The 72,089-nt window shown below is 45.1% G+C and overlaps 1 protein-coding gene and 1 pseudogene across 1 annotated transcript; one reads left to right on the plus strand and one right to left on the minus strand.

Annotated features, from left to right (window-relative positions):
• The first annotated feature begins 26,466 nt into the window (after positions 1–26,466).
• Positions 26,467–27,032, plus strand: LOC127327877 (uncharacterized). The gene is made up of 2 exons (XM_051354684.2): positions 26,467–26,676; positions 26,786–27,032. Exons 1-2 carry the CDS (start codon positions 26,498–26,500, stop codon positions 26,970–26,972), a joined length of 366 nt encoding a protein of 121 aa, XP_051210644.1. The 5' UTR covers positions 26,467–26,497; the 3' UTR covers positions 26,973–27,032.
• A 14,518-nt stretch (positions 27,033–41,550) lies between these two features.
• Positions 41,551–46,517, minus strand: LOC139834996 (uncharacterized; annotated as a pseudogene).
• Between the last annotated feature and the right edge of the window lie 25,572 nt (positions 46,518–72,089).

Raw genomic sequence — 72,089 nt, forward strand, 5'->3', positions numbered from 1 at the left:
ATGATTCACCGCGAGTTTCCGCCTACAATGAAGAAACAGCTGACGAGGCCAGACAGCTATCTGTGGACCTGATCGAGGAAGCTCGGAACTTAGCTGACCAGCACTCCGCCATCTACCAGCAGAAGCTCCGACGTTATCACAGTCGTCGAGTTCGGAATCGCTCCTTCATGGCAGGAGACCTGGTCCTCCGCCTTCGACAGGTGAAAGACCATAAGCTGCAATCTCCATGGGAAGGACCTTCGTCGTTAGCAAAGTGCTTCATAACGGGTCGTACTACCTTGTTGATTTCCGCGAGCTGAAGGATAGACCTGCTAATTGGCACCGGAAACGCAAGCGTGAGGATCCGGATGACATCTACGACGAGACAGATCGCCCATGGAACATCGCACAGCTACGTCCTTTCTACACTTAGCATATTTTTTCCGAGTTACAAACTCTGTAATAGTTATACATGATCAATGAAATAAAGCTTATGGTTCACTCTTTGAGTCTTTTACCTCCTTTACTTGTTCATTTTAGATCGTGTATGTTTTTCCGACTAAAACCGCAGAGCTGGATGTTTCCGCCTAGGCGTGTATGAAAGTTGTGATTTTCAAAATCGTCCTTTAGGACGTAAGCCTAAGTTTTCTGGTGGAAACTTTTTTTGTTGCGAACTCGCGGATTCCTGGTAGCGACTTCCGGCACCTAGGCTAGGGGCTTGTTTCCGCGGTTATGGACGGACGCCATTGGGTTTCGTCACCGCAGGCGAGCGTTTCCGGCCAAAGGTTTTCCGGCTCGTGGAAGGTCAAACGAGCAAGCCGGAAAATTAACAAACCAGCACTTGCTTTTAACAAACGAAACATACAAATAATTCTAACGGATAGCAGGATAAGTTTTCCGCCCACGCATAATTGTTTCGTCCCTAGATACTTAAGAATTAAAGTTATATTACAAACCCTCGCTGGGGCCAAAATGATGCATTGTTTTTCCGCAGGACTAAGTTTTTACTTCTCCTTGACCGGAGAAGTTTCCACGTTGGCATCAGCTCCCCCTGCGTCAGTCGGAGTTTCCTTCTCTGCGTCTTTGGCAGGCGAAGAGACATCTTCATCTTCTTCCGCTCCAGCTGCAGTCGGAGAAGCAGCGCCACCTTGGTTCTTTGAGCTTGTCCACGTATACTGGCTTCCGGATTGGGCGGGCTTGTTTTCCGCTTCGCGATCCTCCAAAAACTCAGCTTCGAGAGGTTCGTCAGCAGGAAGAACCACCTTCTCATAAAATTCATCATGGCGGATCCTCCGAGCAATGCGTGTATCATAGCCGCTAACCGCGTCAAGCAGCGCATTGACATCACATTCCGGAGGAACGCCAGAAGTCGCCCGGTCCAGGTTTAAACTCGGATTATGCGCTAAGCACATAGCCAAGGACATGGCAGCTGCACCCCGTGCTGAAGAGGATTGCAGGTCCACAACCAGCTCCGGAAGCAAATCCATCCTCTTGATGAGCTTGCGCACATCGCAGGTTCGGCTCTTCTTGATGTTGAGGTTGTGACAGATTTTCCTGGAGGCGGAGATGAGATCCTTCCAGTCTTCTCCGGCCAGCTGAAGCAGGTCATCGCGCGGGAACTGGCTCCGACGTTCCTCGTCATATCCGAGTGGATCTGGAAGATGCAAATTTTGTTAAATACAACAAGTTACACATATGCTGTCGTATAAGTTTCGAGGACGTACCCATGACGTCAGAGTTGAGCAGGTCCCAGCAGCTCTCTGCTGTTTCCATATACTTGCGAAGACCTCCAATTTCTCTTTACTGCTTCTGGATGATGTCGCTGTCAGTTTGTCTTTTCAGTTCAAACTCACCAGTTTTCCGAACAAGCTCCGAGTTCTTCTCAGAAATTTTCTGTTCTGCCACTGCGAGTTTTGCTTCGAGATTCTTGTGTGAAGCACGTAGAGTCTCCAACTCGGAGGAAGCTGCAGCGAGAGAAGAGGAGGCACCTGCTCATAGTTATATAAAGCATCAAGGTCGGAAAGTGCGGGACATAACCCACAATCGTCAGATGATCGGAAACCAACCTTGAGCTTCTGAAAGTTGTTTCTTCAGAGCCGCATTCTCCGCCTGAAAGCACTGGATTTTCTCCGCCTGGCTGATGGTCACACGACGCTGCAGCGCAATGTTTTTGTGCAACTCATAATGCAGGGCTTTTTGTTCCTGCAAACGCAGTAAGAAACGGAGTGAATTCCGCCATCATGGTTTAAGTCTTTCTAAAGCATTGTCGCTGGAAATTCTTTCCGCCATCATGCTTGGGGGCTACCACGACATTTAAAACTTTCCTTTCAGATTGAGTTCTCTAAAAGTATTCAGACGCTAACTGATAGAGTTTCCGCCTAAATACTTGGGGGCTACTGGGGAGTTACCTTTTGCTTGCAAACAAGCTTGTCGAAGAATTCACCAATGTTTTCCTTGACGTCCTGGATCTCCGACGTTTCAACGTCCGGTTTGCCCCAGGCATTGTTTAGCATAGCATTGAGCAAATCTTGCTCCAGCTCCCACTTCTCTGCCTCCGTTAGTTTGTTAAAAAACTTCGTGGCATAGGCTTTCGGGGTGGAAGTAAGATCAGCCGGATCTCCAAAGTTTTTGGGGAAAACGACCATATCACCTGTGGTGGCTTCAGCTTTGCCAGAGGAATTAACTTCTGCCTCCCCCTGGTTTCGTCCTTCAGTTTCATCGTTGATGGGACCCTTGCCGCCGGAACCACCTCCGCTCGCTCTGTCGCTGCTAACCGGAATTACTTCCGGTGGAGTGGGTGCGGCAGGAGTTGGAGACTGGTCCGCGGGAGGAGGAGAAGGTTGCAGGGGGGCTTGTGGAGCGCTCGGCGGACCTGGTGTCAAAGGACCAATGGCGGGAGATTTCTTCTACATATACTTAGTGATATGCTCCTGAACATTGGTCCGCGCGGTGGTAGGGTTCGGATTCCTGTGAGCAAGTAAAAGAAAAGTATACATAACACAGCTTACCAAGATAAACAATGCATGTTACTCGGAAGCTTACGCTGCGCCCGGAATGTTGGGACGTGAGGGTTTCCCTGCTGTCGAAAGCATCTTCAGGCGCTGGCGCTCCGCCTTCCTGGAGTCAAGCGGAGGTGGTTTGATCACCCTGGGTTTCTTGGCGGAAGCCTCGCCGCTGCCTCCGGCGTCGGAGCCAGAGACTTTGGCGCGGGAATGCTTTGTAGGTCGAGGAGCAGCCTTTCGGGGCACTCGTTCTTCTTCCTCCTCAGGATCTTCCGGATCCTCTTCCACCGAGTCACCGCTAACGGGAACTCGGAGTATGGTGCGTAGGTTTTCTTCCGCCAAAGAGTCAAGCTGCGAAAAGGGTGAGCAGAACAAGTTAAACATTTAGAAAATTGTGAAAGGATAAAGGAATGCGAAGGATTAAGTGCTTACCGGAGGACATTTGTCGTGTGTGCTAATATCCTTAATCAGTTCCGGGACCTGTTGGCCCCTAGGAATTTTCACCAGCGTCTTGAACCTTCTCTTGAGGGAGTCGGCCGGAAGATCGTGGCGAGTGACTCGGAGGAGATCGTCCGCCCCAGTGTAAGCGCACATCAGGCGTGCGTTGTAGCGCAGGGGCTGGATCCTCCGGGTAAACCAGCTGAGGGTGAGCTGGGCCCCGGTTAGTCCATCATGAACTAACCAGGAAATCCTCCGCGCGGCCTTCTCCAGTATGGGTGTTTGGGCAAGCGTGGGGATGAAGCTCCAGCTCGCCAATTCTTCCGGAGGCATGTTGCTGAAGGGCGGGAGTCCATCGTGGATGCTCGGAACTGACGCGTTCTTCACATAAAACCATCCGGCGTTCCAGTACCGGACGGATTCGTGGGAGTCGTGAGGAGGATACATCCGACCAGAGCGGAGCATGAACGTCATACTTCCGCAGTTTAGCATGGCCTTGTCCTTCGTCTCTTTCTTCACCCGGAAAAAGAATTGCCATAGTTTGATGTCGGGTCGGATTCCGAGATGCCCCTCGCAAAGAGTTGCGAAGTTCGAGAGCAGGAGGTAGGAGTTGGGGCAGATGTTGTGGGGCTGGAGCCCGTACGTGTCGAGGACGGAGAGGAAGAACTCCGAGCAAGGGAGTAACAATCCGCGCTCGACCCACGCCTTTGTCATAACGCGTTCATCCGCGTCGGGTTTGGGAATGTCGGAGTCGCGCGTGAAACTCCGATGCTCGGAGATCATGCCTTCGTTTTGAAGCTCCCGGAGCTCCGCGTTAGTTGTCTCGCAGGGCCACCATTGACCCCGCACCCCTTCACGGCTCCGGGCCTTGGAAGATTTCTTGTTTTCCACTTCTTGTACCTTGGCTGCCATTCTAGCTTGGCCTTGTAGCTCCTCTTCGAGCTCTTGGGCTGATGGGATCCGGCCTAGTAAAGTACTGGAAGAGGCGGAGAACGGTTGAGCAAGTCTAACGTCGGAAACATATGGCGGTAGATACGCAATGGGATCCGGGCAAATTGGTTCCACGTCACTGGGATCCGGGCTACTCGGTGAACTACCAGTGCAGTGAGGAGAACCGTGAGACATGCTTCCGGCTGCACCCATGCGAGCTAAGTTGAGTATCCGGATCTACACTAAGTTTATCTTCTACGAGGCCGGCGCACGTACCGTTAATGGCGCGGTGGCTCGACGGAGCTCCGGTGGAGTCGAGGTCGCCAGACTTGCAGGGAATCGCTTCGCGTGACCACAAATCGGCGGCGGTAAGGATTTCCCGTTCAACCGAGGGAATCTTGGCGCGAGGAGAGGCTTGAGCCGGCAGCGCGTGAAGCTCACCGTGGCAAAGTTCGCCGGAGATGAGATCTGTCGGGCGGCGCGGCGCGAGGAAGAAGACGACGTGGGTGAGAAGGTGAAAGAATGAGAAATTACCGCGGGCGAGGGTTATATATAGGCCACGCGCGGAGATTCGGGATTCGGATCCAACGGTAGAAACGGAACGGTCGCACCGTTGATGGATGACACGTGTCTTAGGTCAAGTGCGGTAAAACGACGTGGAGGTAACTTAACCATGCACTCCTGAGATTTCCGGCTAAAGATTTGCATCTGCGAAAATTTAGCGCGGGAAAAAAGGAAGGTGTGCGCGGGAAAAGCGGGGTCTCCGTTGCAATACCTAATCTGAAGACGAAGGATTTCCGAATGAATGAACCCGGAATCAAGTAAAAAGTTTTGAAGCTCTTCAAGATTCTATTCGTTTCCGAGCTGAATGAAGTTGGAGGAATGATGAATCTCGGAGAACTTCGGGGGCTACTGTTGTGGGTATACTTTATGGGTATATCAATGACATGGCTTGGATCCGGCAAGCCCGGGTGGCCCACCGACGGTGATGGTGGCATGTGGCCCATCGGGCGGCCCAGTTGCTGTTGATCGTGAAGGATGAAGTCCAGCCCAGGAACGAGGAGCCAGATCTTAACCGACCTACGAAGGAGGCCGGATCCGTGGAGGCCCATAAAGTATCCGGATCCAGCAAGGCCTAGAAGGAAGGCGGATCCTTGACGTACACGGCAAGATATTGTACCGTAGTTAGGTAACTTGTATTCCAGCTAGGACTCTCCATGTAAACCCTAGATCCGTGCGCCTATATAAGCCGGATCCCGGGAGCCCTAGAGGCACAACCACAACTCATTGTAACAACGCGAAAGCGCCCAGATAATTCCAAACAAGCAGCAGTAGGCCCTGTCATCGTGCAGGTGTTCCGAAGCTGGGTAAATCGCGTACCACCGTCCCGTGTGCACTCCGCCCTATGGCCCCTACTTCTTCTCCCCCTCGTGAGGATCCCTCCTCCGGGGTACCGTCGATTAGGCAACGACAAGTGGGTCTCTCTTGGGTAGTTGGTCACTCAAATCAACATAGCTGTCTAGGCTAAAGAAAGGTGTAGTGTGTTGTGGTTGTGCCCTCAGATCACGCATCCGAGCTTGGACTTTATCAGGGTCCGTGAACTCAGCTAGCATGTGATCAATCTCACTCCTCATCTTCATGTGTAAAAGGTACATCGTGGTCAATAAAGACTTACAGCTATCCATGTGCTGTGTTGCAGCTTCAGGACTTCTGTGTGCCAATACCATATGATTCAGAGTGGGGTCCTCATCTTCCTCGGCATGAGGTATATGAGAATACTCTGAACATAGCAGTTCTACTGACTTGTGCTGCCTTATCTCAAGGATTGCCTTGAATAGGGCCATGTGATAGGTTGTGGTGATGGTTTTGGCTTCTCCGTATGGAATTATGCGACTCATCATCAGTTGCATCGGTAGTTGAACCGATACTCTGCACTTGGCTAGGATTTCCCCATCATAATAGGTATACTTGATAACAGGTATCCGTGTTTCACAATGGAGTTCCTTCAGCATCCCACGCAGGAGATCTGTGATTGGTCCATCATAATCACCGAGCCATCCCTCAACCTTCCTCAAAGTCCTCTTAGGAAACGTGTTCGCCATTATGGATGTATACAAAAGCAGAATATTAGTAGTGATAAGGCATCATAATAGCTATAATAAAGAATTATCGCACTAAAAGATATGGTTTTACTATTCTCATGTGAATAATCACCATATTTCTAGAGAATCCTTTACTATTTCTACTTGACTCCTACAGGTTTCTTCCCTATACAAGGTTTTTCCAACCTAAGGTCGCAACATTTGCTCTGATACCAGCTGCGGTGACCCAGCATACCACTGCATGTTGTAGTATACAAGTCGTTGATATGATCTTTGTGAAGGGACTTCTTCACAATTGCCATATCCCTCAGAGTGGTACAACAGAAACATTGTAGGTCATAACACTCCATATAATTATTACAAACATTGTCTTAACAAGTTGGCATTCTCACAGGTCATATGAGAACACCCTAAGATACTACTTAAGTACGATTACAACTCATAACCATATATGAAAGAGAGCTCAGCAACTTATTTAGGTAAGTTCTACGCTGCTCGGCTCTATGATACTAGGTATATCACTACTCCTCTGCCTCCGTGTCGTCGGGTCCGTAGACTATCCCATAGTCTACTCCTTCAACTCCGCCGGTAAGATCAGGTTCCTCGTAGACCAGCTCATAGCTTCCTTCTGGTGCTCCATCGGCGATGGCCTCCACTTCCGGATCACAGTCTAGCAAGGGTGTCGAAAGAAAGTGAGTACAGGGGTACTCAGCAAGTTCAAAAGAGTAAAAGGTGTTTGATGCACTAGCTACGACCATTGATCAGGAAATCGCAGGTCAATGCATGTTTCGAAATCATTTCTTCAAAAGGTTGCTTTTATTATGAAAACTATGCCCGTCAGTCTTCACAGGTTGACCAGAACTTCGTGGAGATCCTTTCCTGCCGCGTTCGCAGTTCCCTTCCCGGAACAAGGAGTGACAGCCACAATTTGATACACTCTGCAGAGGTGCGTTACTTTTCCCATAAGAGATCCCATCCTTTTTGCCATCCGCAGGGACTTGCCCCCGTTCACACTTCCTTTGGTGTGAGGCCAGGTATGAAAATCCAAGCCCACACCGCCTTCTCCGCGACCCTACAAACCCATCCTTTTGTCCAACCGTACACCCCCAGTAGACATCTCCCGATCATACGACTTTACTCACGGTGTACTTTGGACAATCCATCATAGACCGTAGAGCCCGTCATCCCCACGGATGGAGATTTAAAAGGCCATCTCAACCTACGGCAGTGCCTCCAGCACCCTGCAGCTCTACCAGTCCGTTGGCGTGCAGGAGGGAAAAGATACGGTTGGCTTCCCTAGAGCCATTATAGATCTTATGGTTAACGCGGTATGTACGGCGCTAGAATCACTGGACGGCATTGGTAATTACTCCTAGGTTAATATAACCCATGCAATGGAACCTCCACCATATCAACACACACCATGGTTCCATTGCCAGCCACATATTCATATTCATAATTGGAAAAGTAACATTTTATTTGCCATGCAGGAATGGTAAGTATATAGCTTTGCATTAAAGTAATAGAAAATACTCAAGTTGGTATGAGCAAGGGTGGACTTGCCTGTGGACTGCGAGATAGTGCAGTTCAATGCAGTGGATGGAACCTGGACCTCGGGTTCTGTAAGAAGCATCATTGTCCGGTAAGGACAATGTTATAAAATCCAAATAATGCAGTCATGAATGTATTATTTCATGTGGAATCCCTCTACCCCAATTATTTATTACAATTTTGGGTTGAATTAAGATTCATGCCTTTGGCAGTAATTTGCAATTGCTTTTATGTGTAAAAACACTTTTATCTCATAAAGAACAATGGTTCATAGTAATATTACTTTACCCTTGTGATTCATTATTAATTTCAAAATAATTTGAAATAATAGAGTTGCCTCTATATTTTTAGAATAAAAGAATAGAGTATTTTCCTTTGGAAAATATCTTTCTTTAATAGAATGGACTTGGAATAATAGAATTTCATTTTGAAATGTTTGAAAATAAGTATTTGAACTTATTTGAGATTTTTCCTTGATTTTTAAATACAAGGAAATAATGGTTTAAAATTCCAAGTTTTAATTCAAATTCATAAAATTCCAAAATTTGAATTTGTTTCCTAAATTATATTTCTTATTTTATTCTTGTTAAGAATAATTTTTCATTCACAAATCCAATTTTTAATGGATTTTTAGAGGTGTATTTTATTTACTAAAATTTGGTGAAATTCTGGGTATTTTCCAAAATGTGAAAAGACTAAAATACCCCCTGGTCCTTATTGGGCCAGCCCACTTAATTAGGCCCATTGGGACAGCCCACCACGGCTTGTCCCAAAACGGGTCGATGGCGCCATTGCGGCCCACCTCACTCACTCACCCGCTCTCTTCTCTCTCACTCGACCTAACCCTAATCGTTCTGGCGACGCACGTGGCGATGGCGTCGCCGCCATGGCCGCCGCCGTGCTCCGGCCACCTCAGTGCTCCCCTGACCTCGCCACCTACATGATCTGAACCACCGCGTGACGATCTATCGATCTGTCCGCGTGGTTCCTTCGATTTCTTCCTCCTCTGGCGGATCGCCTCCTCTCTGGATCTCGTGGTGAATCGCCTCCGGCGATTGACTAGCTCCGGCGAGCTCGCGTCCTCGCCGTCGACGTGTGCGCGTCTCCGAGACTGACCTGGCGCGGGTGCTGTGCTTGCAGCACCTATGCCGTCGTCTCTGGTGCTGTGCTGCTGGTGGTGTTCGTCGGCGTAACGCCGGCGTCTTCCTTGGCTTTCCAGCTGCTATGGCCGCGCGGGCACTGCCTCTCCATGTCATAGCCTCTGCCACCATGCACGGGTAAGGTCTCCTGCTCCTCCTCCTCCTTCTCAACTCTATCTCTGTGTGCCTCCCATGCCTCTATGCTTCTTCTACCTGTTGCTCTACAGCCTCCTGATGATCCTATGATCATGCAGAGCGTTGCTGTTGCTGCCTATGCTTCCTATGCTTCTCTTCTGCAAGCTCTGGCCAATCTACCAAGCTTTGGTTACTAGCCAGTGTGTGCTACTTGCTGTGCATGCCCTATGTTGCTTACTTACTACTCCTATCATGCTATGAACTTGCTATGCCATGTTGTACATGCTTATGAGCTTGCTTGTGCTTACTGGCATCTTATGCTTGCTTGTCTAGGTGTATTGCTATGCATCTGTGACACTTGTGAATGCCTGTGATGCTTGTGAGGTGCTTCTGTGCCTTCTGTGTGATCCAATAATCCATTGGCTCAATAATTTACGTTGGCTAGACTCTCAGTGTTGCTTGACTTGCTTTAATTGATCCATTTGATCAATCAAATGTCAGTGGCTTGGTTTTCTTACTGCTGCTGCTACTCAAGCATGCTATTGCTTCTGTGTGTGTGTGCTGCTGCTCTTCCTAGCCTTCTGGACTTGATCCAGTAGCTATGATGCAGTGACATGTGCTTGTGTTGCCTCCAGTGTGCTACTGTCAAAATATGGCATGGATTTGTTATGTATTCATGCTTGAATGAATTAATTAATGATGAACTGCTTATGTAGTAATGATTAAATGACTTGCTGTGTATGATTTTGCTTTCCATAATTAATTGGCAAGTAAATGGAGTCTGAATCCCTTTCTGGATAATGATGCTTTATTATTTGGCTATGCTTTGGATGGTTTTATGTTTGATGTGACCTCAGTGATCTTGCTACTGACTGGTTGCTCACATAGTTGGCTAGATCTTATTGGCTACTCATCTTTGCTTGCATATTTGGGGATCATAATCAATTTGAATGCCAATATGCTTGCCTGTGAAGAATTCTAGGGTTTTCCTGATGGTTGCATGCTTAGGATCTTGCTGTGTAGTCTTGGTAGCTGTTATACCATGCAATTCATCTACTGGTGCTGTCTGTGCATGTGATCTTGCTAGTGTGTGCATTTGTGCATGATCTCTAGCTGTTGTGCACAAGATTTGTATCTAGATGTTTTCTGTTTTAGTGGCTTTCTAGACTAACAGTGATCCTTGGTGAAAACCAAGTGATGAGCTACCCATTGAGCATCTGCTCAATCCCATGACATATGTCATGCAAGATTGATGGATTAGATCCATTGGATCTTCTCCAGGAACTAGGTTTACCTTGTTCCAGCTCCTAGAGTGAAATGTTTTGTTGATGCAGACTTCTGGTTTCTGTGTAACAGCCCTTCACCTCCAGTTCTTGGTTGATCTTCTCAGGTCACCATGATTTCTAGTGGTTGGTTGGTTGTGTGTTGGGTTGTGCTATTCTTGAGCAAGAACATAATGAACTATGCCTATTCTATCTTCAGCTTACCTTGTGAATCCTTATCTGGTCGACTGTGCACTATTTCTAGGGTTTGTGCCCTTTTATATCATCTCTACTTATGTTCTTGCAATGCCACACAGGCCTGGCTTGCTTTGGTGACTAGGCCAGTGCATGGCCTTGCTGTGGCTCGCTCAGCACACATGAGTTGTGTGCTATCATATGCTGAAACTTGAGCCCTGTGGTGCTCAGGTTTGGTCTGCTGTTGCCCTTATCCTGTGCTGTCCAAGGTTTTGGACATGCACAAGTGTGCAGGACACTTGTTTCTGTCCAAACTGAATTCTTGGCTAACACTAACCCCCTGGCTAGTACTTGTTGTGTTGTTTTGCAGGTTTTGAAGATGAATATGACCATGGAGATATACTTCAAGTCATTTAGTCTAGGTTTTTAGTTTAGGATCAATATTGTAATCTTTATTTTCATTTCTGTTTATTTTCCTTTAATTCTTGTATCAAGAATATTGTAAAGACAATGTAACTTGTGTTGTGATATCAATAAAGCTCAAGTTTTGATTATGAGCTTTTGGTTTATGTAATGTTTATATTCCTGAATAATTGTTGTATTTAATATTCAACTAGGACAAAACCCGTGCTTCGCTACGGAGTAAATTATAAATCTATCCCACCGGGTTGTATTATGGATTGTCACCTAAGACACAAACATTATCCTTCTGCTAGCACTCATCACCCATGTCCAAGGTTATGTCATACACTCGTACGTGTTGTGCTTTTTGTTGCATCGTTCTCTCATTGTTCCCGTTGCACCACCCATCGAGAATTTATGATAAACTAAAATGTGAAGCTTTTAAAAGAAACAAACAAAAGTGGCCATGAGTTGCATTGGGAGAAACAAACGCTCCATGAACAATGCGCGTAGTGAGGTGCCGACCACCATAACCTCCGCGAGAGTGGCCATCTAGCAGCTAGCCGTGGTTGACTCCAATCCGTGTCAGATTGACACAGCAGCCGCCTGAGCCGCGCATGCTGGACCACGCAAGTCGAGGTTAGTGCCCTTGGCTCTCTTTCTCCTTCCTTGAAAAATCGCCACATAATCTCTCCCCCGTGCTCTCCTTCTCCTTCCTACCAAAATCCCCACAAAATCTCTCCCCTGTGCTCTCTTTCTCCTTCCTGCCAAAATTCCCACAAAATCCCACGCCGCTGGTGACGGCGAGGCGCCCGTTCTCGGCAGCCTGGTTGTTCTGGTGAGCAACAGCACGCCCCTTTTGGTCGCGTGCCCCCTCCTTTTCGTCGTTGACCTCTCCGGATCAATTTTGGTCCCTGACTCTGGGTAATCAGGCCGAACGCGTTGGCGTCAGCACACATGTTTCCCCTTCTGGTGGCGCTTCCTCCATCCCCGCCGCTAGTCAGGCAGCGGCAGCAGCGGTGATGGGGCGAGCGGCGCAGCAGTCAATGGCAATCAGGGGCAGGTGGCGGCGTTTGGGGAGAGGAGAAACAAATAACCAACCGCTGTATTATGTGATTTGGTGGGAGGACAATTCTGTCTATAAAATGTTGGATGAAAAGTTTAGCAGAAACCGTTACAACGGGTGAAAGAAAAAAAGATACACTAACCACATGAGTAGGACTAATAATCATGCACCACTCAGATCTATATCCTCTATATCACTTTTTGTGCGTGTTCTTTTTATTGCAATAAAGAACAGCATATTACAAGCTAAATGAGGAGTAACTAAAAATTGCCACAATATTCTCACGATTTGCATAATGCAAAAAGGCTATGGAAGCAAATAATAATACCAGGCAAGTTTGATCTGATTTAACATGAGTCAATGCAACCACAATGGAGAAAACCAAATAACTATGGAATGACGCTAGCTATGCAACCACAATAAAAAAAAACTATGCCTATAGAAAATCGATTTCGTAAGCATGAAAACATTCGCTTGAGTAAATATATAGATAGAATATATAGATTAGGCCAGAAAATGTGAGGCAACCGGCACTATTCTTAGACAACAATTGTGGTGTTTTTTTTTGCTTACTGGCTTTTTCCCTAGCATCCAAACCTCATATTTTTCCATGTTCTTAACGCAAAAACACTTACAAAAGGATCAATACCACATGAGCGAAGGTAGGTGCATATTTTAGGCCGTAAGTAGGGCTGCACCGAAACTGTTATTGGAATTAGATAGCCAGCGAATTACCTGACCATGGTGCGTGTTTGTGGTCGTGTTCCCAAAAAACGTATGCATCTATCTGCACTTCCTCCACCAAATGCAAGAAGGCCATTCAGATGAACTCACAATCCTGCCTGTAATAAAATAGCTCACAATCCAATCTGTAAAGAAATAGTTGACACATCCACATAATAAAACTGAACTTGCATCTGCACTACAATTGAACAGCTTTCAATACCGTATTAAAAATGAACTGTCTCTCAATCTTGTCCAACGACAGCGAAATTAAAGATCCATCTGTATTTTAAACCAAACTCTGTTTTCCCTTCTTTTCACAGCCAAAAACATGCGACAGAGTCTCTCAAGAAAGAATTGTCAATTTCCTCTCATAAATTCAGATAAGTTTACAGTACCATATATACTACTGTCGATTCCTCTCACTGGGCTCGCGGTAGCCTGGCCATGGAGGAACGGATCTGGTTACACTCTTCCGAGGACGGCGAGCATGCGGAGGATGCTGATTGAATCGAATAGAGCGGCGACGATGGCCAAGACCCTCGCGACGGGCTGTACTCCTCCGCATCCTCCCTGGTCATGGAGGTAGGGGCTCTCCCTCTCCTCTCTCTCCCAGGCTAGCGCTACATGCTCCGGCGCCGGCAGCCTCTATATTCAGCTTCCTCTGCCTCTGCTCGCCACCGGCGCGGTCTCGACAAGCCACCGGCCAGAACTGCCATCAGAGCGCGCCCCTGATACGAGGAGGTTGAGTAGGTGCGCCCCTGTGCAGCTCGAGCCCTCCAGCAGCGGCGTGGTTGCGGACTCGCCATGGACATGGATCATAGCAGGCAAACAGTTAACCTCAACTCAAAGTTCTGAAATCAAAACATCAAAGAAGCACTCCCATCAGACAGGGAACTTTGGGCGCTCGGTGGCAGCACACAGTCCTCTCCGCGTGGGCATCACCATCGCCATGGTTGGCCATCCGGACGCGCTCCATCGACAGCACGCGCCTTCCGCTGTCAGAAGCGGAGCGCCGTCGAAGGAGGCGTCGAGCATGATGGAGAACCTCCGAGGCCAGGCCGGCGCGGGTGATGATTTCGGTGTTCCGGTCGCCACTCGATTGGATCTTCTCCGTTCAGTTACATGGACAGCGCTTACTCGATCGACCGGCTCCGAGCAAGAGAACTCTCTTGACGTACGGATACTCGGATAGTGGAGGCTTCATAGTCCTCAGGCTAACCATGTTGTCGTCCTTCTCATCATCTTCTTCGCAGGAGTGCCGGTCCGTGGTTATGACAGGGGGCAGGTGCCGAGTCCGCACACCAGCACCGGCGGCGAAAGCTACATTAAGCGAACAACTCCTTGGCAGCGGCTAGAGGCTCGGCTACGTCCTCCCCGTACACATACTTGAACATATCATCTGCAGGCCTGCAGCATGAACTCCTGCACCTCGGTGCCAAAGAGTACGCCGCCACGAACTTGGGTTCAATCGTATCCCGACGAAAAAGACCCTAACAGAAGTCGATCGATTCGCTACTCGCCAGCTATCTGATCTAGTTGGAGAGTATATATTGTTTCAAAAAAAAAAGTTGGAGAGTATATAATGACACGACCTGCACGGGCTGGGTACGGACTCCTGGTTAAGAACTGCCATGTGCCACGAGACTATTTTGTGGAAAAGAGATCGATCGGCTACGTGAGTGGACGAGGTATGAAAACACCACCAACGCGACGGACACGGAAGAAGGCGTAAACAATGTTGGACGAAAGCGTAAACATGACGGACCAAACCAAGGAAACGCTAGCTCCTTTATTATTAGGTATAGATTTGAATTCAAAGTCATTTGAATTCATAAGTTGTATTTAAATTGTGAATTCAATTTCTATATTCATTATTGCTTATTGTTTAATATTCTCAATGCAATATTACTTGTCAAATGAAATCAATTCCTAAATCAACAAGATACAAAAGAGATCATGTCGAAATTTCACTAACTCACCTTGCCTAACCCTAATTGCAAAATGAGAGAGAACCTCGATCCCTCTTAGGTTTAGTTGCAATAAGGTGCGAAAATTTCCCTCGTTTTGCGATGAAATGCACATCCCATTTCTAAATCTACCCTTCGTTGTTCCTATGTTCTGGGTTATTACAGGCGGTTTCAGCTTGGTGGAGGCTCTTTCGAAGTTCTCCAACAGAGGCAGCGTCTTGTTCAGCCTTCTCGTGAGCTTTTTCACTTTGCTCTAGCTTGAGGGTGAGATCATCGGCGCGCTTATTAGCTTTTGCGAGAGCATCTAGTGGAAGGAAACAAGGCAAAAACGCTGAGACAGCTAGCAATATAGTTTCCTTGGTGAAAAAATAAGGAAGAAAGAAAGGCGTACCTTTCAAACCTTCGACAGTGTCTCGGTACCCAATAAATTGAGTACCAAGGCTGATGAAGTGCTTCATAAGAGGCTGTCGACAAAAAAACAAGAGAAAAGTTCAAAAACAGGGAAACTTGACAAGTAATGGAAAAGAGCAGCAAAAATACTTACATCATACAAAGGAGGTATCGTTGAACTTCCGGCCAACAAGCCTAGTTCCTCGCCAAGTTCAATCCTCGCCCTTTTTGGCGAGGGGGCTCGGGGGCTGGCGATTGGAGCCGACGTTTCCAAGTCCGGACGAGGAGGCGAGGTTTCCTACGTTGCACGGCGAGTCTCCAAAAGAACCAAAGTTTGTGACGTGCTCGTAGGAGCAGTCACATTGGCAGCGGGTTCTTCTTCTTCTTCGCCACTATCCACAAAAGATAGTATGAGAAAGTGTACAAACAATATGAAAAAAAGGAAAAGAAGGCAGGGTAGCTTACGAGCTAACGAGAGCATCCTCGTAAGGATGGAAGGCCTCCTCCTCCTCGGGAGCAGTTTCTTCGGCAGGTGGTACGCCGGGTTTGGAGGTGCCGGAGTCTTCGACATCTCCCCTTTTCCTCCTGTTCTTTGGGGAAACAGCCGAAGGGAGAGAGTGTACCGACTCGGAAGCGTCGGATTCAGTATCTCTTTCAGAGGAAGCCGCGGATTTTTGAGATCCTACGACTTCACTCTCAGGGTGAGAAGTACCCTGTGCATCGTCAGTAACGACGGTACGTTCATCGACCTCCCCACCTTCAGGAAGGGGAGGCAGGGAGGATAAAACTTGATGTTTCTGAAGAAGAAAATTGTCAACAGAAAGTTCAGCAAGATAGTAGTCGAAACAATAAAACTCGGGAAAATAATTTGCGCAAGATGGCAGTCGAAAAACATAATTGCGAGATGCCAAGTCATTTACCTTGGGAAGAGGATTGGCGCTGGTGTACGGCTCTACTCGGCAAGAAGATGGAACTGAATCTTTCTTGCTTAGCGACGAAACACGTCGGACAAGCTTTTCCAAATCCTTCACAGGGAGATCTTTGGATATGCGGTCGACGTCTTTCTCGCCAGCATACAGCCATAGAGGGTTTTTGCGAGCCTGTAGAGGCTGCACCCTAATCCTAAGGAAATGCGCAGTAATCTGAATACCCGACAATTCTTTGCCTCAGGTATTCTGCAGCTCATGGATGCACTTCATCAACGCATCTGTCGCCATTTTCTCTTCTTCGGTGGCTTCTGCATCCCAGGATCGGCGCCGAAGAATTTTTGCGCTACCATCAAAGGGGGAGATGTTGTATTCCTGCGAGTCAGAGCATTCCTCACGGACATATAGCTATCTCCTGCGCCACCCTTGGACGGAAATTTGACGTCGAAATAATCGACGTCAGGACGGACACAGATAACAACACCACCTATATTGTAGGAGATGTTGTGGGAGCTATTGCGGCGAATGCAGAAAATGCGTTTCCACAGGGCCCAATTCGGTTGGGTACCGAGAAAGCATTCGCAGAGCGTGATGAAAATAGAAATATGAAGGATAGAATTGGGAGTCAGCTGGTGCAGCTGCAGACCATACACAAAGAGCAATCCACAAAGGAATTCATGGATAGGAGCGGAGAGACCACGAAGGTGGTCAACGAAGGTTACCCGATGTTGGATCGGGGGCGTCGGGAAGCTTTCTTCACTGGGGAAGATCAGCCCTCCCTCCTTCATCAAGCCAAGCTTCTTCATCAGGTTCGCGTCTTGGTTTGAGATCTTGGATCTCTCCCACTCGGAAACCTCTAGATCTGGTGTCGCCATGCTTGCCTCGGGGTTGGTGTGCTTGGTGAGCCTCACCCGCGGTGGCATCAACGTTGGTACTAGAGATATTGAGGATGAGGAAGAGCGCTGGAGCTTGTTTGGTTGCAATGGAGGTTTTTGGAGAGAGAGAGGATATGAGCGCGACGCAGCCAAGGGGATAACAGGAGGAAGAAGAAGGCTATTTATAGCAAGCCAGCGAAACACCGCGCCGTTGGATGGTACGAGAATGGATTTGATTCCCTACACGTGTGTCCAGGGGTAAGAAAGTTTTACTTAGAGGTAACAAAACAGGCGCCACAGTGCGCGTGCCAGAAAAAGCGGAGGACGTGTGTCCCCCACTTGCGTAACGTGTCAAAAACCACAGACTTTCGGGCCTACAAGTCAGTGACAGGACAGAACTCGCGTTTTCCCGATACAGTGATCGTGGCCATCGTCAGCGCTGATGTCACTTTAAGGAAAAATTTCGACTGCGGTGTTTTGAGGTTTGGTAGCGGAGGAGCATCATTGGTAACTTCGAGAGCCTTTGATCAAATACAAGTTTTTGTTCAAACGCTCGGGGGCTACTTTTAAAAGGAGTTTTGATAAAGGAGTATCATTGGAGTTGGTGCAAAAAATACAAACATTGACTTACAGTTATCATCCGCAACAACGTCATTCAAGAGAGAATTTTGGGTAGCTTTATCAAGGATTTCGACTGGGAAATTTCGAGTATGTCAACAAAGAAAAGATGAGAGTCAGTGATCAAATACAAGCATCCGCTCATATGCTCGGGGGCTACTCTTATCAGAAATATTGTTTATATTTCTGATAAGAGGATAAGGCGGATGATAACAATATAGAGTTGTTCAAAAATAAGGCAAAATGAGCCTACAGCCAAGTATAAATACTCGACTGTAGCCTCGGGGGCTACTCCCATCGGGAGCGCTGGTCGCACACCCGATGAAAGATAAAAGATGAAGCTGACAATATAGTGACAGCAATACTAAAAAGGTGAGCCTACAACCAAGTACAAGCACTTGGTTGTAGCCTCGGGGGCTACTCCCATCGGAAACGCTGTTCACGTACCCGAATAAATTGAAGAAGTCATGGTAAGCATATTTTGAGTTATGGAATAACTCTTCATATACTCCCATCGGGAGGACAAGATAAACAAAATACAAGTAATCCATTGATTCGAATAAATGTGCTATTCCAGCAGCCGAAAAAGGCACTCGGCAATATATTCTCATAGCGCCTCAGTCGCGATTTAATCTCTGAATGCCGCAGAACTTTGCGAAGGTAAGACCCCGCGATCCATCCTGTGCGGCGTGGCATCGCCTCAGAATGTGTTTTGCTACTTTTTCCGTGTCAACAGATGCGAAGAAAAATCCTAACGGACGCTTTAGGTACCCGATAAAACATAACTGGATTCGGCATCTAGTAAGACCTTAAGCGGCACATGTCGAATTACGCCAGTATCCCGAGATCATGTCCAGGGACGTGATCTTGAAGTAGGTTTTTGCGGGATTGCCACAAGAGCAGTTAACTGGTACCTGATCCGTCAGATGAACTAGCCCCAACTACCGTTATCCCTGTACAATATATGATCATTTTATGAAAGTTATTTATTGACTCGAAGAAATCATATGATAATTGTACAGATGGAGATTTTCCCTGATTCTTCGATTCAAGCAAAGTCTCGGGGGCTACTGACATAGGCATCCCCAATGGGCCTGCCGAAGAGGGTACCCGGGGTTTACTGAAGGCCCACGAACCAAAGTCTATGAAGCTCAGAAGCCCAATTAAGAGATAGTTTTGAAAAGATAGAGTTGTATTAGGAATAAGACTTGTAATTATTACGGGGCGAACTCAAAGAGTCTCCCGATTTCTGTAACTTGTACATCACGAAACCTTCGGCTCCGCCTCCTATATAAGGGGGAGTCGAAGGACAAAGAGAGGATCGATTTCATTGTCAACACAACCCTAGTTTTCTAGCAGTCGAGTACTTTTCCGGCTGAACCCTTGAGATCTACTTGCCCTCTACTTCCTACTAAAACCCTAGTCTACAATCTATAGGCATTGACAAGTCGATACCTTGTCACTAGCCCACGCTCCACTAAGCGGTTGCCTTGAGGTCGCAACCGGCACCTCTACACAAAGCTTGGGGCACACATCCACAACCAAACTGGAGGCTCCCAAGATGTAACCACAAAGCTTTACACGAAGAGCAACGTCGAGGTCACCTCACAAAGATCCACTAAGAATATTGATGAAACACAAATTCCTTTGGTGGAAGAGTAGATCTAGGTCATCTCTACCAAATCCTCAAGTATGGTGGAGTTTGAGTGGAGGGGTAGAGAGATCTAGGATTTTTTAGCTCAACAATGGTGGTCTCAGATTTGGTATTTTCATTGGTGAAGACCATTGGAGAGGAAGAACCTTTTATACCCCCGGAGGGGATCCTGCCGTTGGAGATGTTGTGACCGGTAGTACTGGCCAGGTTGGGCCGGTACTACCGGCCGTGGTTGATGTGGCGTGGAGGAGGAGCAGCCGCGGGCGAAGGGGAGACCGGAGGCTTCGGCCGAGGGTGGGCGGTACCTCCGGCCGGGCCGGGGTGGAGCCTCCGGCCTCGGTACCGGTCCGGGTACCGGCGAGGCGCCCCAATCCCCTTGACTCTCTATGTGAGCAATCCTGCCTAAGCGGTACCGCGGGTGGTACCGTGCCCGGAGGCTCCGGGCGTGGGAAGGCCGGTGGTACCACCGGCACCTCCGGCCGCTGGCCCCTCCATTTCCATTTCCTTCTCCTTTTGTTCTTTGCTTTCTTTTCTTTCTTTCTTCCTTCTTTTCTTTCTTCCATCTAAGCTCAAATATGAAGATCATTTCATTTCCCGGAAATAATAACTTCAAGCTCTTGAACTTTTGGGCACAATGATCATTGCTAAACCTTCAATTCTTATACAAAATAATTAGTTAAATATAACCATTGGCATCAACACCAAAACCACTTACTTAAGGAGATATGTTCTTTCAATCTCCCCCTTTTTGGTTTCTTGATGACAACATAAGATTTGCATAAGAATTGAGTATTGAGCAAAATTTATAAAATGGATATAAGCTCCCCCTAGACATGTGCATCCAATTAACATTGCATTTGAATAAGAAGCACATCATCTAGGATCAATATTCTCTAACATTTTATAGACTAATCAACAAGTGCAAGGTGCAAGGGGTAAGCAATCAAATCCATCACTTGCACTTAAGTAGAGACAAATCATATGTGAGTAAAGACATGTGTTGAGTTTAGAGATCATACCACAAGTAGTCCACTTAGTCTTTACCATAGATAGCTAGATAGATAGCAAATGTCTCACACATAAATAGATAGCCCATATGTCTCACACACATAGATATGGTCCATAAAACATAACAAGATAGTTCACAACAACTAATAACCATAGGTCACAAGCATAAAAAGTCAAAGAAAATCGCAAGCTTGTGACTTCCCATGCAAATCCCGTACGAATCTAATAGAACTCTTCTCCCCCTTTGACATGAAGATGCCAAAAAGGTTGAAAAGCGATGCTGTCGTCCCGAGAGACTCAAAGGAAGTCCCCGCCAATGTTTGAGTCGACACTGTAGGAGAGTCTGTCTTCACCATCAGACCACTGGCAGTGAGAAGAAATTCACTGGGGGTTTGGAATGATATTCTCTTTAGATCCTAGAGGAGACACTTCCAAACCAAGCTTGCTCATGATGCTCTTCTGGCGGCGTCGAGCTTTCTTCTCGGCCACATAGGAGTCATACATACGCTCCTGGATATCCAGCTGAAGACAGAAGGTCTTCTTCACCTTGATCTTGAGCTTGGTGTACCAAGATGGCTCGAGCAGAATGTCATATATGGAGTTGGGATTTTCCCCAAGTGTCATACGGAGGAGTGGTACACATCTCTTCAGCAGTATGTCAACAATTGAACAGTAGCCCAAATCAGCTTGGCAATTGCGTCTGAGGAATGAACCAGACAGATCCTTGCATGCGAGTTCAATTTTTGTGAATGTGGAGACGGGGAATTACAATGAACGAGCTTCATGTACAAATACACTTAGAAAAAATAACCACATAATAATATAATTTAACTAAATGATTTTTTGATGTAAACATTTATGTATATATTTACAATTGCACTTTGCATATTTTGCAGCAGAGGTTAAGTTAAGTTATGTTATACATTGCTATTAAAAGACAATTTTTTCTTAAACGAGTTAGTCCTTAGATACGAGAAAATAATGAACTCACATCCTTTAAAGGTTTCATTTTACCACTTGGACAAACTTAAGTCTGTATATCTGTTTCGGTGCATTTTAGGTAACAAATATATTAGAGGCCAGTTTCGATTTCTCGAGTGCCAGATTATGCATCTTAAGTGCAAGAAATCAAAATTCTAGATTGTACGAGGTGTCGTCCATAAAAGAGTTTATCCTCAGATATTCAGTGTTAGTCGTCACGCGAGACTCTAAAAACAAAGAGCAATGACTGCCATAGGAAAGCCGTAGGTGAGTCCACGGTTTCAAATTCAACCCCGCGTCCTTGTTGTATCCAAGAGATCGTCCAACCCTTTCCTCCTTGTTGGGATCGTTAATCAACTCAAGTGCGTGAAATTTAAACGGGAATAAAAAAATTCGATAATGAAACGGGAATAGATATATAAGGGACATAAAAACATATATTTAATTGAAAACTTCATTCTAATTCAAATTGAGGAATTTATTACACGTAAACTAAACTAAACTAATCCAATCGTTTGAAGGCGCTCCAATCCTCACCGGGAGGTCCGTCATCGCTATCGCCGCCGCTGCCGTCGTCGATGTCTGGAAGCCGCTGATGCTCCTCTCTCCGTTGGTGGCTCCATCGTTGTCGCCTTTCATGTTGATGATACCAATGTCTTCCGCCTAGGCCCGATAGGCGGTCTCAGGGGAGGCTGGCTGCACCTCGTTGAACGAGGTGGTAAATGCAGGGGTGAGCCCCGGGAGGCTGCGATTCCTTCTTAGGTACGAACTGCTGGCCAGCGAAGGAAGAGCCTCCCCGCACCGTGGCGGCGATGGCGGCCTATACTCCTTGGTAAGTTCCAGGTCAGGGCTTGGACACGCTCTCGCTAATTGCTAGCTCATCCGAATTAGTCAGACTAGATTAGCACAATTCAATCAGTTCTCTCTCCAAAAACTTTTCTAATCAGTTATGCACCTACATGCCTATTGTGCTGGAGTGCAACTTCTTCAACAAAATCCTTATTGATCATTGGATGTTGAAGGAGTTGGTGCTGTTGACCATGGCGTTTGAGTTGACGGAGTAAGGTGGAGGCTCTCCGGATTCAAGGATCTACGACTTCCCGTCCACAGAGTGGCACTTCCGAGCCAATGTTTGAAGGGGGGTGTAGCGGTGGCGCGCCATCGGCACATATTACTCGTCGTTGACGAAGATGGGATCCAGAAGGGCTCATTTGTACTTTTTCTCTTTGTGCTAGATCTTCCTGTAAGAACTGTGGTTCACTACAGGAAATCTAGAATTTGTTGAGACCACTATCTGTCGGTTCCTAGAATTTGAGCATCACATCGCAAGCGGCCGCATGACAGCCACATCTGCTTTGGAATTTTGAAGATATGGAAAATATCTAGGCAGGTCGTTTTCAATTTAAGGCCTAAAAGGGCAACTTAATCCCTATGGTTAATTTGCATCGGTGTTGTCCTTAATCTGGAGTAGATCAGAATCGGAAGTGTGAAGTATGTAACTTGAGTTTAGCTCTATAAAGTTGATGTTTACGTGTGCTAATTTTTTTTTCGCTATCCAATTTTGCATGTCGCCTTTATCAAAGATCCAATACATACTGTGACAAACTCTGGGGTAACATCATCATATACTAGAAGGATATGCGTATCAAGCCATTATTTATTTCTTTCCTAACACAGTTTACCAGATTGATTAATTGATGATTGACACCTCTGTTATATATACATGATTTTCTTGTTTTCAACATGGAGAAAATGTGTAAACCATCATTTGTGGTACACACTTCAACTTCAGCCTCATAAACCATCCCTAAGTATCCTTTATCCGTAGAAGTATAACATAATATTTACTAATATCCAAAATCAGTACCTGTAATGAGTAGTATGGTACAAATAGTGTTACATACTTAATAATTTCATCACCAGTTTTAAAAAGGTATGATGCAATAACAAATCTAAGATAGATGCAACTCTTAGTAGGTAGGTAAGTGCAGATCTATATATTTTGTATGAAATTCTGAATAGAAAATAAATGGATTTAGAAAAATTATATTATCATTATAACCTCATATTAAATCTACAAGTTAATATAATTAAGAAGTACATTTATACTTTATTATTTTACTAGGAAACGTGCCCGCGCGTTGCGGCAGACTGATTTTTACTAAATATTATTTACGGAAATGCAATTACCATCGGATATATTTGAGAATATATTTTTGTCAGTTTTAAGGTCTCTAACACTGTCCGTAAATCTCATCACCAAAATTGCATATTCGATAATAAGTTTTTCTTCAGAATCAGTGTCAAGTCGCAACCTCGCACCGACGTGTTTTTTGCGACACTGATCCAATAATCCTCGATCGACCGATTGGATTCTTGATGAAACAACCAACCCAACTTGAGTGTTGACTATTTTTTATGTTGTCGTTCCCCTGATCTAGCATCATGTTTTTTTTTTACGGAATAGCTAGTTTTTTTTCTTACCTTGGCCAATCCGATTGATATGAAGCTCGACGGCAACTTGGAATTCCTTCCGGGTTTCATGGAGATGTGGAAAAAATAGATTATGTGATTTTTCTTGGCTTTCCTACGTCTAACACACGTATTGACTTCTTAAACGTCCATTGAGCAAACGCTCGTGTAGGTTTTCTTCTTTTCTGATTTTGTCGCTCCTTGCTAAAGAACGCACAGATTATTTCTTTGCAAATGCGTGTGAGTGCAAGGATCTGTATGCAAAATGACCAAAGACATCGGTGCCATTGGTGCTGGCCATGCGTTTCCAGATCGGGTGGAATTCCCCATTGGTGCTGTGGCCGGTCTCTGCCTCTCGATGCTCTCCGCTCGCGTGCAGGCCCAGAGCGAGGTGCACCGCACCCCACCCGGCCATCATCCTCTCTCTCATTCCGGCGGCAGTCGCCACACCGCCAAATCCTCTCCCGTCTCTGTTTGGCCGCCCCCCTACCCGGCCGTCCTCCTCTCTCTCATTCCGGCGGCAGTCGCCTAAACCTCTCGCTTCTGAATTCGAATCAATTTTGGGGCAATTCCAGATTGTGCTCTGTCGTTCGCTTGAATTCTCTCCCAAGATGGGGAAGTTAATTAACTTCATCGCTGATGTTCATTCATCGAGATCCTTCCTTTGCCAACCAGCTCTTTGTTATCGTGGAGACACCTTGCTGATACTTCAGCCAATTTGCGTGGTATATAAACCTGTGATAGTTTGTGTAAAGGATCGACGTGGGACTAACAAATACATGAAGCAGAGATGAAAGCCAATCGATATATTCCGTGCGTCTGGTGGTAGTGAATTGGGCCGTTCGGCCGGCCCAGATAAAGCAGCAATCGGACCGCAGGAGGGAATAAATAAAACATGAACCGGTACAATGGTACCTAGTAGTATTATGGGATTTTGTGGAAGGGCAAAACGGACCCAAAAAAAGTTGGACGAAAATTTTGGCAGAAACCTTAGCTCCTTTATTATTAGGTATATATATAGATAGAGTTATATTTTGAATCTGAAATAAATATACAATTTCATGCAAAACAACATGTGCATGATAAAAATCAAGATAAAATGAGTGAGCAAGAGAGAATATTTTCTCTATAAACGAACATCGGTAATTACATTTCATTAGATGAGTGGTGTTAGAATAAGTTAGAATAGATCTAAAAAAGAACAAGTTATACAAAGATAAACATCCGATGATGCCAATTATCGTGTTTGGTTGGAAATTGTTCGAGAATCTTATTAATTATGGGATAAAGAGTGATAAAATAATAAGTAAGAGATTCGCAAAAAAAATAAGTAAGAGGATAACAAACATGTGAAGGATTATTGGCTAACATGTTAATATTAAAGATTAATTATTTAGATGTAGTCCCTTGATTAGGAAGAGAAAATTGTTCTTAAGTTCAAAAGATCATCTAAAAATTAAAATGGATCTATAAGTAGTCTAATATATATTGATTATCTTTTGTTGTGTTTTAGTTGATGTTTTCAATCTGAATGTATGCAATAAGTTTTACCGTGGTTGGCATTATTTAAAACTATTCATCCACTATGATCTGACGGGGGTAAATAGATAGAATCAAACCGATGGAACCAAAATTATGGGACTGGATACAAATCATGTGAGACCGGAGCCTCATATATATTTTACTGAAATTCTAAAAAATGTGTCCTTTTGAACGGGTGAAGCATTCGTTGAGATTGCACGAATCATAAGGCAATTGGCCATATCCACTCTCTCACTGTCAGGCGCATCACCTCCACCATATGCGACATCAAGCTCTACTCCGAGCGACCGCCGATTCCGTGGCCCGCTGCCTGCCATCATAGGTGGAGGACCCAGTAGAACGGGGTAAGGCGGCCGATCTACCTTGATTTTCTTCAAAATAATTTGTATGTGTATGCACTAGTGGTCGGCTGGAAGACAAGCAGCCGGCGGTCTGCCACATGGGCAAAAGCTAGTGGGGTGATGGCTGGGGGCCATGCCCCCCCCCCCCCCTATTATGGAAATTTGCTAAGAATTGGTTATATGCCCGCTTCAAGTATTAGTCCGTCCCTAGCCTGCTAGCGGCGGGATCAAGCGAATGGCGGCCAATCATGCAAAGAAATATTTATGAATTATTAAAAAAAATTGAAAATAATTCTGGATATTGTCAGTGATGCATACCACAATCATGCAAAATCTCAATCCAAAATTCTTTTTATTTTGCGCTAGAAGAAAAAATGACAAAATCCGATATGTTTTGGATATTTGATAATGACTACTTAGATATGCACCTTTGTGATTTTTTGTGTCTCAGAATATAAAGTATTTGAAAATTGATATTTTACACGTCTGTGGTATACATCATTGGCAACACTATGCAGATTGCCAATGAACGCGGAGCAGGAACGAAGTACCAGGCGGCCCACCACGTCCTTGACCGTGTTGGCCAGCTTCCTGCTACCCCAGTCCACCCCGACTCCGTGTCCGTGTTGGTCTCGTCTACGCTTCCATCCCCGCCCATAAAAGGCCAGGTCCACCAGCCGTAGCCGAACGGTCAAATTAGCTGAACGGCCGACTGCCGGGATTTGTACAAGTTCCACCAGCCAAGCTCGAAAAACTAAACCAAATTAGCTGACCGAGCTTCTCCCGCGCGCGAGAGATGGCGGCGTTACTACGTACCGCCGTCCGGCAGGCGGCGCCGGCCATCCGCTTCTCCGGTCACACTGCAGCCACCGGCGCCGCCGTGGCCCGTAGCACGTTCCAGCGGAGGACAATGCACTCGGGCGGTGGCTGGCATAATTTCTACGCGTCGCCCGTCTTCTTTGGCTCCGGCCACTGGTGAGTTTCCTCTAATTAGTTGAGTTTCCTTCAACTAACTGTGTACGATCCATCGGTTCCCTGTTGGTCCTTTCGTTGGCTTGATCGATCGGTTTGGGATTTCTCGCAGGAACAGAACGGATAACTACTTCGCGGTGTTCGCTGTCACGGTGATGCTCGCGTACCGCCACTACGTTATGGAGCAGGCGGACAAGAGGTGGAGCAGGGAGCAGAGCAGGAAGGAAGAACGAGAGAGGTTGTGGGCTCGGTTTCAGACCGGCGGCCAAAGCAACGGTGAATGTGGAGGGTGTCGATGAAACCTAGCTCTAAATCTCACCCTGAACTTGAAGACTGTGTGATAATGTGTAGTTACCTAAAGTGCCATTACGAAATTTGTTTGCGGGAACCGGAACAGACTACACTACTATGCCTAAAATACCAATGAAGTACTAAAATAGGGATGCGCCACCAATAATACCGTACTAGCAGCGTGTCAGATTGTTCGGCTTCATCTCTATACGGATCGGATCTTCGTTGCATTCTTCATCGTGACAAGATGGGGTTTTCCTTGTGGAGCTTGCCTCCAGGACTCGTTTGCCACCCAACCAAGGATTCGCATTCGCCACTACGGGGGCGTCTCTTCCTTTGCCTGGCATAGAAGGAGAAGAATCCAACGTTCGTACCGAAGAAGGAACCACAGCCTGCTCATCTGGCACCGTCGTGAGAAGTTACACGCCGTGTACCCTCGCCCTTCCACCACCCGATGACCTAGATGAAGTGGTGGGGCTCACCGCCGCACTTATCACCTCATTCACCGGTGGTTGGCGGAAGGCATGGGTATCATCAACATCGAGCACGACAACGATGGCGTCACCGCCAGCAAGATGGGCATCAGAGGCTTCACCGACACAGATGGCGACGGTGACAATGATGACAACCCTCTCGACGAGGATTGGAGCACCTTCGAACACGACCAACACAATTAAATCTAGGTTTAGTTTAGTTTGTAAATTTTGTTCAAACATGTAATAAATACAATCCTTCAATTTGAATTAGAGTGAAATTTTCATTTGAATTTATGTTTTTATTTCCCTATCTATTTCCGTTTAATTTCACGCACTTGATTATCGATCTCAAAAAGGAGGCAATGGTTGGACCATTTCTTGGATACAACGAGGAAGCGGGTTGGATTTGAAACCGTAGACTTGCCAACACTTTCTTATTACAATCATTGCTCTTTTCATTTATAGTCTCTTGTGACAACTAACACTAAATATCCAAGGAAAACTCTTATGTGAACAACTCATACAATCTTGAATTTCTATTTGCTTGGTACTCGAGAAAGAGAAACTGATATATAAATTAATTTGTTATTCTAAAACGCATGGAAACACATATATTTAGACTTAAGTTTGTCTAATTGGTCAAATAAAACCTTTAAGGCATGTGATTTTATTATTTCCTCGTATATAAGGACTTAGTCGGTTAGCCAAGTGGTTATGGTAGAATGTAAACTCTTTTCTTATTGTGTTAGTGCAGAAGAGGCCCAAGTACTAGCAAGGGGCAGATGTTTTAGCGTAATTAGGCAATTTGGAATTTCTAATAGTTTTTGTAATGCATCTCCGGCCTATGTGGAGGTTCTTCTGGTTAACGATTGTAAGATATTTTTGCCTAATTAATAAAGCTCACGGTTCCTGTCATTTTTGTTTGTCTTCTAATAGCAACTTTTAACTTAAACTTAACTTCTTCTAGAAAATACACATCGTGCGATTGTAAGGTAGAAATTTTTACGTTAAAAATCATTTTGGTGAAATTATATTATTATGTGGTTAATTTTGCTAAGTGTACTCGTACATGAAGGACATGAGCCTCAACACATATATTAGTTGTCGTGTTTTTTGCTACCTGCACTGTTATACCAGCTTTACGGACAAATTCATTAAACGTCTACTTTTTGGCTCGTGTGAAATATCATTACTTGTAAACCGTCTACTATTTATTAGTATATTTTAAAGTTATGTTTTTTATTTAGCCTTTTCACATATTTTGTTTATATCTGCTTGCTCGCTATTTGGTGTGTAAGCATAAACCATACTTTTATATCTAGTATATAAAGAAATATAGCCCACTGAAGGCCCGTCGGGAATTTATGCTACCTGAAACCACAATTGTAGCTCGAGCTACACGTAGCCCGTTCCTGAAAATTTTGAAAAATGTGTTATAAAGTTCCAAAAGATACTTAATTAAATCTTCATGTAGACAATACTGTGTTCCACGAAGCGTATGAATTTTTTCAACTCAAAATACATTATATTAGGGATGTGCTAAAGTGACAAAGCCTGACGTGCAAAATTTCAAAACCTCAAAATTTATCCATTTTTTATTTATTTTTGTGCATCCCCGAATATAAGGTATCCCAAGTTCAAATTTTGCAGGTTGGTAAAATACATCATTGACTACATCCATATATTTTTAAAGATTATTTTGAAACTTTTGAATATTATTTTAGATTTTTTTTAAAAAAACCCAGCTACATGTTGCAAGAGCTACAAAAATCCAATCCAAATTGGAAAATGGAAATAATAATAAATAAGTAACTCTATATTGTACTATATTTGTTCTGTACTCATAATGCAGTGTTGTCCACGGGGTGCTATCAATTTTTTCTTCGTTTTGCAACAAATGATACCATTGGTTTTAGTTTATTTCAAGTTCTTTCTATTTTTCTACATTTATTACATTAGTTACTTCATTATTATTTTTTCACTTTTGTTCCAGTTTCGCCAATGGATACATGACCTTTTTTCTTCTTCTTTACACGAGTTAAATTTTGGAAGTACAAAATCTGTTTTCAGAAATACATGAACATTTGGTAAAAAAATACATGGAAATCTTAAATGTTTATTTCGACCTCTTCCATTTTTATTTCCTATTTCCTCCTATCATTATTTTGCGGTAAATGCTGAAGATGTTAATATTTTCCTAAGATAGAAGATTCAAAGATATCCAAACTCGTACATTGGTGTGTTTGGTTAGCCTTATTTTTGCCTTTTTGACTTAGCCTTATAAGCCTCGAAAGCATCTAAAAAATGCGTTTTTGGTTTTAGCTTCTGTAGCTTATACGACCATGCAACTATATGACCTTCAAATGCCAAAAGCTAAAGCCGAAAGGACCTGGTTAGGTGTTATTTACTTTTTGGCTTATAGGCGTGGCAGTGGCATGACTTGAGTTGTGTATAAATAGACCCTACCATGAAATCAACTCATAAATATCGCGGCATTCTCATCGATGTCATGACGCTAGGCCTCTCGGAGGAAGATGCCTTGAACCTAGCACTGTAGTACTTGGCGCCGTCTCCACTTCCACCTTCACCTCCACCTCCACCACTAGCCGCACTGGCATATGCTCCGCCGCTTCTGAACTGGCCATGAGTGATCCCAGGCGTCGTCGACCTGACCCAGGTGCCGAACGGCGATATATCAAATCAATGCCAGCGTCTTTGACCCTTGTCTGCCCAAATGCAACAGCAGCAGAGCAGCGCCGCTGCAGGCCGGCTCTTAATCTCTCGCGTCGGCGCCTTTGACCCGCCGCAAGCTGCAACACCACCTCGCCACGCGCGCTCACGCCATAGCGTCACTCCCTGCAGCAACACCTCGCCACGCGCGGTCTCGCCAGCTCGTGCCTCGTCCTTGTGCCAGCGACGCGGGAGCGTGGTGGTTGCGTCGACTTCCTTGAGTGGGGAGAAGTGGAGGACGCGACGGAGGAGGTCGTCGGGAAGCTCCGACAGGTGGTGCGTGTGGTGGCGCAAGAGGATGCGAGGAATCCTCTGGATTCTCCCCGCCGGCCACGAACACCGCCGCCGGAGCCGGCAAAATCAGACGCTTGGGGGCAAAAGGGACCCCTTTCATCTTTGCTCCCTCCTCGTTGGGTTCTGGTTGGTGGAAGGCAGAGGGTGGAAGGCGGGGAGACGATGAGGAAGGAAGGCGGCCGGCGAGGGAGGGGTGGAGCAGGCGGCGCGGGCGAGACGACGAGTGTTAGGGATAGACGACGAAAAGAACTCGACTGTTTGTCGGGAATATTAGAAGGGATGTTTTGTAAAAAGGACGTCACGTCCAATAATTCGGACCGGAGAGAGTAATAATATAATTAATTGGCTTATAGTATTTTGGAACGGAGTAGCATTAACCTTTTTCTTTTTTCCAAATCGTCTTGTGATTTTCTTACCTCCTCTTCAAGCAATTCTACGCTGTGGATCGGGTCATCACTTCACTGGGCCGCGTCATCGTGTAGAAGCGGGCCTCCACAGGGCTGAACCCACTCGCGAGCCAACCACGCTACGCCACGCCACCGCTCCCTTCCTTCCTTCTTATACACCAGAACCAGACCACGCTCCTGTGCTTGCGCTTCGCTTCGCGGCCGGGCGACACACACACACCAGACCACCACCAACTTCCGCTGCCGCCACCGGCACCGGCACCGGCGACGTCGGCGCCACCTCCCTCCCTTCTCGGTTAGTCCCGACCCCGCTCCTTCGCCCCCACCGCCGCTTCCTCGTCCCTCCTTCCTTAGGGTATCGCGCGCGCACGGCGGCTAACATTTAATTTCACCCCGCTCTCTCGGCCGCGCGCAGGCACACGCGGAGACGCGACGCCCTCCTCCGCCCCGGCGACCGCTGAAGACGTCCGCCTCCCCACCCGCTGCTCCTCCGCCCTCCCGCGCGCGCCCGTCCGTAAGTGCACCCCTCACTCCCTCCTCCTCTCGCCTCCTTCCTCCCTGGGTTCGAACCGTCGCCATGCGCGCGCATCCCGCATTTCCGGCATCGTTCGCCAAGGATCGGTGCCCGAGTTTGGGATTCGGATCGGGTTCGCACGAATTTCTAGTTCAGTTGCCTCGATTGACGAACCAGCGGCGCGTGCGTGCCGTGTATATGTTGCTGTCGTGGATGCGCAGGTGAACGTGATCCATGTCAGGCACGGATGGAGGAGGACTGCGTGCGTGCGTGCCTCGCCTAGCTTAGGTTATGTGCGCGCGTTCATCCTTCGCTGCGTAAACCGATTCTACTTGATGGTAAACTGTACTAGTTCACCCTCCATCGCGCACTGACCGAGTATTAATTCCTCCTGGCTACCTCCTGTTCCTTTGATATTTGCAACTGCGCGGGTGTGGATGGAAATCTATAGTCTGGTGATATATATATATCCGGAAGCTTCACTAGGACCCGGACGTCTCATGTTAGTTTGCATTCCAGCAAGTGTGTGTGGGCATGCATCAGTCTCGCGCTCTCGTTCAGCTCTTGTTCAGCATTGAATGACCTATGATATTCTCGACTTTGTCCAAGCTTTTTGGTTAGATGACAGCCGGTGTGCTACTTCATGCATGGCCGATTTGATTTGTGCATGTTTTACTTTCTGAATTGGTGCCTCACAGATTATCTCAAGTGCGTTGTACTAGCAAGGACCTGAATTGGTGTCTCACGAATTTTCTGAATTGGTGAGACGGTAACTTCACTAAGACCGGAATTTCTCGAGGGCATGCATCAATCGACTGCTCTCCATCGTTCGCCTCCTTGAGTTGCATTCCCGGACTTATTTTGTGAGATGACATTCTACCGCATATCGCTGGCCATATCACGCTTGGAAATTGGATGCATGTGTGTGTTGCCTCCTATACATAAGACTCTGGGTGCTCTCAGTTCATTGTTGAGTAGATTCTTCTTCACCATGCTGAACGCTGGATTGATGACCCTGTCCAGCTCTAGTCTATGTTGCTGCCACCCAAATTCGCTGCCTCAACATATTCCTCTCTTTTTTGTACCCATTTGATTTGTACCAGTCTTGTTTTCTGATCAAGATCCTACTGCTGATCGAATGTCTGGAATGATTTATCTCCCCAATCAGCAACTGTTTTTTTTCTTCTTTCGTTAGTAGCTTCCATAAGTTTGCTCAGATTCCTAGTTAGACAGATCTGACACAGTTTGATACTATTTACAACTGTGGATGGAGATTTGAAGTGTGATATCTGGAAACTTCATTCATTTGAACCTGTCTCATCTTGTCCATTGCAGCGATACCTCCTCATTGGTGTTCAGAATGTCAGGATCAGATTTCCAGCCGCCGGTGTGCCGCTGCCCCAATCACCGTTGTATCCTACGGTATGTAGTATGTGCAGACATGTTCAGAATCTGAAACCCATCCAACCCCTACATAATATGTGCTTGTTAATACTTTATGTGCAGATACTGCAACTGTTTCAGGGAGAAAGTATTATGCTCTGAAAAATGCGACTGCCGTAACTGCCTGAACATTGAGAAGAACAGGGTCGGTATGCAGCAGTTTCAGAACGCATACAACAAGCCTAGGAAGCCCATCCCTCCAAGGATGCCAACGGTAACATATGATTTTTAGTTCGTACTTGAAGCACACACCACATTCATCAACACCATGCTGTTCTGCCTCATTCGCAAAAAAATGCTGTTCTGACTCAAGTGGTTGTTGCGCGTAGGCTGGGTGCCGATGCAAAAAGATCAAGTGCGCCAACGGGAATTGTGGTTGCTTCCTGGTGTGTATTCTAGCTACATGCATTGTTTTTCTTATATCTGTAGGAGTATATTATTCTTGCTGCATCTACTGTTTCTGGAAAAAAAAACTAGACATGCTTCTTCTGTGATCTTTCTGACCGAGGCTAGCTGGTTCTTGTTCTGAAGCGCTCCACCAAGTGCACCTCCAAGTGCACGTGCCTAGATTGTGCTAACTCTGAGGAGATCCGTGGGAGTGAGTGCACCGACCACATTCTCCTCTTTCTGATTTCCTTGTATGATCATACTCATGTGACGCTCTGCGTGTACATAGCAGGTGACAAAGAGCAGGTTGATGGTAACAGCAGCATGGCTGAGGAACCGGCGCAGATGCAAGAACAACCCACACAATCTGGGGACAACAGCGGCTCCGGCCAGAACAAACGACCATGAACAGGGTGAGTTCTCTTTACATTCCGCAGGAGAAGTTGCTGTAGATTGATCTGTTCAAGAGTGTAATCCTGGAGTTTTGCGCCTCTTGTGCAGTGATTAATGATGACGGTGTTGGATATTTTGGTGATCTAGGCTGCTCTCCTAGGTCAGATTTTTTTGAGTTGCTACAGTAGGACGGTGCTACAGTAGGGCGGTGCTACAGTAAATGGCCACCTATCCTTATGTGTTGTCTTGATCGGAGACATCGATTTTGATCCAACGGTGCTGGTTCCCCTAGTGCATAGTGCTAAACATATATAAAGGGGTCAAATGACCCTAGAAGAGTAGAGAATATACGGCTGCTCTCAGTTCTCTCTCTCACTCTCTCTCTCACACAAATTAAGCCACCGATCAGGCTAGCACTGGGAAGAATCAAGCACAAGTTGCTCCATTTTGGTGTGAGCAATTAAACAAGAGGAGACATGGCATCATCTTCAGATCAAGGTATTTCTGATCTTATTCTTTTGTGGCTCAAACTAGAGCTAGTTGATCCTGCTGGATCCAACAATGGTATCAGAGCATCTAGCTCTTAAGTTTGAGCCCTCTTATGTTAAGATTCATGCTTGATTTATCAAGCCAAAATCAAGATCAGGGGCATATGCACATACCCATGTGTTTATATGTTGTCACCAAGTCAAGACATATGCCCAAGTTGCTTCTGTGAAAGAATTTTATGCTTATGTTTAAAGGCTGTTCTTCCTGGTTATCAATTATGTTTTAAGTTTAAGCCCTGTCTTCTTAAAGTAACAGCCCTAAAAGTTCTAAAGTGAATCTAGGGTTTTTCTCGGTTTTAAGCATATATGAAGGGGATTAAGGCAGATTCTTGCAAATCTTCAAATTCCCCAATTCCTAGAAACCCTAGAGTTAAAATCCCTTATGATTCTCCTCTGAAATCAAGTTGTGGTTTCGGCTTAAGCATGATTCTTTAAAGGGGAATGAATAAATAATGATGAATTTAAGCACTTCTTCCCAATTCCGAAACCCTAGATTACGAAATTCCCCAAATTTGAAGGAACCCTAACCCTAATTCAAGATCAAGATCAAGGCGGACTTTACCTTATGGGCCTCGTCGTCGTCGCTGGCCACGGCGGCATCGGAGCCATCTTCTTATGTTGGAAGGTGTGCTCGGACTCGAACCCGAGCAGCCTTCTTGTCCGCTTGGCCGGTGGGTGCTTTGCTCTCCCCGCGCGTTCGACGCCGTTGGAGACCAGCTGCTGTGCCGGTTCCTGGCGAAGGAAGCTGTCGCCGTCGCGGGGACGCCCACACGCGCACGCTTGCCTCGCACAGGGGCGCCGCCCAGAGCCGCTCGACGGAGCTGCGCGCTGGCCAAAGCTGCACGCAACTCCGGCGAGAGGGCCTGGTTGACGCCGAAGCTTTTTCCCCGTCGCGCGGTGCTCGCCGTCTTCGCTATTGCAGCGGCGTCGCCACTGCTGTCGGGAGAGGAGAGCAGGAAAGAAAGGTAAATGGGCTAGGGTTTTCGTGGGGAGCCGGGCGGCGACGACGCGCTGGTTTTGATCCAGCCGGGGTCGTTCCTGGCCATCGGATTGCATCCGACGGCTCGGGTGGTCCTGGCGTTGCAAATGGGCTGTGGCCCAAGAGGGGATCAGGGGGAGCAAATACTGGGCTGGGCCAATTTTGGCCCAGTTCAGCAGGATTATTATGCTAATAAAAAAAAAATTAGGGCTGAAATAAATATCTTTTCAGGGCTATTTTTTTCTGGATGAATTGATTATGCTTATTATGTTTATTTTAGGCCACAATTTTTAATTGTCATGCTTAGTTTATTTACATGTTGATATTACTTTTATTATTTAGTTTATTTATGATTAATGAATTATGGTGATATTTATCACTATAATTATTATGTGATAATGCTTCCGCTGCAAAATAAAGTTTATGGATCCTCAAATAAAGTGTGGTTTTATGCCTTGTCATTCTGACCAAAGTTGTTTGACGGGCATTTTAACTGCAAAATTCTTTTATTGGTCTGTTTCACTTCTGGCCAAAGCTGATGTGAACCGGGTCGGTAAAAGAAAAATAATGAATGAGGATCATTAATGTGTGGCTTCTATTTATCAATTTGGCCAAAGCTAATTGATGAATATTTGTCCACAAAATTTTGTTGTTCATTTTCATCTCTGGCCAAAGCTGATTTGAATTTGATCAATAAAATTTAATGATGATTATGATGATGCTTACTAAAGCATTTTGAATTTTTTTTTCTTTTGCAGCAACTAATGTCTCTAATATTGCTGGAATGCTAAATGGCATCGAACAGCTAAATGGCAGCAATTATGTCACGTGGAAGGAGAAGCTTGAGATCACTATGGCCTTACTCAATATTGATTATGCTCTCCTTAATGATCCTCCTGAGGTGCCTAAAGAAAATAATGAAAATTATGAAGCCCTCAAGAAGGAATATGACATTATTAAGACTAAGTGGGATGACTCTAATCGCAAGTGCCTTATGATGATAAAGGGCTCCATTACACAGAGTATGAGGGGAGCCCTTCCTGATTGTGAGACAGTAAAAGGGTACTTTGCAAAAATTGAGCATCAATTTAAAGGGTCTTCTAAAGTTTATGCAACAAGTCTTATCAGAAGGCTAATTGATGAAAAATATGATCCCACTGGAAGTCTTCGAGAGCATATTATGAAAAAGTGCAACATGGCCGCCAAACTAAAGTCAATGGAGATGGAAATCTCTAATGGTTTCCTCGTCCATTTTATTATGTCATCTTTGCCTCCCCAATTTGATCCATTTATGATCAACTATAATGCGATGGATGTTAAATGGGAGATTGATGAAATGATGGCGCGATGTGTGCAAGAAGAAGAAAGGCTTAAGGCTGACAGAATTGATCATGTTAATCAGTTTGGTCATTCACAAAAGAAGAAGTATAGAAAATTTGTGAATGAATATGTGAAGCCCAAGCCTTATAAGTTCAAGGAAAAAGGCCAATCCTCAAAAGGTTCACAGCAAAAGAAGCCAGAAAAAGCGCCTAATGCTGAAGGAAATAATTTCAATGCTTGCCACTTTTGTGGAAAAGGTGGGCATAGGCGAAAGGATTGTTTTGGCTTCAAGAGATGGCTCAAAGAAAGAGGTACCGACACTATTACTGTTGTTGAAGAATCCCTTTATGTTAATTATGCCACCAATACTTGGTGGATTGATTCGAGTGCAACAATTCATGTTGTAAATTCGTTGCAGGGATTCAATATGAGGAAGACCCTAAAAAGAGGGGAAAGAACAATTAGAGTTGCTAATGGTGTTGAAGCTTATGCCGAGGCGATTGGAGACTTCACTCTTACACTTCATGGCGGTTTTAAGCTTCAGCTAAATAATGTTCTCTATGTACCCTCAATGAAACGGAATTTAGTTTCCGTCTCATGTTTAGATGATGACAGTTATGAGTGTCACTTTGGGAATAAGCAGTGTATAATTATGTATGACAATAATAATGTTGGCCTTGCCTGTCGACACGACAAACTTTATGTAATTTCCCTTTGTGATGATATAAATAATGTGGGTTCTACCTCAAATATAAATGTCGGTACCAAACGCAAACGTAATGATAATGAGACTTCTTCGAAATTATGGCACTATCGTTTAGGCCATATTTCGAGGGGGAGGATTGAGCGTCTCATTAAAGATCAAGTTCTTCCTTCTCTTGATTTTTCGGATGCGGATGTTGATCATTGTATCGATTGCATCAAAGGAAAATATGCCAAGAAAATTAAGAAAGGTGCAAACCGAAGCACGGGAGTTTTGGAATTAATTCATACGGATATATGTGGTCCGTTTAATGTGAGATCGATGGACGGTTATAATTCATTCATAACGTTCACTGATGATTTCTCCCGTTATGGATATATTTATCAAATCAAAGAAAAATCAGAGGCATTAGACAAGTTCAAGATTTTCAAAGCTGAGGTTGAAAATCAATGTAATAAAAGAATTAAAGTTGTAAGATCTGATCGTGGTGGTGAATACTACGGCAGACATGCAACTTATGGTCAAATTCCTGGACCATTTGCAAAATTCTTACAGGAAAATGGCATTGCCGCCCAATACTCAGCACCGGGTGAACCTCAGCAAAACGGGGTGGCTGAAAGGAGAAACCGCACACTTATGGATATGGTGCGGAGTATGTTAAGCCACTCCACTTTACCGGTGAATTTATGGATGGAAGCCCTTAAAACATTTGACACATATTCTTAACAGGGTTCTCAGTAAATCGGTGCCCAAAACACCGTATGAATTATGGACTGGGAAAAAGCCAACCCTGAATTATTTTCATGTATGGGGCTGTCCTGCTGAAGCAAGGATTTTTAATCCGGTTATGGGAAAATTAGACCCCAAGACAGCCAGTTGCCATTTTATTGGTTATCCTGACAAATCTAAAGCATATCGATTTTATTGTCCAAATCAGACAACGAAATTTGTTGAAACAAGACACGCTGTGTTCTTGGAAAGTGATATGATGAGGGGGAGCATGACTCCCAGAGAAGTCGGCTTGGAGGACAACCAGGAATTTGTCCCGATGCCTGTAATCCAAGAGCCGTGTTTCAGTACATACTGAAATTGCACCTCAAGTTTCAGCTCTGTAGTGATGGTGCTCACATATTTGGACAACAAAAGGACCAAGGACAGCAATTACGAGTGTATTCAAGAAGGCAACGTGCTGCTAATGCAACACCTGGCGATACACCGGTGATCGTTCCAGATGTCACATCTAATGATGCTCTTATTAAAAATAATCAGTCTCAAACTGTTATTAATGTGCCGAATAATGAGCCTCTTAGAAGGTCACGGCGGGCTAGAAAGCCTGCTATTCTGATGATTATCTCACCTACATGAGTGAGGATACAAATGAGCCAGTGTTGGATAATGATCCCACCTCATTTAAGGAGGCTATGGAAAGTGAATATTCGTCTAAATGGCTCGATGCTATGAAAGATGAAATGAAGTCCATGAGCACCAATGATGTATGGGACTTAGTAGAAATCCCTGAAGGAGCCAAAACAGTTGGATGCAAATGGGTCTATAAGACCAAACGTGACTCCAAGGGTGATATCGAAAGGTTTAAAGCACGGCGTGTGGCAAAAGGAATCACGCAAAGAGAAGGGATTGATTATAATGAAACGTTTTCACCCGTCTCTTCGAAGGATTCATTCAGAATAATTATGGCACTCGTGGCTCATTATGATTTAGAGCTACATCGAGATGGATGTCAAAACGGCATTTCTAAATGGTGACTTACATGAAGATGTATACATGGCACAACCGGAAGGTTTTGTTATGGAAGAAAATAAACATTTAGGATGTCATCGAAGAAATCCATCTATGGTTTGAAACAAGCATCAAGAGAGTGGTATCTCAAATTTGATCAAGTCATAAAGAAATTTGGTTTTAAGGAAAATAAGAAGGACAATTGTGTTTATGTTAAGTTCAAGGGGAGTAATTATATCTTCACGATATTATATGTTGATGACATACTCTTGGCCAGCAAGTGATAAAAATATGTTGATGGAGACCAAGAGATTCCTGTCTTCAAAGTTCGATATGAAAGATCTCGGTGAAGCAACTTATGTTTTAGGAATTGAAATTCACCGGGATAGATCGAGAGGGATCTTGGGGCTATCTCGAGAGAGCATATATTGAAAAGTCTTGAAAAAGTACAATATGTATAAGTGCTCGGCCTACTTTGCTCCTATTGTTAAGGGCGATAAATTTGGGACTTTCCGGTGCCCAAGAAATAATTATGAATCTGCTGAGATGAAGTCAATTCCTTATGCCTCAATTGTTGGGAGTATTATGTATGCACAAGTGTGCACTCGCCACGATTTAGCTTTTGTGACCGGGATGCTTGGCAGATATCGGTCCAATCCAGTGCGGATCACTTTGGAAGGCTGCTAAAAAGGTCTTGCGTTATTTGCAAGGTACTAAAGGCCTCATGCTTACTTATGAGAAATCTGATAATCTCGAAATAGTGGGTTATTCAGATGCTGATTTTGCGGGGTGTGTTGATACTAAGAAATCCACATCAGGTTATATCTTCACCCTTGCAAAAGGAGCTATATCATGGAAAAGCTCGAAGCAAACTGTTCTTTGCATCGTCGACAATGCGGCAGAATTTGTAGCATGTTATGAGGCAACCGGGCAGGCGGTATGGTTGAAGAATTTTATCCGGCACTAAGAGTGATTGACAGCATTTCCGGGCCTCTCACTCTATCTGCGATAATCAACCCATGATGATCTATGCGAGTAACAACAAGTCAAGTGCAGCTGGCAAATTTATTGACCTTAAGTATCTTGTTGTGAAAGATAGAATCCAGGATCAAACAATAGATATCAAGTACATTAGTACTAAATTTATGTTAGCGGATCCGCTCACGAAAGGCTTACCACCCAGCGTATTTAGAGAGCATGTTGCCGGCATGGGTTTGGTTGAAAGCTTTTAATCCTGGAGAAGTTGGAACTATTATGGCACCATCTCCCCAAAAAAGGGGCTCATTTTGAGATCGGATGGGAACCATAGTCACTTGGTTTAGCAGTACTTAATTGACTGTTGTAACCTATTGTCTTGGTGTACCATTTTATCAAAAGATGAGTCTGTAATGTTTATGATGTTTATGTAAAGAATTATGTAAATTAAGTTAATATATGATGTGAATAAAGTTTATGGAGCTCATAAATTAAAGAGGTTCATTTTGATATGAAGTAATGTGCTATAGTCACTAGATTAAATGGTACCTAACAGACCATTATAATCTTTTCGTCCTAGTACATTATTTTGTTGAAAAAAATGAGCTTATAATGATCAGCCTTACGATCAAGGGGGAGAATGTTGGATATTTTGGTGATCTAGGCTGCTCTCCTAGGTCAGATTTTTTTGAGTTGCTACAGTAGGACGGTGCTACAGTAGGGCGGTGCTACAGTAAATGGCCACCTATCCTTATGTGTTGTCTTGATCGGAGACATCGATTTTGATCCAACGGTGCTGGTTCCCCTAGTGCATAGTGCTAAACATATATAAAGGGGTCAAATGACCCTAGAAGAGTAGAGAATATACGGCTGCTCTCAGTTCTCTCTCTCACTCTCTCTCTCACACAAATTAAGCCACCGATCAGGCTAGCACTAAAGCACTGGGAAGAATCAAGCACAAGTTGCTCCATTTTGGTGTGAGCAATTAAACAAGAGGAGACATGGCATCATCTTCAGATCAAGGTATTTCTGATCTTATTCTTTTGTGGCTCAAACTAGAGCTAGTTGATCCTGCTGGATCCAACAGACGGCCTTCAGTTCAGTTCAGCCACCTTTTGTGCAATGATGATCATAGTCTTCAGTACAGAGGATGTCACCTTTTGTGCAGTGAGGATGATGACAGTTTTTAGTTCAGAGTATGCCGCCTTACCACCCTGAACATGACACCCATTCTCTGTCAAATACGCCACTTCATGTCTGTCGAATATGCGATTGTAACCGTAAATGGGTTCAGGACTCCGTGTAACGATACTTCGGACCTCCGCGCATCTCAGTGGCCGTAGATGTTTGATCAAACTGATGTAGTTTCAGTAGACATTGCTCTCGATCAAACTGATATGGGAGTCCAGAACGTACAAGCTTAAGAATAGTTGACAGAATCGGTTATATAGTCTTGCAAAGGCTTTCTTGTGACGTTGATCATTTATCAAACCCAAAATTTTCTGCAATTATGAGAGCTGAATATGTAGCGTGGTAGCATAGTCTTAATATGTATGCATTACAAACATGCATATTTCTGCATCCAGCTGAGTACCATCGATTGACATCCATACTGCCTGTAAAGGTATTCATCCTGACCGCTATGTACTTTTTGCAAAGGTTTTCTCTTATATTTCTGCAGTGATCAGAGCACAGGTAGTAGAAATAGTAGTATGAAAAGGATTTAGACCAGTATCCGTCACGTTATTACCGCATTACGAAACAAGCACTACATTACACCATGTTACAGAACACCAACACTAGACCAGTGTCACAAGCTACAAAACGTGCATGCGCACAGAGGTGCTGCTCAATTTAGCGAGACCGGTCGACGTCGAGCTCAGCCACTTGCAGACATCGTCCATTTCTTCGGGGATAGTGTAGTGCCCCAACCTGCATCGTCGGATAAAACCCTTGTTCAATGTTCATATAATCTGGAGAGAAAGGGAGTAAAGGGGACCTAGTTTGGATGCAAGATGTGTACCTGTTGTAGGCCTTGAAAGTCAGGTACGACAACCCTGATGACCGCAGAAACTCAGTCGACCGCTAACCGTTCCTGTAGGACACGACCTCATCCGCTGCAAGAGTACATCTCAAGAATTCAGTAACAAGCAGTGTAATTCATCTTTTGAGTTATCCTACTTGATTCAAAAGCCTTGTTCGTTTTGCTATTACCTCTGCCATGGCAGAGCAGGATGGGCAGGGAGAGGGCTCTTCTTGCTGCCATGTGTGAGCTCTCCATCTTTCCCCTCAGGGTCCTGAAAGCATCAAATTACCAAGAACATTAGGGTTCGTTACAATATTAGGAGCAAAAGGGCCAGGTGTTCTTCGGAGATGAGATTCTGCAGTGGTCAGAGTTGGACCACCTTGAGCAAGGGAGCCAGCCACTCAGGCTGATGACCGCGCTGAGCGTGATCGGGTAGGGGATGCCGCTGCTGAATTTTCCATGAGCATAGCATGCTGCCGAGTGCAGCGCAGCTGCTGCAACCATGCTGAAGCCACCAATCCCAAGCTTCACTGCATCCACACAACCATGACCATGAAAGTGGTGAATAATCAGTTAGATGCAACTACTAAACTGTCCTTGTAAAGGCATGGTTGATTCTGTGGTTAGTACCATCAGATGGCTCGGACGACAGTAGGTTTGCTATGTGTGCAGCTGAAGCATCCAGCCCCTCGGTGTCATCACGACCATCCACCGAAGTGTCATCCACATCGAACCAGGGGCGGAGCTGGAGCTCAGATCACCCTGATGCACCAATATAACATGGCACGCAATTTTCAAGCACTACTCTACTATATGTAAAAGTATGTCCATACTTATAAAATACATTATATGACACAATTACTTGGATTTTCCATTTTAAAATCCAAATTTGCAAAGAAATGTTTCATAATAATACAATAGGAAGAACTAGAAAAAAAAACTCATATTGTGATGATGAAACAAAGGGAAAAATTGTAGGAAAAGATTTTTTGCATTTTTCAAATTCCAATTTCCGAAATACATCATCAATCTACATGATTAAAAGCAGACATAAATTTCTAGTTGAACATACTTATACCTACAGAAATCCACGCCATAGTTCCACACTATTTCATTTACTAGAACAATTTTCACAAAAGTTTAAAAGAAATCGGTGAAATTACCAGGGAAGGAGAACAATTAAACCTCAATTGATGGTTTGATGAGGGTGCGGTCGCTCGCGGAGACGCGAATGACAGCAAGAGAATTGGAGCCCAGAAAAAAAAGGGACCGGGGTCGCTATGCGCCTATGCTGCTAGGGACAGGGGATCTTGGCCTGCAATCCCAGATCGGAGCAGCACGCCATGAGGCCTCGACGGCGACACCAACGCCGTCTGCCTCGCTTGCTTCCATCTTGTGGGCGGTTGCGGCATCGTTTGGCTAGGGAACTGCTATACGCCGACCTGGTCGGCGCGTGCGGGGTGCCGCACACCCCCAGCGACCAGGTCGGGTAGTTTGGGCCGCGGCCCATTAGCTCAGGTATGTTTTTTTTTTCTTTTTTTCTTCTTCTCTTCCTTCTGTTTTTTTTCTGTTATTAATATATTTTTTTCAAAATCTAACATTTTTTATGAAATTATTTTTCAAGATTTTTTTCAAAATATGAACATTTTTAAATTCAACAGTTTTAAAATTTGAACGATTTTATATTTTGAATAATTTTTTAAAAATTATATTTTTCAAAATTTGAACATTTTTCATGTTTGAACGGTTTTTTGAATTTGAACGGTTTTTGAATTTGAATATTTTTCATGTTTGAACAATTTTCAAGTTTGAACGATTTTTAAATTTAAACGGTTTTTAAATTTGAACATTTTTCATGTTTGAACAATTTTCATGTTTGAACGGTTTTCAGATTTTGAACGATTTTTTATATTTGAACATTTTTTAATTTATTTTTTTAAAATATTTCTATTTTTCGAATCTGAAAAATAAAAGTAAAAAAAGGAAACAGAAAAAAAGGAAAGAAAAACGAAAACAGAAAACAGAAAAAAGAAAACAGGAAAAAAAGAAACAGAAAATAAGAAACAAAAAAAAAGAAAAATCTAAAAAGGAGGCAGCCCGCACCTAACTGGGCCGGCCCGTACCGCGCGCGGGGTGTGCGGCGCGCTGTACGCGCCGACCTGGTCGGTGTATAGGGTTTGCCGTTTGGCTATGCGCCTGCGTGAATCGGACGTATAGATTTCCCTGGATCGAATAGACACCTAGCAGGCCAATAATTTGTAAACTAGGAGAACAACTAGACACTCTAGGCGGACAGAGTTGAGGCGTGGGCCTCCGATGTGTCGTCTTGCGCGTGAGAGTTGGACCCATCATGGCCGGCCCAACCTGATGCACAGGTCGATTTTAGATGGTAAGAGCATCTCCAGTCGCGTCGCCCAAATCGTTCCCCAAATCGCGCCAGATCGAGCGTTTGGGGGACGTGTTTTGTTCGTGCCGCGTTTGGGAGACGTCGCTTCCTATACGCATCCCCCAATCAGAAATTCAAATAGTTGCATTCAAAAGAGATCGTTCCCGTCAGATCGTCGCGATCAGAGTAGCGGTGATCAAAGTACTGGGCGCGCAGACCGGTGGTGCATGCTAATTAGAAGAAGGGGTTGGGCGACGGCGACGTATCCTGAGTTGACGCATGCCCGTCGATCACGATGACCTCGTCGCGATCTGCCCGTTGCTATGCATGCTCCGTCTGCTCCGTCGCCGACGCAGAGGCCGCATGTGTAGCAGTAGAAGACGCGTCAGCCGGCTCTTGCTGCGCTGCCGCTGCCAGGGCCGCCGCGTCGGCGGCAGCATCGGCCGCCGCCATTTTGGCTTCGATGTCGTCGAGGATCTGGCCTTTGAAGAAGTTATGCGCCGCTCGCGTCCGGGTAGACATTCCCTCTGTCGATGTTCTCAGCAGGGACATGTCGTCCCTGCGTTTCTTGAGCTCCAACTTCTCCTCTTGCCTCTTGAGCAGCTCGGCCCACCTTTCGTCGGCCTTCTTGTCGCGGGAGAGAAAGGTCGAGGAGACGTCGGCGAGGCATTTCGTGATCGACGCCTGCGTCTTCTCACACGACGCAGCGTCGGTCAAGGCGGCCTTGGCAGCCTTGTTGCCAGTAGGACGCCCTGTCGAAGTTGCCAACGGCGCGTCCAGATCAATGGCGTCCTTCCCCTTGGACAGCGACAAGCGCGTCAACCGCCATTTCTCGTTCAATTTGAGCTTATCATAGCAATGCATGAGCACGAAAGACTTGTGACCTTCCGAGTTCCTCGAGTACAAATCCATGGCCCTATCAAACTAACCAAAGGAAGCAGAATCATTTCATCGAACACAATGTAGACGCTACAGATTATGGAAGAAAGAGTCGTACCAGTTGGGCGACATCGGCGCCGCTGTCGCCTCTAGTCTCTAAGTCGTGATGGTACCCATGGAAGGAGTTCACGGACGCCTGGATGATGACCCATCGCGTCGACATTGCCTTTTGGCTCCTCTTCATTGTCACTTTGTTGTAGTCGCTGGTGATGAGCTTGCGCTCATCGAACTCGGCCTTGATCCTCGCCCAATACTTCCCGTATTTTTGGTTTGTGCCGATGATAGTTGTTGAGCTGCTAGAGGTGGCAAATAAATCAGAGAAGTTCTCTAATAGTTGTTGAGCTGCTAGAGATAGTTGTCCTTGTGGTTGTTGTGTCTCTGCTGCTTCAGGATGAATAAGGAATAACTGAATTAGATAGCCACTAGTTCCTTTTTTCAATATCTCAGAACATTGCTTGGCAGAGATGATATTAGACTGTTGAAGCAGCAAGTGATCAGTGAATATAATTTCTTTCTTTGCTTTTGTAATTTTGAGTGTCCTTGCAATCCAATCAAAAGTTTTTGGGTTGTATAATTTGAGCCAATTAAGGCCCAACACCATGTCATAACCCTTCAGAGGTAATACCTTGAAATCACTATTAAATTGAGTTCTCTGAATTGTGTAGTTGCAATTAGGCACTATTGCATCTGAAATGAGAGAACCTCCTCCAGCTACTGTTACAGCTCTTGCTTGAGTAGACTTGGTGGGGAAATTATTTCTAAGGACAAACTGTTTATCCAGAAAGGTATTTGAGCTGCCAAAATCCACTAGAGCTATTGCTTGTTTTTTTCGATCAAGGAGCATAGCTCTAGCCTCTGCATCCAAAGGATGCACACAAATTTCTTCTTTATTAAATTATTCGTAATGTCTTACAAGGGGAATACAAAGATCAACTCGAAGCCTCCTTCCTAGCGACAACTCGCTATACCTACGATGAAGGGGGGACCATGAACAAGGCCATACTCCCTGATGGTACACCAACACACATCATCCAAAAAGCAAAACCCTAATGGTGTACCATTGCACACGTCGTAGAGTTCGCAACTACCATCTATCTCGAACCCATCTCCAAGCGAGATCAACGCATTGACCGTGCCAGACCTGCCGTTGATGTCACCATAACACCAAACAGCTCCACCATCCTGCCCACGTCCAGCAGTCTTCGCCCGTCTTCGATACTCCGCAGCTCCACGCCGTTGAAAATCATCGATGACAACGTGGTAGATGAACAGCACTCCACCAAAAACCACCTCCATCTAGCCGCTGCTCCAAAAACGATGGCCCAAGAGGTAGCACGACCCAGGGAGCGTCGTCATCGTCTGATCCTTGCTGGATCTAGGATTTCCCCCGGAGCAGCGCGAGTGAGTTTCCGCGGACTGCAATGACGATGCCTTCAAGAAGGAAGCGACGCTTAACGCCGCCATCGCTCGCCAATCTTGACACGGTTTTCACCGACAGCCGCGAGTCCCCAACTCGGCGAGAGCAAATGGAGAGGCCATCAAAGATGATGCCTTCGCAGGGGAACGACGCCAATAGCCGCCGCCATCATCCGCCAAGAATGAAGTCAAGGCGCGGAGTTCACCGGTGGCCCCTTCGCCGGGGTAGAGGGATCTCGTGATCCGCCACCCAAGCAACCATCCGACCTCCTCCGGCGAAGAAGAAGGCCGCCTCCACCGTCGAACCCAAGGCAGCTGCCCCGGGCGACCTCGTGTCACGGGAGAAGCCCAAGACCATCTCCACGCACCGATGAGAGGCCGGGGGGAAAATGGCGCAGACCATGGGCATGGCCGCTGCCCACCACCAGCCCCTGCCGGCGTGTTGCGGGGGGAGCCGACGGGAGGAGGGAGTCTGCAGCGCCAGGCTGCCGCCGCCCATCCATCCACGCCGACCGGTCGCAGCGTCGAGGAGGAGGGAACTCATATGCCGTCCACTGTGCTACAGCGAGGAAGGGCCGCCGCCACGCCCCGAGGTCTTTGCCCCGGTGGCGCTGCCGACGGCGGCGGCGGGAGGCGGCTAGGGTTGGGAGGGTTGGGGGTGACCGCGCTGCTGAATCTGCTACAATGAGGGTTGGGGGCGACTAGAGCTATTGCTTGTACTCCTCCAATTGTTACAGACAAGGAAATAGTGTCATCTACAGAGACACCCTGGACTGCATGTACTGAAATAGACATAAGCTGCTCTTGATCTGGCTCATTCAATTGCTCTGGTTCCTGATCTTCAACAGAATGTCCTTGCAGTTCAATAGCATGTACCAAGTTTTTAACTCCATTGCATCTGTGGCCCACTGTCCAATTTTCTGGGCAATACCAACATTTGCCTTTTTATCGACCCTTATCAGCAAGGCTCCTGACTCCATTGTCTTTGGCAACCATGGGTCTGTTGTGAGTCTGGTTTGGTACTGGTCTGATAGTCATTCTAGTAGTATTTTTGTTGTTGTTGTTGGAGAGATAAGACTTTTCTTGTTGTCTAGCAAACCAATAGGCTTCTCTTAAAGTGGCAGGTTTGTGGCACTTTGTACCATGCTTAATACTCTCCTTTAGCCCACTAAGGAACCTCAATAGAAAGAAACTTTCTGGCAGATAGTTGTGGTCTCTTTTCATAAGAGTCATCCAATCCTCGAACAAGTCAATGTAATGATCTACCGAGTTAATTTGCTGCAACTGTTGGCACTGTTCCATTGATTCATCAGCTCCAGGACCAGGAAACCTTTCACATAAGAGCTGACAGAATTGAGTCCAGTTCATTAACTGTAACTCATAACCGCAACTGTTTAACCATGTTTTGGCCCTTCCTCTGATATGGGCATTTTCCCATTTAACCTTGTTGTCATTGACAATTCCAGCCAACTCAAATATACTTTCACATTCCATCAGCCAGCTTATTGCATTTTCGGACGCAAACAGCGGGAGTTCTACACTTGGGGTGCGAATGTGCGGCTCCACTTGAGTATGTTGTTGTTGGCCTTGACTGCTCCTGGTCTCATGATGTGGGAACTGTTGTCTACTGTCTGGGATGTTGTTGTTTGCTCGGTTCTCGGAATCTCTGCTCATTGTTGACAGCAGGGTAAGGAATCATGGGTTGTGAGGGGAAGATGGTTGGTTGGGTGTGGGAGTAAGTGTATTGCGGTTGTGGTATATGGGGAAAATTGTTTGTTGGGTAATGGTAAGTGGGTTGGGGTGCAAATTGTGGGTAATAATTGTTGACTGAATATGGTGGAGGTGGATTGTATTGGTATGGGTAAACATGGTTGACAGGCACTGTTTGGGCTGAAAGGTGGGTGCTTTGCAGTTGATACATCTGTGGGTGTGTAAGTGGGTTCGTATTGTATTGGATGTGTGTTGGAGGTGGTGGGATGTGTTTGGCACAAAGAAAGGTTGGGAATTTGGTGGATTTTGCTTCTGAATCGAGGATGTATACTGGGTGTGGGTGTTGTTCTGAAGAAATTGTGGTTGTGGAACATGACTGGGTGCGGCCGCATGATGTGGGATGATGTGAGAGCATGGGAAGTGTGTATCTGCTGTTGCCGAGCCTGGATGAGTATCTCTGCTGGTGTTCCTCCTTCCAAAATCGGACTCAGCTGTGACGTATGTGGCGGTGGAGTGGCAAAATCTGCTGTGGAAAAGTTCCCACTTTGATTGCTTGGAGCAGTACTGTTCATCGCGAAACCCAACTGCGCGACCATGTCCGTCAGTTTAGAGATGTTACCTTGCAAATCATCTACTGATTGTTGTTGTCGTTCGAGACGACGGTTGATGTTGAGCACCTCACGGGGAAGACGGGCTTTAATCGCATCCTCTTCGCGTGCTTGTTCTTGCGCCGCCGCCAACATCGTTGCTTCCTCTGCAGCTTGATCGAGCGGCTACTGCGACCTTGTACGCACTGGAGACATGGGCTACGAATTTTGGTGCTGGTATTCGACCGATTCTAGGCGCGGAAGAATGGATCTGGTAGAAGATAGGGATTTTTCACTTGAATCCAAGAGATCAAGCAGCCCGGTGGGGGAAAAAATTGTTCCGCCCAGCTAGAGGCTTCTCATACCAATTGTCAGGATCCTAACTTGACCAAGCAACGACGGAAGGAATACTAACATATAGTAAGGAAAATATGCAGGATCTCTAATCTAAGGTCATCTCCAGTGGCGCGACGCATTTTAATATCCGTGAGCGTCCGTTTGCGTCGCGCTGTGGATGCTAAAATAACCGTTTTTGTCCACGCGTCCGTTTGCGTCTGGTGGCTGCTCCAGCGGAGCGACGCATTTATTTTTTTCTTTTTTTTCCGCTTCTCCATTTGAACATAGTTCCAAATATTACATATTGAAACATGATTTTACACAAACTAACACCAAACTAACACATAGTTAGGAACATGGTCTACACAAACTAACACATAGTTTGAACCATGGTCGACACAAATATAATTTTTTTTTTAAAAAAATCAGTTGTGTTGATTTACGTATGTTCGCTGCCAAGAAAGAACATTCGAGGGCACACCCAATCACCCAAACTGGAAAATCCAGCGGGACGAGATGGTGCCCTTGTTGGTTCTACCGATGAGACGAACATCCAGAAACTTCCACTACTAGCTTCGTCTGGTCCGTAGCCAGATTCGCTGCAAAGAAAGAACACTCGACGTTCTAACTATCGGTGTCCGAGCCGGATTCGCCGGTGTGGTAGTGCCTGCGGCAGGCTGTGTCGTCGAACACCTTGACGATCATCTCGCCGTCCCCCTCGTAGAGGAAGGTGAGAGGCGGCGGGCTCGAGCGCGAGGTCACGGGCGAACTTGTCCCACCCCGTGTGCAGGTACATCTTGCCCTGCCCGTCGAACAAGACCTCCACGGACCAGCGGTAGAAGTTGCAGCTGGCCTCCCGTAGCTGCAACTGCGCCGGCTCGACGCCGTCGACGAACTCGGTAAACTTGTCTGGGAGCCGCTTGATGGCGAGTGGGTCGTCGTCGATGCGGAGGAGGAACTCGATGCAGCGCTCGTCCTGCGAGGACGAGGAGGGAGCAGACGACGGCGAGCTTGGGGCCGTAGCTGCTCCACCACGGCGGCCCCTGCCCCGTCCATGGGGGCGCCCAGGGCCGCGGCCTCGACCGCCTCGCCGGCCACCAGGACCGGTCATGGACTTCCTCGTGGCCTGGCTGCATCGCAGGAACACCTAGGCGGCGCTACGGTCGAGCTTTGTGGCGGCTAGGGTTTCTTTCGAGGAGTGAATGAGGAAGAAGAACACGCGCCCCCTTTATATAGGCCGGTGGCATGCGGTGGCCGCGGGACGCGTGGCGTCGCCATTAACGTGGTTGGCGGAGGTGGGCGGCCGCTCGGCAGCCGAATCATCGCCATTAACGTGGCGCAGACTACCGAAGCGACACAACGGCGCCAGTCGCTGGCGCGTTTGAGAAGACGCATCGACGCAGGGTCGCTGCCAGGCGGGCCTGAGGAAACGTCCGCCAAACGCGAGCGGACACTTTTCGCGTCCGCCGAGTGTCCGCCAGAGATGCATCCGAAGCGCATATTTGGGTCAGGTTTGCGTCTCCGCGGACGGCCCGGTCACTTTGCGTCGCCCAGCTGGAGGTGGTGCCAGACGCATTTCCGGTCACGGCAGACGAAAACGGTCGCTGAGCGACCGTTTGCGTCGCGCCGCTCGAGATGCCCTAAGATAATAAAGGCAAGAACCGAGAAGAACTGGAAGGGAAAGATAGTGCAAGACATGGCAAAGTAGTTGTTTTGTTATTTGGCTCGTTCCACCCGACTACCCTCTCTGCAGCTTATATACCCGCTGGAGCCACGAGTCCAACTAAGTATTACAGGATTAGCGACCAAGCGCCTGAATTACATGATTACATTAACTAGTGACTAAGCACTGCCTTGGTAATGATGTTTGTTCGATCTCCTCTGCTTCTCCAGCTGGACCGGTGCTTGACTGACGAAACTGAAGATAGTGCAGTGAGCACACTAGGATCCTGACACTGCTCCTCCTCCTCCTACTACTACTACTGCTACTTCTTCCTCTTCCCCATCTCTTGCCCAGCCGGCCTGCTGCTGCAGATGGTAGAGCTAGCCCGTTTAGCTAGGGTTGAGATGTGCACTTCCCCGGTGCTCTTACTTGGACCGAAGGTTAGAAGAAGGAGAGGGGAGGGTAGAAAATCTCACAGTTGAAGCGCGACGGGAATGCCGGTGACGCACGGGACGGCGACGGCAGCGGAGGCGAGCTGCTGGAACCGAGAGGTGCGGGGAACGTTGAGACACGGGCTTTTTTTTCTTGAGAGAGCATAGTACATTTTGACCCAAAGAAACTAACGGCCCAAGTACTATATTATCTTAGCACCGGCCTTTCAGCCCAAAATGAATTTCAGAGGACGTATTTTTCGGCTGGCTGGCTCCCGATACGGGCCTGTGGCGTCGAGGTCCATTCCCGACCGAGCTGGGGAACGCGGCCCGTTCCTGATAGGGCCCAGCCCGAGACTGCATCTTTCCAAGAGAGGTCTAGGTTTTAGAGATCTCGAGATCTTCAATCTGTGCTTGTTGGCGCGCCAATCTTATTAGAGCATCTCTAACAGGCGCACCATATCTGGTGCTGTAAACGTCGCTCCATTTGCGCTGTAAAAATATACAATGCGTTGCACACTGTTTTTCTCCACCAAAGACGCTAAGCTGCAGCGTGGGCGTAAAAAATGCTCCTCCATCGAGCGCTCCAAAATGCAGTGCAGCGCCGACGCAAAACAACATTCACACATTACTATACATTCAATAAGATCAAATACTCAAATAAAATCATCAACCAAATGATATAGTTTAAATATCATGATGTAGTTCAACAAACACACATACAATATTATAATTCAAATGGGCACAAGGTGCAACACATAATTTGCATATCACAAATGCAAGAGAGATTCATCATACTTCCACATTTTCGAAGTCATCATCATCTTTTATCTTTTGCTTCTTCTTCATCGACACCTTAGCTTGAAGGAGGAAGAGAAAGATACATAGAGAACATGAATCCTCCCGGTTTGCAAGAGATGATAATTCTGAAGACCCATTTGAACATTTGGCTTATTTTAAAGATATATGTTGGATTCTTAAATTTCCAAACTATACTGAATAAGAGGTAATGCTAAAACTATTTAGTCAAACTCTTACTAATACTGCTCTCTCTTGGTATAGAAGCGTGTCCATCACAATTTTTGAACACCTTGAAGAAGTTATCCAATGCATTCCTATCCTACTTTTATCCAGAACGCAAGTTAGTGACAGGAGAAGGCTTTATAAGGGCCTATGTAAGATTTAAAGATTTAACATATAAGTGTTCTTGCCATGGTTTACCAACTTGATATGCTTTACATATTTTCTATGAAGGATTGAACTGGATGGAGTTGACGGAGTCAGTATCTACTAGGGAATGATGTGACTTTCAGTCTTCACCGCATCATGTGCTTCATCGCCAACACGACACGCAAAGGTGAATCTTCTCATTTATGCGTGCCTACAATCACCTATTTGGAACGATATACTACTTCATACTCCGTCATATCCTGATGATAGGAACTCAACGATAAGTACGGAGAGAAGGGAGGATGCCATGGAGACTCAAGGACGCAAGCCCGATGTCATGGAAGCATGGAAGAGAAGAAGAAAGAGGAGCTGGACGCTACAGGCCGGTACTACCGCCCATCACGGCTGGTACTACCGCCGAGGACACAAGGCCAATGTCACGGAAGCTTGGAAGAGAAGGAAGAAGAGGGGATGGACGCCACAGGCCGGAACTACCGCCCATCATGTCCGGAACTACCACCCATCACGGCCGGTACTACCGCCGAGGACACAAGGCCAATGTCACATAAGCTTGGAAGAGAAGGAAGAAGAGGGGATGGATGCCACATGCCGGAACTACCACCCATCACGGCCGGTACTACCGCCCCTGAAGGCTGGTACTACCACCCTCACTAACTGGTTCTACCGGGTGACCGGAAGTTCCACCCCCAAGGGCCGGAACTTCCACCCTACGAGCCTACTTACAGATTTCAGTCTTTTGACTTGTAACTTACCCCTTCGGTCCCCTACCTATAAATAGGCACCTACCCCCACCTTCATGAGGGAGATGATGTTTAGATGAACTTGGCTTAGGCCTCTATTATCCCTTTGTGGATTTGGGAAACCCCCACCTTAGACTATCAATCTATTGTATCAAGGCACTCTCTATGTGATTGGTCTCTTCCATTCTAGGGATTCTAGTGTTGTGGATCTTTTGCCTTTGCAATTCTATCTATTTGCACTCTTTCCCTCTTTGAAACTCTACCAATTGCATACCGATCTTGTACTCGGGAATTGTACCTTGTGTCTTTTTCTTGAGTACTTCTATCGAGACGGTGGTTCGGGCCTTCGAGAGTAAACCGGATTGTATCGGGTTATTTGTGCGTGTGTTCATCGTGTTCTTGTGTTAATCCCTCACCCCCTCGTGTTCTTGGTTGAATTCCTGAGATCGGGCAAACCCACACGGGCTTAGCCCGTATCATATGGTATCAGAGGAAAGGTTGCCACGGATTTGACCCTCCAATTTCACCATTTCCGCCCAAAAAAAAATTCTCAAAAATTTTGCCCAAAAAATAGCTCGAATTTGGATCTCGGGATTTGTTGCGTTTTTTCTGCTTTTGGTCCACAGATTTGTTGTCTTTGGTGTTGATCTACACTTTCTCCAACTTTGCCAGGACAATTCCATCATCTGCCCAAGAAATCCATCGAATTTTGCCCCCATTTCCGCCCCGAGTTCGTGCTGTTCATGACGCAGATATCAGATCTGGAAATTTTGGTATTTCCGGTACTACCGGTCAGCATGGCCGGAACTTCTGCCCGCGCCGAATTTTTCTTTTCCTAGTCAACGCCATCGTCTTCCCCAGCCAAATCCTCCACCACCGCGCGTGCAAACCGCCCAGGCCACCACCGCTGCATCTCCGCTCGCCGCCCAACGCCTGGCCCGCTCAATCCACTACACCGAGCCGCACCCGCCACCGCTGCACCTCAAAACCACCAGCTGCACGCGCGCCCGCAGGCCTCTGGCCCTCAGCTCCTGCCGCTCGTTTTGCCGCCACACGCAGCAACCACCAGCCAGCAAAGCCTCCGCCCCGCCTGGCTCACCATTGCGCGCACACCCACGCTCGAGCCGCCGCAGCTCACTCCATCGCGCGCAGCATGCACCCGCCGCCACCAGCGCTCACCCCACCCGCTCGACCTGCCGCGCTGCTCCCTGCGCCCGACCCAGGCCACTCCACCGCTCCCGCGCAGCACATCTCCAAGCACCCCCGCGCAGCTCCGTTCGATTCCGCTCAGCATAAACTTTCCCAAAAATATACACGGACCGGTACTTCCGGCCATAACCAGCGGTACTGCCTGTGCCTGAAACTTCCGCCCAACTTCCGCCTTGTTCCGAAAACTGCAATTTCACACACAGTAATCCTTGGTTCTAATTCTCCCATTTCCGGAACTTGACCGGAATTTCCGCCCGAATAACTTTTGACACCCAAATTCAGCAACTTTGGACGCCCAACTTTGATCCAACTTTTGATAACTTTTTGGAGCCCGTTTGACTTTAAATTTTGACCATAATCTCACACCATATTGACTCCAATTTTGACAATTTTTCCGAGCCTGTTTGGCTCCCAAATTTGGACAACTTCGATCGCTCGTTTTGACCCAAACTTTCGGGCATTGATTGTTTTGTTCGGATTTCATCGTGGAGTGCATTGGTTGTGAATTTCGCTTCCGCGCCTACATCAACACCGCGACGACACCTTTGGCACCCCGGGTTCCGGCGCAACTTCGACACCATCATCGAATCCACTTCGATCATCGCAAGTTCGTGTGTTTGACACCGCCTAACATCAATAGCTATAACTTTCCCCCTCACCCCTTGTAGCCCCGTTTCTTCCTTTGTGTACCTATCCTATTGAGAGTGGCTGATGTCTACGCCCCCCTCCTTTTCCTGTAGACAGTGTTGGGCCTCCAAAAGCAGAGGTTTGTAGAACAGCAGCAAGTTTCCCTTAAGTGGATCACCCAAGGTTTATCGAACTCAGGGAGGAAGAGGTCAAAGATATCCCTCTCATGCAACCCTGCAACCACAAAGCAAGAAGTCTCTTGTGTCCCCAACACACCTAATAGGTGCACTAGTTCGGCGAAGAGATAGTGAAATATAGGTGGTATAAATAAGTAGTAGCAACGGCACCAGAAAAGTGCTTGCTGGCGTGTAGTTGATGGTGGTGATATAGCAGGCAGTAGTAAAATAGTAAAACAGTAAACAAGCAGCGATAACAGTATTTAGGAACAAGGCCTAGGGATTAGACTTTCACTAGTGGACACTCTCAACATTGATCACATAACAGAATAGATAAATGCATACTCTACACTCTTTTGTTGGATGATGAACATCATTGCGTAGGATTACATGAACCCTCAATGCCGGAGTTAACAAGCTCCACAATTCAATGTTCATATTTAAATAACCTTAGAGTGCATGAAAGATCAATACGACTAAACCAAGTACTAACATAGCATGCACACTGTCACCTTCACACTATGTAGGAGGAATAGATCACATCAATACCATCATAGCAATAGTTAACTTCATAATCTACAAGAGATCATAATCATAGCATAAACCAAGTACTAACACGGATGCACACACTGTCACCATTACACCGTGCAGGAGGAATAAAACTACTTTAATAACATCACTAGAGTAGCACATAGATAAATTGTGATACAAAACACATTGCAATCATAAAGAGATATAAATAAGCACTTCACTATGCCATTCATAACAGTGAATAAGTATTCTGTGAAATATAGCCTAAGAGACCCACACGGTGCACACACTGTCACCTTTACACACGTGGGACAAGGAGTCTCCGGAGATCACATGAGTAAAATTCACTTGACTAGCATAACGACATCTAGATTACAAGCATCATCATATGAATCTCAGTCATGTAAGGCAGCTCATGAGATTATTGTATTGAAGTACATAGGAGAGAGATGAACCACATAGCTACCGGTACAGCCCCGAGCCTCGATGGAGAACTACCCCCTCCTCATGGGAGACAGCAGCGTTGATGGAGATGGCGGTGGTGTTGATGGAGAAGCCTTCCGGGGGCACTTCCCCGTCCCTGCGGCGTGCCGGAACAGAGACTCCTGTCCCCCAGATCTTGGCTTCGCGATGGCGGCGGCTCTGGAAGGTTTTCCGTATCGTGGCTTTTTCGTTTCGAGGTTTTAGGTCCAGGGGCTTTATATAGGCGAAGAGGCGGCGTCAGAAGGTCGAAGAGGCGGCGTCAGAAGGTCGAAGGGGCGCTGACACTATAGGGCGGCGCGGCCAGGGCCTGGGCCGCGCCGGCCTATGGTCTGGGGGCCCAGTGCCCCCTCTCTGGCGGTTCTCGTGTGTTCTGGATGCTTCCGGGCAAAATAGGAACCTGGGCGTTGATTTCGTCCGATTCCGAGAATATTTCGTTACTAGGATTTCTGAAACCAAAAACAGAAACAAAGAATCGGCACTTCGGCATCTTGTTAATAGGTTAGTTCCAGAAAATGCACGAATATGACATAAAGTGTGCACAAAACATGTAGATATCATCAATAATGTGGCATGGAACATAAGAAATTATCGATACGTCGGAGACGTATCAGCATCCCCAAGCTTAGTTCCTGCTCGTCCCGAGCAGGTAAACGATAAACAAAGATAATTTCTGGAGTGACATGCCATCATAACCTTGATCATACTATTGTAAAGCATATGTAATGAATGCAACGATCCAAACAATGGTAAATGACATGAGTAAACAAATGAATCATAAAGCAAAGACTTTTCATGAATAGTACTTCAAGACAAGCATCAATAAGTCTTGCATAAGAGTTAACTCATAAAGCAATAATTCAGAGTAAAGGTATTGAAGCAACATAAAGGAAGAATAAGTTTCAGCGGTTGCTTTCAACTTGTAACATGTATATCTCATGGATATTGTCAACATAGAGTAATATAATAAGTGCAATATGCAAGTATGTAGGAATCAATGCACAGTTCACACAAGTGTTTGCTTCTTGAGATAGAGAGAAATAGGTGAACTGACTCAACATAAAAGTAAAAGAAAGGTCCTTCAAAGAGGAAAGCATCGATTGCTATATTTGTGCTAGAGCTTTGATTTTGAAAACAAGAAACAATTTTGTCAATGGTAGTAATAAAGCATATGTATCATGTAAATTATATCTTACAAGTTGCAAGCCTCATGCATAGTATACTAATAGTGCCCGCACCTTGTCCTAATTAGCTTGGACTACCGGATCATCGCAATGCACATGTTTTAACCAAGTGTCACAAAGGGGTACCTCTATGCCGCCTGTACAAAGGTCTAAGGAGAAAGCTCGCATTGGATTTCTCGCTATTGATTATTCTCAACTTAGACATCCATACCGGGACAACATAGACAACAGATAATGGACTCCTCTTTTATGCATAAGCATGTAGCAACAATTAATTTTCTCATATGAGATTGAGGATATATGTCCAAAACTGAAACTTCCACCATGGATCATGGCTTTAGTTAGCGGCCCAATGTTCTTCTCTAACAATATGCATGCTCTAACCATAAGGTGGTAGATCGCTCTTACTTCAGACAAGATGAACATGCATAGCAACTCACATGAAATTCAACAAAAGGTAGTTGATGGCGTCCCCAGGAACATGGTTATCGCACAACAAGCAACTTAATAAGAGATAAAGTGCATAAGTACATATTCAATACCACAATAGTTTTTAGGCTATTTGTCCCATGAGCTATATATTGTAAAGGTGAAGAATGGAAATATAAAGGTAGCACTCAAGCGATTTACTTTGGAATGGCGGAGAAATACCATGTAGTAAGTAGGTATGGTGGACACAAATGGCATAGTGGTTGGCTCAAGGATTTTGGATGCATGAGAAGTATTCCCTCTCGATACAAGTTTTAGGCTAGCAAGGTTATTTTAAACAAACACAAGGATGAACCGGTGCAGCAAAGCTCACATAAAAGACATATTGAAAATATTATAAGACTCTATACCGTCTTCCTTGTTGTTCAAACTCAATACTAGAAATAGAGAGACCAATTATGCAAACCAAATTTTAGCAAGCTCTATGTATTTCTTCATTAATAGGTGCAAAGTATATGATGCAAGAGCTTAAACATGAGCACAACAATTGCCAAGTATCACATTACCCAAGACATTATAGCAATTACTACATGTATCATTTTCCAATTCCAACCATATAACAATTTAACGAAGAAGAAACTTCGCCATGAATACTAAAAGCTAAAAACACATGTGTTCATACGAACCAGCGGAGCGTGTCTCTCTCCCACACAAGCATTTATTCAAAAAAACAAAAACAAAAGCACACAGACGCTCCAAGTAAAGTACATAAGATGTGACCGAATAAAAATATAGTTTCAGGGGAGGAACCTGATAATGTTGTCGATGAAGAAGGGGATGCCTTGGGCATCCCCAAGCTTAGATGCTTGAGTCTTCTTAGAATATGCAGGGGTGAACCACCGGGGCATCCCCAAGCTTAGAGCTTTCACTCTTCTTGATCATAGTATATCATCCTCCTCTCTTGACCCTTGAAAACTTCCTTCACACCAAACTTCTCATAAACTTCATTAGAGGGGTTAGTACATAATCAAAAACTCACATGTTCAGAGGTGACACAATCATTCTTAACACTTCTGGACATTGCTCAAAGCTACTGGAAGGTAATGGAACAAATAAATCCACCCAGCGAAAGAAGCAATGCGAAATAAAAGGCAGAATCTGTCAAAACAGAACAGTCCGTAAATACGAATTTCTAATAAATACTTCCGTTGCTCAGATCAGAAAACTCAAAACTAATGAAAGTTGCATACATATCTGAGGAACACGCACGTAAATTGGCATATTTTTCTGAGTTACCTACAGAGAAAACAGCCCAGATTCGTGACAGATAGAAATCTGTTTCTGCGCAGAAATCCAAATCTAGTATCAACCTTCGATTAGAGGCTTCACTTGGCACAACAAAACACAAAACTAAGATAAGGAGAGGTTGCTACAGTAGTAAATAACTTCCAAGACACAAATATAAAAAAAAGTACTGTAGCAAAATAACACATGGGTTATCTCCCAAGAAGTTCTTTCTTTATAGCCATCAAAATGGGCTCAGCAGTTTTAATGATGCACTCGCAAGAAATAGTAGTTGAAACAAAAGAGAGCATCAAGAAGCAAGTTCAAAACAAATTTAAGCCTAACATGCTTCCTATGCATAGGAATCTTGTAAATAAACAAATTCATGAAGCATAATGCAACAAGCATAGAAAGATAAAACAAGTGTAGCTTGAAAAATTTCAGCACATAGAGAGGTGTTTTAGTAACATGAAAATTTCTACAACCATATTTTCCTCTCTCATAATAACTTTCAGTAGCAACATGAGCAAACTCAACAATATAACTATCAAATGAAACATTCTTATCATGAGTCTCATGCATAAAATTATTACTCTCCACATAAGCATAATCAATTTTATTAGTTGTAGCGGGAGCAAATTCAACAAAGTAGCTATCATTATTATTCTCATCATCAAATATAGGAGGCATATTGTAATCATAATTAAATTTATCCCCCATAACAGGCGGTAACAAAAGACTACTATCATTATAATCATCATAAATAGGAGGCAAAGTATCGTCAAAGAAAATTTCCTCCTCAATGCCCGGGGGACTAAAAAGATCATGCTCATCAAAGCCAGCTTCCCCAAGCTTAGAATTTTCCATAGCATTAGCAACAATAGTGTTCAAAGCATTCATATTAATAACATTCCCATTAGCATGCATATAAAGTTCCATGGTTTTTTTAATTCTCTCTTCAAACACATCATGTCCTAATTCAAGATAAAGTTCATAAAGATCTCTCATATTTTTGTTGTTTTCCATTATGCCTAACTAGTGTAAACAAGAAACAAAAAGTTGCAATTGCAGGATCTAAAGGAAATAGCTTCGAGTACTTACGGCGCCGGAAAATAGCTTAGTAGCCGAGATCCGGAGTGTGAGTACCTTTTACCTTTCCTCCCCGGCAACGGCGCCAGAAATTTAGCTTGATGTCTATGCCCCCCTCCTTTTCCTGTAGACAGTGTTGGGCCTCCAAGAGCAGAGGTTTGTAGAACAGCAGCAAGTTTCCCTTAAGTGGATCACCCAAGGTTTATCGAACTCAGGGAGGAAGAGGTCAAAGATATCCCTCTCATGCAACCCTGCAACCACAAAGCAAGAAGTCTCTTGTGTCCCCAACACACCTAATAGGTGCACTAGTTCGGCGAAGAGATAGTGAAATACAGGTGGTATAAATAAGTAGTAGCAACGGCACCAGAAAAGTGCTTGCTGGCGTGTAGTTGATGGTGGTGATATAGCAGGCAGTAGTAAAACAGTAAAACAGTAAACAAGCAGCGATAGCAGTATTTAGGAACAAGGCCTAGGGATTAGACTTTCACTAGTGGACACTCTCAACATTGATCACATAACAGAATAGATAAATGCATACTCTACACTCATTTGTTGGATGATGAACATCATTGCGTAGGATTACACGAACCCTCAATGCCGGAGTTAACAAGCTCCACAATTCAATGTTCATATTTAAATAACCTTAGAGTGCATGAAAGATCAATACGACTAAACCAAGTACTAACATAGCATGTACACTGTCACCTTCACACTATGTAGGAGGAATAGATCACATCAATACCATCATAGCAATAGTTAACTTCATAATCTACAAGAGATCATAATCATAGCATAAACCAAGTACTAACACGGATGCACACACTGTCACCATTACACCGTGCAGGAGGAATAAAACTACTTTAATAACATCACTAGAGTAGCACATAGATAAATTGTGATACAAAACACATTGCAATCATAAAGAGATATAAATAAGCACTTCACTATGCCATTCATAACAGTGAATAAGTATTCTGTGAAATATAGCCTAAGAGACCCACACGGTGCACACACTGTCACCTTTACACACGTGGGACAAGGAGTCTCCGGAGATCACATGAGTAAAATTCACTTGACTAGCATAACGACATCTAGATTACAAAAATCATCATATGAATCTCAATCATGTAAGGCAGCTCATGAGATTATTGTATTGAAGTACATAGGAGAGAGATGAACCACATAGCTACCGGTACAGCCCCGAGCCTCGATGGAGAACTACTCCCTCCTCATGGGAGACAGCAGCGTTGATGGAGATGGCGGTGGTGTTGATGGAGAAGCCTTCCGGGGGCACTTCCCCGTCCCGGCGGTGTGCCGGAACAGAGACTCCTGTCCCCCAGATCTTGGCTTCGCGATGGCGGCGGCTCTGGAAGGTTTTCCGTATCGTGGCTTTTTCGTCTCGAGGTTTTAGGTCCAGGGGCTTTATATAGGCGAAGAGGCGGCGTCAGAAGGTCGAAGGGGCGCCGACACTATAGGGCGGCGCGGCCAGGGCCTGGGCCGCGCCGGCCTATGGTCTGGGGGCCTAGTGCCCCCTCTCTGGCGGTTCTCGTGTGTTCTGGATGCTTCCGGGCAAAATAGGAACCTGGGCGTTGATTTCGTCCGATTCCGAGAATATTTCGTTACTAGGATTTCTGAAACCAAAAACAGCAGAAAACAACAACTGGCACTTCGGCATCTTGTTAATAGGTTAGTTCCAGAAAATGCACGAATATGACATAAAGTGTGCACAAAACATGTAGATATCATCAATAATGTGGCATGGAACATAAGAAATTATCGATACGTCGGAGACGTATCAGTGGCATTCCGAGTGTTGCGAAGCATTGCACAAGTGTCACGACCGTGAGAGGGTTTGTGTGTGTGTTGTGTTGAGAGAAGCTCCAAAGCAAGATCGGTGAGAAAGATACACAAAAGATGAAAATGTTGTGACATAGAGAAAAAAATAAAGCTTCTAAGCATAGAAAAACGAGGAAAATAAAAAAGAAATACAAAAAGAGTGTGTGCGCCACCTATACAAAGGAGTCCAAAGCTTCTAAGCAAAAATAGAGAAAAGAGGAGAGTGGCATCTTGTGCAAATCTTGTTGCTTCTCTCATATGCAACCAAGCTACGGTCTCTCTTGTGTTGGCATGACACCGAGCATATAGTCTTTGTTATGACCATCTTTGTTACTTGCTCACTTCCTTGGTCGCGCTAACCCCATTGTTCTTTCTTGTGTGTGTTTCCGTGTTTCCTTGACATAGATCACCATTTTTGACATTTGACTTTGGATCTTCCCCACATTTGACAATAGACATTTTCTTTGGTTCTTTTCGTTTGCTATCCACTTCCGCACCCACCACCATATAGACTTTCTTAGCCTTTTGCGTGTGCTTTGAGTGTGTGTGTAGTTAACCCCGGTACAATTTGACTTTTCTCTTGGCTTGAACCATTGTTTCGATACTAGCTACGAAAGGTGAGACATTTTTAAAGTTCTCCTTCCACCATATATACACCTTGCCTTGTGACTAACATGTATAGTGGGGAAGAGCCTACGGAGGATGACATGGAGTACTATGAGGATGATAGCTCCGCAAGCACCGCGGATATGGATGCCCATGTGGAGCTCGACACCGACTACGACTCCGCAAGCACCGTCGACATGACCGACATCGAGCACCTCTACACAAACCATGGCTCGCCAAGCATGGCCAACATGGTGGACCACCACTCCGAGCTCGACTACAACATCGATGACATGGTGGAGCACTACCTCAACTACGACTACGACAACATGATGGAGCACCACACCGAGCACGAGATCGATACCATGGTGGAACCTAGCTTCGACCCCACCTTGAACAAGGCCTGTGCCTACAAGTTTCCCATCTTGGCCAAGGGAGCCACATATCAAGATAGAGGACCAGCAAGACGACGCCACCATGATAGTGCTTATGCACATGATGATCTACATCGAGCTCATCCTATGAAACAACAAGAGCACCGCCACCATGATCGCCATCGACACTCTCCTCCGAGCTCAAGAAGGAACCAAAATCAAAGTGCCAAGCTACATGAACCATCATCTAGGCATGTCGAGGATCGTCATCGACACACGTCAACTCATGATCGTCGTCGACCATCACCACCTCATGACCGCCATCGACATGCGTCACCACGTGATCATCGCCGACACAAGTCATCTCATGTTCGCCATCGACCAACACCTCCCAAGGATCTTCAATGACACACCTCAAGACATGGTGATGATGCAAGAAGACGAGAACCTTGACATAAAGCGGCCAAGACTACAAAGGTCACCAACACCAACCATATGGTGTCTACAAAGCCTAGAGCCACCACCACAATGGCATCTCCAAGACTGCCAAGACTGCAAAGGTCACCAACACCAACCATATGGTGTCTACAAAGCCTAGAGCCACCACCACAATGGCATCTCCAAGACCGCCTACGCATGAGAAGATCTCCAATGGAGCGAGACAAGACGCTACAACAACAAGCAAGATGGTGAAAAGTACAAATAAAGAGGAACCATATCTCATGGTGCTTCCCTCTCCTACCGCTACCACCACCATGGCGCCTACAAGGAGCTCAAGACCCAAGATGAAGACCATGGAGTCTACACTTCATGATGAAGGACGATCTACCCATATTTATTCCAACATGACAATGGTTCGTCCACCAATACCACGTAGCTCCCAAATGCTTTCGTTGCCATCAAGACGGTCATCTTTGGGAATGCCCCAATCTCCATTGATGATGTGTGCAAATCCAACAAGCACATGACATGGGAATGCAACACACCACAAGCACACAAGCTCTACTTCACCCAATTAGATGCCAAATTCAACAACATGACACTTCAAGATACCATCGTGTTCAAAGAATGGTGCAAGGAAATGGACAAGATGATGCCTATGAAGACCACAATTCAAGATGGAGAACGAGAAGGCCAAGTCAAGCGTGATGTTGATTCGATCCTAGCTCTCAACAACACCATAGTGCCATCAAATGGTGTCAACATGGGAGGCGATGGATTTGACAAGGTTGAGCATGGGATCTTCCCTTCAACCAAGGAGGCAAATGGAGTTGAGAATGGTGAGCATGGGATGTTCCCTTCACCAATGGAGGCGCATGGAGATGAGAAAAGCGAGCCTACTCTTCTATGCTTGAAGGATGAGATGGTACCAATCCCATGTGGGCATGAGAGCCACTTAGCCCACTTGAGTGAGAGTGATAGTGAGTTGAGTGACTCCCACCCCATATGTGAGATTGAGTGCTTCCATTTGAAGGACATGGGTGATACACCGAGTGCGTTGAGAGAGGTAGTTGATAGGTCCATGGAGGCCATTTCACATTCTAACAACTTAACCTCTACTTCTTGTGTGTTTTCTCATGTTGCAATAGGTTCCATGGATGACGAGATGCTGATCATGGAGAAAATGTACATGGTGCATGAAGATGATGCTATCACACCATGCTTTCTTCAAGATGAACATGGAGGTCACATGGAGCCTACCACTTCCACAACACCTACCTCATATGAGCAGGACTACAAAGGTACCTATATAGGTGTTGATGATGCCATGATCCCAATAGTGGACATGAAAAATGATGAGTTCTTTCCTCTTGCTTGCAATATGATGACCAATTGCTCTTTCCCTTGTGTTGCTTGCAATGATGATGACAATGCTAGTGTTGTGACAACCGTGATGAACAATTTCTCTTTCCCTATGTTGGTCGACAACAATGATAAAATGTTGAACATGTTTTTCTCTAGATGCTTGCAATACTCACCAATTAATGCAACCAAAATGTTGAACACTTGCTCTTTCCAATGCTTGGTTTGCAATGATGTTAATATTCTTGTGAATGAGATTGCCCCCATAGATCTCTCAAATTTTGGAGACTTTGCCTATTTCCATGATGACCATGTTCATGTGTCTACCCCGCATATTCACCATACCTATTATAACACTTTGCTTAAAATGGACCATCATGATGGATGATGTTTTCATATACCATGCACACACTTCTTTGCTTTGCCTATTGTGTGTAGGTATAAGAATGCCAATGTCAACCTCGATTGAGCATGAGTTGACAAAGAGAGCTCTTGAGAGCATAATACTAGTAAGTAGAAGACCGAACCCGACTCTAATACCTTTCACATGCTTTGCATTGGACATGCCGAACAATTTCTCTTTCTTGTGGTTCGCTTGCAAGCATGATGATGTGAGTCTTACCGTTGGTGTGGCCTCACACAAGTTGAAATATTTCACTTTGTTTTGGTTTGTTGGCACACACGGTTGTGTACATGTTGTTTTGGTGAACTTTTTGAATGATATGGTTTGTGTTGCAACAAATACGTGGACCAATTTATCTTTCCGATGGTTTGTTTGCACACATGAGGATAGGAAAATGAGTTTCTTGAACATTGACCTTGCACATGCATTATTCTTCATATATTTGTGTTATGCTAATGGTGTTGTGAACATGAGTGGACATGTCGTTGATGATATGCACCTCTATCACACACACACATACTTTTCTTGGTCTTTGTTGCGTGAAGGTACAAGTGACTTGTGGATGAGCTCCAAGGAGTGGTTTCGGCCACACACATGTACTACACAAGACCTCTCCATGAGAGCACACCGACATCTTGCTAAGGTGACCTCCTTCTACTTGCGCTATCTTGCTAACCCCGTGGAACATTGCGTAAGCTTTGAGTGTTGCTTTGCTTTTCTTGTGCTATTGATAGGGCTCTTGACAAGTGAAGGGACATTCAATCGTTGATGTCATCTACCTCCTCAACACATTCATGAAGATTTATCGTCGATGACGACTCATTTTCAAGTGGGGGAGATGATATGGGGCTACTTTCGGTCTTCACCACATCATGTGCTTCATCGCCAACACGACACGCAAAGGTGAAGCTTCTCCTTTATGCATGCCTACAATCTCCTATTTGGAACAATATACTACTTCATACTCCGTCATATCTTGATGATAGGAACTCAATTAAAAGTACGGAGGGAAGGGAGGATGCCATGGAGACCCAAGGACGCAAGCCCGATGTCATGGAAGCATGGAAGAGAAGGAGAAAGAGGAGTTGGACGCTCCAGGTGAATGTACTAGGACGTCGCCTAGAGGGGGGGGGGGGTGAATAGGCAGTGTATAAAAACTTCTACTTGAGAGCTAAACTAGGCGGAATAAAACTACACATGTGTTTACTAGTTTAGCTCAAGGCCTATCAACTAGGAGTTTGCCTAAGTGCTCCAACAACCTATGCTAGCATGATGAGTGATGGCGTGTAACTCACACGTTCGTTGGGAACCCCAAGAGGAAGGTATGATGCGCACAGTAGCAAGTTTTCCCTCAGAAAGAAACCAAGGTTTATCGAACCAGGAGGAGCCAAGAAGCACGTTGAAGGTTGATGGCGGCGGGATGTAGTGCGGCGCAACACCAGGGATTCCGGCGCCAACGTGGAACCTGCACAACACAACCAAAGTACTTTGCCCCAACGAAACAGTGAGATTGTCAATCTCACCGGCTTGCTGTAACAAAGGATTAACCGTATTGTGTGGAAGATGATTGTTTGCAGAAAACAGTAAAGAACAAGTATTGCAGTAGATTGTATGCGATGTAAAGAATAGGACCGGGGTCCACAGTTCACTAGAGGTGTCTCCCCCATAAGATAAATAGCATGTTGGGTGAACAAATTACAGTCAGGCAATTGACAAATAGAGAGAGCATAACAATGCACATACATGATATGATGAGTATTGTGAGATTTAATTGGGCATTACGACAAAGTACATAGACCGCTATCCAGCATGCATCTATGCCTAAAAAGTCCACCTTCAGGTTATCATCCGAACCCCTTCCAGTATTAAGTTGCAAAACAACAGACAATTGCATTAAGTATGGTGCGTAATGTAATCAATAACTACATCCTCGGACATAGCATCAATGTTTTATCCCTAGTGGCAACAGCACATCCACAACCTTAGAACTTTCTCACACCTTGTCCTGATTTAATGGAGGCATGAACCCACTATCGAGCATAAATACTCCCTCTTGGAGTTAAGAGTAAAAACTTGGCCAGAGCCTCTACTAATAACGGAGAGCATGCAAGATCATAAACAACACATAGGTAATAGATTGATAATCAACATAACATAGTATTCTCTATCCATCGGATCCCGACAAACACAACATATAGAATTACAGATAGATGATCTTGATCATGTTAGGCAGCTCACAAGATCCAACAATGAAGCACATAAGGAGAAGACAACCATCTAGCTACTGCTATGGACCCATAGTCCAGGGGTGAACTACTCACTCATCACTCCGGAGGCGACCATGGCGGTGAAGAGTCCTCCGGGAGATGATTCCCCTCTCGGCGGGTGCCGAGGTGATCTCAGAATCCCCCGAGATGGGATTGGCGGCGGCGGCGTCTCAGTAAGGTTTTCCGTATCGTGGCTCTCGGTACTGGGGGTTTCGCGACGAAGGCTTTAAGTAGGCGGAAGGGCAACGCGGGGGGCCACACGAGGGCCCCACACGCCAGGGCCGTGCGGCCAAGCCCTAGGCCGCGCCGCCCTGTTGTGGCGGCGCCTCGTGGCCCCACTTCCTTTCCCCTTCGGTCTTCTGGAAGCTTCGTGCAAAAATAGGACCCTGGGCGTTGATTTCGTCCAATTCCGAGAATATTTCTTTACTAGGATTTCTGAAACCAAAAACAGCAAACAAAGAATCGGCTCTTCGGCATCTCGTTAATAGGTTAGTGCCGGAAAATGCACAAATACGACATATAATGTGTATAAAACATGTAGATATCATCAATAATGTGGCATGGAACATAAGAAATTATCGATACGTCGGAGACGTATCAGCATCCCCAAGCTTAGTTCCTGCTCGTCCCGAGCAGGTAAACGATAACAAAGATAATTTCTGGAGTGACATGCCATCATAACCTTGATCATACTATTGTAAGCATATGTAATGAATGCAGCGATCAAAACAATGGTAATGACATGAGTAAACAACTGAATCATAAAGCAAAGACTTTTCATGAATAGTACTTCAAGACAAGCATCAATAAGTCTTGCATAAGAGTTAACTCATAAAGCAATAAATTAAAGTAAAGGTATTGAAGCAACACAAAGGAAGATTAAGTTTCAGCGGTTGCTTTCAACTTATAACATGTATATCTCATGGATATTGTCAATGTAAAGTAATATAACAAGTGCAATATGCAAGTATGTAGGAATCAATGCACAGTTCACACAAGTGTTTGCTTCTTGAGGTGGAGAGAGATAGGTGAACTGACTCAACATAAAAGTAAAAGAAAGGTCCTTCAAAGAGGAAAGCATCGATTGCTATATTTGTGCTAGAGCTTTTATTTTGAAAACATGAAACAATTTTGTCAACGGTAGTAATAAAGCATATGTATTATGTAAATTATATCTTACAAGTTGCAAGCCTCATGCATAGTATACTAATAGTGCCCGCACCTTGTCCTAATTAGCCTGGACTACCGGATCATCGCAATACACATGTTTTAACCAAGTGTCACAAAGGGGTACCTCCATGCCGCCTGTACAAAGGTCTAAGGAGAAAGCTCGCATTTTGGATTTCTCGCTTTTGATTATTCTCAACTTAGACATCCATACCGGGACAACATGGACAACAGATAATGGACTCCTCTTTAATGCATAAGCATGTGGCAACAATTAGTGTTCTCATATGAGATTGAGGATATATGTCCAAAACTGAAACTTCCACCATGATTCATGGCTTTAGTTAGCGGCCCAATGTTCTTCTCTAACAATATGCATGCTCTAACCATTAAAGTGGTAGATCTCTCTTACTTCAGACAAGACGGACATGCATAGCAACTCACATGATATTCAACAAAGAGTAGTTGATGGCGTCCCCAGAAGCATGGTTATCGCACAACAAGCAACTTAATAAGAGATAAAGTGCATAAGTACATATTCAATACCACAATAGTTTTTAAGGCTATTTTGTCCCATGAGCTATATATTGCAAGGCGAATGATGGAAATTTAAAGGTAGCACTCAAGCAATTTACTTTGGAATGGCGGAGAAATACCATGTAGTAGGTAGGTATGGTGGACACAAATGGCAAAGTGGTTGGCTCAAGGATTTTGGATGCATGAGAAGTATTCCCTCTCGATACAAGGTTTAGGCTAGCAAGGTTATTTGAAACAAACACAAGGATGAACCGGTGCAGCAAAACTCACAAAAAAGACATATTGTAAACATTATAAGACTTTACACCGTCTTCCTTGTTGTTCAAAACTCAATACTAGAAATTATCTAGACTTTAGAGAGACCAAATATGCAAACCAAATTTAGCAAGCTCTAGGTGTTTCTTCATTAATGGGTGCAAAGTATATGATGCAAGAGCTTAAACATGAGAACAACAATTGCCAAGTATCAAATTATTCAAGACATTTTAGAATTACTACATGTAGCATTTCCCGATTCCAACCATATAACAATTTAACGAAGAAGATTCAACCTTCGCCATGAATACTATGAGTAAAGCCTAAGGACATATTTGTCCATATGCAACAGCGGAGCGTGTCTCTCTCCCACACAATTAATGCTAGGATCCATTTTATTCAAACAAAACAAAAACAAAAACAAACCGACGCTCCAAGCAAAGCACATAAGATGTGACTGAATAAAAATATAGTTTCAGGGGAGGAACCTGATGATGTTGTCGATGAAGAAGGGGATGCCTTGGGCATCCCCAAGCTTAGACGCTTGAGTCTTCTTAGAATATGCAGGGGTGAACCACCGGGGCATCCCCAAGCTTAGAGCTTTCACTCTCCTTGATCATATTGCATCATTTCCCTCTCTTGATCCTTGAAAACTTCCTCCACACCAAACTCAAAACAACTCATTAGAGGGTTAGTGCACAATAAAAATTAACATGTTCAGAGGTGACATAATCATTCTTAACACTTCTGGACATTTCATAAAGCTACTGGACATTAATGGATCAAAGAAATTCATCCAACATAGCAAAAGAGGCAATGCGAAATAAAAGGCAGAATCTGTCAAAACAGAACAGTTCGTAAAGACGAATTTTAAAATGGCACCAGACTTGCTCAAATGAAAATGCCCAAATTGAATGAAAGTTGCGTACATATCTGAGAATCACGCACGTAAATTGGCATATTTTTCTGAGCTACCTACAGAGAGGCAGGTTGAAATTCGTGACAGCAAAGAAATCTGTAACTGCACAGTAATCCAAATCTAGTATGAACCTTACTATCAAAGACTTTACTTGGTACAACAAAACACAAAACTAAGATAACGAGAGGTTTCTACAGTAGTAAACAACTTCCAAGACTCAAATATAAAACAAAAATACTGTAGTAAAAACATGGGTTGTCTCCCATAAGCGCTTTTCTTTAACGCCTTTCAGCTAGGCGCAGAAAGTTTATATCAAGTAACATCAAGAGACGAAGCATCAACATCATAATTTGTTCTAATAATAAAATCAAAAGGTAACTTCATTCTCTTTCTAGGGAAGTGTTCCATACCTTTCTTGAGAGGAAATTGATATTTAATATTACCTTCCTTCATATCAATGGTAGCACCAACAGTTCGAAGAAAAGGTCTTCCCAATATAAGGGGACAAGATGCATTGCATTCAATATCTAAGACAACAAAATCAACGGGGACAAGGTTATTTTTAACCATAATACGAACATTATCAACTCTCCCCAAAGGTTTCTTTATAGCATTATCAACAAGATTAACATCCAAATAACAATTTTTTAATGGTGGCAAGTCAAGCATATCATAAATTTTCTTAGGCATAACAGAAATACTTGCACCAAGATCACATAAAGCATTACAATCAAAGTCATTGATCTTCATCTTAATGATGGGCTCCCAACCATCTTCTAACTTTCTAGGAATAGAGGTTTCAAGTTTTAGTTTCTCTTCTCTAGCTTTTATGAGAGCATTTGTAATATGTTTTGTAAAGGCCAAATTTATAGCACTAGCATTAGGACTTTTAGCAAGTTTTTGTAAGAACTTTATAACTTCAGAGATGTGACAATCATCAAAATCTAAACCATTATGATCTACAGCAATGGGATCATCATCCCCAATGTTGGAAAAAATTTCAGCAGTTTTATCACAAGCAGTTTCAGCAGTTTTAGCAATTTCAGGCAGTTTTGTACGCTTTGCACTAGGAGTAGAAACATTGCCAACACCAATTCTTTCACCATTATTAGTAGGAGGTGCAGCAACATGTGGAGCATTAACATTACTAGTGGTGGTAATAGTCCAAACTTTAGCTACATTATTCTCTTTAGCTAGTTTTTCATTTTCTTCTCTATCCCACCTAGCACGCAATTCAGCCATTAATCTTATATTCTCATTAATTCTAACTTGGATGGCATTTTCTGTAGTAACAATTTTATTTTCAATATCCATATTAGGCATAACTTTCGACTTCAAAAGATCAACATCAGAGGCAAGACTATCAACCTTAGAAGCGAGAATATCAATTTTATTGAGCTTTTCCTCAACAGATTTGTTAAAAGCAGTTTGTGTACTAATAAATTCTTTAAGCATAGCTTCAAGACCAGGGGGTACACTCCTATTAGGACTCGTTCACTGGACGGCGAGAGAAGAAAAGTGGCATCTGCTGCAAAGTACTCTACACCTGTGGAGTCTGACGATAGTGGTGATGGCGATTATCATTATTCCCCCGGTGAGTCCAATCGTGGTCCGGCCA

Source organism: Lolium perenne, chromosome 1 (genome assembly GCF_019359855.2).
Source record: "Lolium perenne isolate Kyuss_39 chromosome 1, Kyuss_2.0, whole genome shotgun sequence".
Classification (NCBI taxonomy): Eukaryota; Viridiplantae; Streptophyta; class Magnoliopsida; order Poales; family Poaceae; genus Lolium; species Lolium perenne.

Bases quoted from the DNA above. Each gene is read 5' to 3' on its own strand.
- LOC127327877 (XM_051354684.2), top strand. From the start codon at position 26,498: ATGGCGGCGTTACTACGTACCGCCGTCCGGCAGGCGGCGCCGGCCATC. The intron at 26,677-26,785 runs GTGAGTTTCCTC...GATTTCTCGCAG, and splicing joins TTCTTTGGCTCCGGCCACTG to GAACAGAACGGATAACTACT.